Source organism: Gossypium hirsutum, chromosome D01 (genome assembly GCF_007990345.1).
Source record: "Gossypium hirsutum isolate 1008001.06 chromosome D01, Gossypium_hirsutum_v2.1, whole genome shotgun sequence".
Lineage (NCBI taxonomy): Eukaryota > Viridiplantae > Streptophyta > Magnoliopsida > Malvales > Malvaceae > Gossypium > Gossypium hirsutum.
The window spans coordinates 14,875,181-14,947,269 of NC_053437.1; the positions used below are offsets into that span (position 1 = coordinate 14,875,181).

Below are 72,089 nucleotides of genomic sequence, written 5' to 3' on the forward strand. Positions count from 1 at the left end.
GGTGGCAACTGAGATTTTCCTTTCAGAAATAATTGGGGAAGAAGATCACACCGAATTCCCATGTCAACTAGATCAAATCAACTCTTAAGATGGTCTTTCAATTTTCTATTGACATTGAGAATTGTCCCAATGATGTTCTCGCAAACATTCTTTTCAATATGCATGACATCAAGATTGTGTCGTAAAATGTGATTCTCCCAATAAGGCAACTAAAAAAATACTTCTTTTTTTCCACAAGTCTACCTCATTAGGATCATCCTCTTCATTAGATTCATCATCACTCTGCCGGCCAATATGGTCAACATACGCCTCCCTCAGTCTTCTCTTTTTTTGCGTGTTGGGTGGTTGATTCATCTTCCTATAACTGAAATTGATATCTTTTAACATGAACAAGATTTCAGATCCAATGGTCTGCTCAGAAGCTTCTTTGAACTCTTCAGTACCATCAAATAAAGTCTTCTAAAATCTAAATCTATGATTTCTATCAAACCATTGACGATGCCCCATATAAGAGAACTTCTTCCCATTATATAACCACTTCGAACATGTTTGCGCAGCACAACAAGGACAAGCATAACATCCTTTCGTACTCCAACCAGATAAATTGACATAAGCTGGAAAATCATTAATAGTCCACAACAAAGCTTCACGTAAATAAAAGTTCTCTTTTCTCAAGACATTATATGTTTCAACATCCACCCAAAACTGTTTCAACTCTTCAATAAGTGGCTGCATATAAATGACAATATCATTCTCGGGACCTTTCTCTCTAAGGATAATCATAGATAAGATAAAAGAAGATTGGTTCATGCAAATCCACTAAGCCAAATTGTAAGGAACAAGCACTATAGGCCAAGTACTGTACAAAGTACTCATGATTTTAAAAAGATTAAATCCATCAGATGCTAGCCCAAGCGTCACATTCCGAGGATCGCTTGCAAAGCTTGGAAATTTACTGTCAAATGATCTCCAAGCTAAAAAATCCACAGGATGCCTTAATAATCCATCATCAGTTCGTTGATCCTGATGCCACCTCATAGACTCGATTGTCTTTGACGACATGAAAAGCCTGTGAAGCCTTGGTATTAGTGGAAAATATCGCAAAATCTTTACTGGCTTCTTTCTTGGCTGTGTCTCACCTTCATCCTCATTCACATATTCTGCATTCCTATTCATCCAAAGAGATTTACCACAAACATGACAAGACTGTTGGTTTTTTCGATCACCCCAATACAACATGCAGTCATTTGACAACTATGAATTTTGTCGTACCCAAGGCCTAAATTCTTTATCAGCTTCTTCATATCTTTGCATGAATGAGGAATTTTTGCAAACGAAAACATATCTCTCAAAAACTCTAACAGCAGCGTAAAAGAGTTTCCAGTCCACCCTCCCAAACATTTGAATTGAAAAAGACGAATGCGGAAGGACAGTTTTGAAAATTTCGATCCCTCATAAAGTTCTTCATTCATTTCATTAAGTAACTTGTAGAACTTCGCCACTTCTCCATTTGGCTCTTGATCAAGTGCACTTCTTCCCGTTTCGATAAAAGCATTTCCACCGATATCACAATCATCGGATACCAAAAATTCAAAAGAAACGATTACAAACCATGACTGTGCATATTAAATGCGTCCTGCAACATACCTTCCATGTCATCTTCTCTAACAGACTGATGGTGAGCATTATGAGGATAAGCCGGATTAATCGTTGAAGAGGTTCTAACACTCTCCACAAAAAATTCATTTTTTGTACCCCCAAATAAAGCCATCAACAAATAGATGTTCGTAGACAACTTCACGAACATGGCAATTGATGTTGTCACACTTCTTACACGGGCAAAGAATCATATTCTCTTGGCTTGCGTTTTGAAATGAAAAATTTAGAAAAGTTTGTACTCCATTTCGATAGTCGTTGCTTAGCCTTTACAAATTCATCCAACTCTTATCCATTTCGTAGTTCTTAAAGTGTAAAATTGACAATAAATTACGGTTACTTAAGTGTTCTAAATAGATTTCAATCATGTCATTGTACTAAAATATATAATATAAATGGTTAAAAATAGGTGATGTCATGCCTATTATTATAACACTGTTTTTTCTTCTTCACCAACAACTCCATTTGGTTTCTGGCTAAAAGAAAGAAGTATATTTAACAATCCAATACATTGTTGTTGCCCAAAAGACTTAAAGTTTTTTATAAATATCTCATTTCCACCAAAGTCTAATTTTTTTATAAAGCAATAATATTATAATTATATTAAATTAATGTAATATCTTATATTTATAGTGAATTACACTTTTATTATAATTTAAAGTTTATAAATAAGTAATATCTTATTATTTAATGACTTATTAACTAAAATAAAAAATCATTATTATTATATTAAAATTACTAGAAATTAGATAAATATTGAATTATACTTTATATTCATATTATGTTACAATACTACTGTAATTTGAACTATTATTTCTTTTAACACTAAATAAAAATTTAAATAGATAAAGATTGAGTTATACTTTATATTCATCTTAAATTGTAATTTAAACCATTTAAATTTATAGGTAAGAAATGTCTTATTATTTTTTCACTTAAATTTGAAAAACTAAATTTGTAATTTTACTAGTCATTTAAATAGATTGAATTACAATTTTATTATAATTTTAAATTTCAAAAAAATAATATCTCATTATCTTAAATTACATCTCAATATAAAATATATTATTATATTTAAAGAAAATAGAAAATTTGAATACATCAAGTCTTATAAAATATTGAATTACATCATTCAGATTGAGTTATATTCAATGTAATTTAAAATTATTATATTACAACTAATTATAAATATCGCTAATATTTAAGGTAAGGTTTTATTATAGTGGGATTTCATGGAATTTTTTTAAATCAACGGTTGTAGTTGAAAGACAGAAATGAGTAGATTGCAGTCGTTTGATCAAGCCACATTAGAAACTAGAAAAAATGAACTGGTGACTTGAAACCTATCAAATTTGTTATGGATACGTTATTTTCCTCTCGAAATTAGTTTATACTATTTTATATTCATATTTGATTACACTTTTTTTGTAATTTAAATTGTTCATATTTATAAATAAACAATTTTATTAGTTTAAATTGTCTTTTGTTTAGTCAAAGTGGATATTATTATGTTAAAATTAAACATTTGAAGATAAAGTCCAATAAATATTGAAGTACACATTATATTCGTCTTCAATTACATGTTCATTATAATTTATAATATTATTTTTATAATTATATTAAAGTTAAAAAATTGAATAGACAAACTCTAATTAATATTGATTACACTTTATCTTCATCTTGAGATACACCTTCATTATAATTTAAAGTATTAAAATTTACAAATAAGTAATAATTTATTATAAAAATATTTTAATTATTATTTATTATATAAATACACCAACATGGAGTAACAAACTGAATATCAATATTTATTGGACTTCATCTTCAAATGTTTAATTAGTAATCCTAGTCGTCCTAATCAACATTGTAGTTCCTTAATCTTCTTTTCTGTAGTTGCTTTGTTGTGACATTCTTGTTTTGTTTACTTGTTCTGTTTTGCACATTTTATACATAATCATTCTCTCATTTTGCCACTACATTCTCACTGTTATTTTGCTTTAGCATTAATCAAGCCTAACTCTAATAACTTGACCAAATTATACCTATCTAATCCCTGTAAAGACAATCTCACTCATCACTTTATTACTTATTCAACGTGTATACTTGCATAATTCGCATATCATCTTCACTCGCGATAAACCTCATCAACATATTTACCAATATAAGATGATACCAAAATTTGTTTCACCACTTTAATCTCACCTCCATCTTTCTACCATTGCAAGGTTGAGGATGGTTTGATGTCGACAATCCAAGTTCCTTCACTAAAGTTGAACTTGCAACATTAGTGAAGCTTCCTCCGTCGATGATCATACTACACACTTTCCCATTGATGTGGCATCGGGTGTGGAAAATATTTTCTCTTTGCAGATCTTCTACATTAGCTTGCATGCTCAAATTTCTTTTGACAACAAGAAGTTCACCTTCCACCGGATATTCTAACTTGCTTGTCTCTTTCAATGGTGGCATGGTTTCTTCTTCAGATTCACCTACGAATTCAATCTCTCCATTGTCTTTGAGGATTATTACGTTCCGGTTAGGGCACTGACTCACAATGTGTCCTCTCCCTAAACATTTGAAACAATAAACGTCTCTTGACATCCCTGTTTACATGTTGGTTTTATCTTTATTTGAAACATGATTTCTTTGTTATCTTACAATTATCAGATTTTTCTTTTATTTGAGGCACAACTTCCTTTCTGTTTTCATTTTGGCTCCAAGTAGAGGTAGAGCCCAAGTTGTGTACCACCCTAGCAATTCTTTTCCTCTTTAATTGTCTCTCCACTTTAATCGCCATGTGGACCATATTAGTTAGCTCAACATAATGTTGTAACTCTACTATGTTGGCAATTTCATGGTTTAGCCCCACTAAGAATCTCGTCATGGTGGCCTCCTGATCCTTCTTGATGTTGGCTCGAATCATCGCGACTTCCATTTTTTTTTGGTAATCCTCCACACTTTTCTTTCCTTGTGTGAGGCTTTAAAGCCTTTGGTAGAGGTTCCTTTAGTAGTGATTAGGTATGAACCTCTTGTTAGAGTATACCTAAAGACCAATCATGAGATGATTGTAATCACATACTTATTCTACCTTGTTTATTAATAAAAGGCATTGCCACTGTTATTTTAGTTTCACTTCCTGTGTGTGTAAAATAAACCGATTTATAATAATGTCCCTTAAATAATAGTATTATTCTTAAAAGGTTCTTACTCAAGTATTATTGTGCGCTTGGACAATAATAATGCATTAAGACTAATATGTAGTTGATTGATGACAAAGTGCTGTCATTGACACAGGGATGTCAAAATCAATACATGAGTACATGTTAAAGAACAATATACTGGACTGACCCGCTATGAGTATGTTTCTTAGATTATTATATAATAGTCACAACATTAATCATAGTGATAACCATGTATACGATCCTTAAATTTGAGATCATCATTGTCCCAACATAGTGAGTCGTATATTTTGGTACAGTCAAATGTCTACTGTAACAGGTTGTACTACAAATACTGATGTTGGGTATGCCACAATCTATGTAGTGGGATATGATTGATCAAGATAGAATTTGTCCCTCCTACATAATGGGAGCAATATCTTAGGCCACTTGATGAAGTGAAACTAGAAATGCATGACCATGCTCAAATAAGTTAATATGAGATATTACACTTATTTGTTTATTGTAGTCTACTTCGGGTATCAAGAAACATGAGATTGGACTTTGCAAGTGTGACTATTCCATGACTTGAGTCCGATCGAGTTATAAAGGAAAAAAGGATATAATACATAAAAATTTATCACAGAAAGGTTATGTCAAACCACGATTTCCTGTAACTTGGGTAGCGATGATGCATTGCTATATGTCACTCATTGCTTGTAATGTTAGAAGTGTTCTAGTATTACTACCAAGATTACAATAGCCTACAAGGTCACACCTTATGGTTGAAACGAACAGAATCTAAACACAGTTGGTATTAAATTTAACTGTCACGAGAATTATATTAATTATAGAATTAATTTAATTTGACAGTTAAATAATAAACACAGTATATGTACAAATTCGTTGTGCAAGAATAAAGAACATCGTTAAAATAAATGTATGAATTTGATTCATATAAAATATTAATTATGTATTGTTTACCGAAATTATTAAAATAAAGTGTTATAATAATTTGAGTCAAATATAAAATATATAGAAATTAATATCTTTTTGGAAAGGATATTACATTATGATATTTTCCATATATTTTCTAGCACCAAAATGGGGTGATTCTAGTTTTAATATGGATATCAAAATAAAAGGAAATCATAAAAACCCTAAGGTGAGAGAGTATTACCAACATTAACCACAAAAAGGAAAAGAAACCTAGGTCTAGCAGCCGTATTTTTTTCAAAAAAAAACTCTAAAACATTCAGAGAGAGTTTTTGTTCGTTCGTTCGCAACTGGGTAGACTACGTAAAGGCCGAGACGATTATATTGCGGCTTAGGATCGGCAACATACAAAGGGGATAAAACCAACAATGGTTCCTTCGTATTTTTTAGATTTCCTGTAACACCCTAAATCCGGCCTAGATGACTAGACCAAGTCCAGAGTGTTAAATTATCAATATTAGGAAACCACACTTATAACGCAGTCAAAATGAAACCATTCAACATATTATATCCATCACAACAATTAACTAACTACATAATCTTCCCAACATCACAATAGCATAGAATACTGGAGTTACTAATATTAGAATTTAAAGGAAAGCTAAAAGGGTTTGACCGAGCTCCCGCAGCACTGACCCGTTCAATTTTCAGAGCCACATGAAATCCAAACAACAACGAAATAAGTTGTGAACTCAGTGCGTAAAAGATGTTCGTTCAATTAAAACACATATATAAGATGGTTCCCGAATCCCAAGATTCGATTAGATAACATAAGCAATTTCATCTCAAATACAGAATAGATCAGTTACATATGCAGAAGAAATTTCAGTTTTATATACAGAACAGATCAAATTCATATGCAGTTATTCCTACCTCATCCACTACACACCATCTTCGGCATCCCAACACACCGTTAAGGGCGTTCAATGCCCAACAAACCCTACACACCATAGAGTGACTGTCTGACATGTTTACAAAGATGCAACCTAGCTGCTTGATCAAAATGCAACAAAGCGCCAGATTAGTATTTATATGCATCGTGGCTTAGCCACTGATTCAAAGTAGATTACTTCTTTCTTCACAATACCCCAACCCATGAAAATGTAGATTACAAATATACATAACATGTGTTCAGTCATTTTAATTCATTTCACAAATAGATAATACAGATCAATATCAGAAATAGCCATCACAGTACACATACATTTATATAACCCATATATCAGTCTTAGAGCATCAGAGAGTCCTCATACAATCAAATTTAGATCATGCATACATTGTGGAGGTCAGTACTCGTGTTGGACAACACTCACGGCCTCTGCAACAAGATCCGAATCCTATTTATATGCCACATGGCTTGGACACATGCCCATGTCCTTGTCCGTGTGGCTTACATGGCCTAGACATACACCTATATCCTTGCCCGTATAGCTCACACAACCTGAACACACGCCCATATCCTTGCCCGTGTGGTTCACACAGCCTAGGCACACGCCCATGTCCCTGCCGTGTGGTCTTAAATCATAAATAGTAAGTTACAAGGCCTAGACACATGCCCGTGTCTATTTCCTGTGTGAACCTTGTACTAACATGGCCACACACAGCCTGGACACATGCCCGTGTCTGTTTCCTGTGTGAACCCTGTACTAACATTGCCACACACAGCCTGGACACACGTTCGTGTCCCTTGCCCGTGTGTTCAAATTCAATGCACAGTGAGTTACACGGCCAACCACCTGCCCATTTCCCTGGCCATGTAGCGTCAATAGCCACGTTTTCGGCGTTCGAAATTCACAAAATTAAAGGTTTTTGGTACGCACCTGAAGGGATTTTGAAGCAATAATAACGTAGAGGATCTCTGAAGCCTAAAACAATCATTCAGTCACACAATTAAGCCCTTTAATCAACAAAATTTCTCGATTACGCGTATAATGCTTATGTCAAAAATTTTGACATGAAACCTTCAACGAAACCAAAACTTACCGAAAATTCAATGACGACCACTGAAATTGTCGTGTTGCTATTCCCTACTTTTGATATTCCCACCTAATAGGGAAACAACTAATTGTTTATCAGATATTCTCACAACACACAAAATACCCAATTCGAAGCAAGTTACGAAAACAAAGAAAAATCGTAGAAACGTACAAATTGACAGTGACTTACTCGATAGTTTTCCTACCAACGACTAACAATAAAATTTCAACTAATCCCGTATTTCTTACAACCACAATCAGTAAAAATAAAAATAAAAGAAAGAGAAAGAAAAGTAACAAAGAAGAAGAGAAGAAAACTTAAGAAAAAATTAAAACCTGGAATTAACGTTAGTTAACATTTAACTTCTAAGCAAACTTCTAGCATTTAACAAAAATATTCCTTATCATCCTCTCCGGGAATCAAACACAAGACTAGAGAGTATACGGATGCTTAACTAGTGAACCAGCAGGCTCATTATTGACACAAGTTTACACTGAATTGAACTTAACTATGTAATGCATGGATAAGGGTTATTTTTAAAATAATAAAACTTTTAGCAATGTGACTCGAAATCCAGACCTTAAACACAAAAGTAGAGCATAGAACCACAAATACAGAAACTTAATTACTGTAATATCTCACAATTAAATTCTTAAAATTTTAAGGCGTTACATTTCAAAAGGTATATTTTCAAACCTTTCCTTCTGCATGGATTCCTAGTTTGGATCGCTGGAATAAATTTTCCACTGCGCCACAGAGCGTCTCAGTGACCCAACAATGGTATTAGAGCCACTTATACAATACGGATTCGGGATTAAATTCAATGGTTGATGTAATTATATGATATGCATGTTGTTCGTTTCGATTTGTTCAATCTGTTATATATATTTGATGTTTGTAATTTGTTTAACAAATGCGGTTGATTAATACACTAATTGTTAAGGGTTAACGAATATGTTTAGGAGTAGTAGGGTTTTAATTGAAGTTAACAGTTAACTTACTGCTATTTTCGAAAGGGAACAATGGTTGTTCCAGTAAGAAAGGTCATTGAAAAAACAATCCTATTCGGAATTTTTACTTGTCTGACAAGGTCCATACACACAGATCCCCAGATTTATCACTGTTCTAATTTTAAGAATCGACTAAAGAATAAAACATAACATGTTTTTTTACATGTTGTATGTTATGGTTGACTTGCACGGTGTTTGGGAATGTTTGGTCATAGCCCGATAACACATTTATTTTATTATTTACAAAGGCTGTAAATTTACAAATATGGCCTGCATGTCGTGTCTTTCTATACTTTCTATTGTATTTCTTTTCTCATCTTACTCCTCATATGTAAAATGAGTTTCTATAATTTGTAAATTTGTTCGAGCTGCTGCGGACCAAAGGAGTTGAAGGTAGAGCTACCTAATGCAGAGAAGAAGCTTGAGAAGCATCTTGCACCCTTAGGATTCCTTTCTGTTCTCTTATTGGCTTAAGAGGAACCATATTAGTTTTATGTGCTATAACCATTGCATTTTATTTACTACTTTATATTTTTCATGTATGTGATGCAACGGATGATATATTAGCATGTACGTTATTAAAATTGATGAGATCAATTAAAATATTAATAAGCCAAATTGACTTTTAATGGTGAGATAATTATTATTTAAAACCCTCAATAAAATATTAAGTTAAAATAGCCTTCCAATATTTACCCTCGTTAAAGCCTCGATCGATACAATGTGGGTTATGCTAAAGCGAAGTACTTGTATCTATCTTGGTCAAACGCGAAGAATAAGTAAGTGATATTCGTCGGTTATAATATTGGTTAATAACTTAACTAGGTTATTCTGATAGGATTAGAAACCTAGAGGCAAAAGATTTGGATAATCATGATATGATTGGAACAAAAGTTGTCCACCAAATAGTAAGGAGTTACATTTGATGTAATTAGCAAGTGTTGCTTATCTAAATAACCATAATCTTGACAGTAAAGCTAAAGTTGACTTGAGAAGAGGTAAAATACAAATCCTTACCCGCTAGAAAATCTTCAGAGAAAGGATTTTTCGAAATTAATACATGAGGGTTATTAATTTTGAATAAAATAGTGGGAGCATCATTTAACAAAGTCCTTTTAATGATTGTAATAAACTTGGTAAATTTACTCATGCACATATTTCACTCCTATAGATTTATTATGGCAAACAACACAAACTCATTATCACTGCGATCCATCCTTGGGAAGAACAAGTTGAATGGCTTAAACTTCCTTGACTGGTTCCGTAACTTCAGGATTTTCCTCAAGTAAGAACGTAAATTGTATGTCATTGAAGAACTCGTTCCTAATGAACCAGCGACTAATGCTTCTAGAGCTGTAAAGGACGCTTATAAGAAGCACCTTAATGACATGGTAGACATAGGATGTCTAATGCTTGCTACTATGACTCCTGAACTTCAAAAGCAATATGAGGATATGGTTCCTTATGATATGATCCAGCACCTGAAGGAATTATATGAGGGGCAAGCATGTCAAGAGAGGTACAAGACCTCTAAGGCTCTATTTCGATGCAAAATGGTGGAGGGAACTCCTATGGGAACTCACGTTCTCAAAATGATAGGCTATATAGAAAGCCTTGAAAAACTTAGATTCCCGCTAGGTGAGGAATTGGTCATCGGTGTTATTTTGCAATCGCTATCGGATAGTTTTAGCCAATTTATCCTTAATTTCAATATGAATGAGATTAATAAGACTTTGCCGCATTTATTCAGTATGTTAAGAACAGGCTGGACCTAAGCCCGTTATGATGGTTCGCAAGAACAAGGGCAAAAAAAAGCTGGAATAATTTTTCTGCCGCGCCACGGGACGTCCAGGCGACCCAAAACCTCCTTCGTAAGATAGCTCTCCTTTTGACCCAAGTTTCCCCCAATTGTTCTCTGTTTCTCCTCTGACACAAGTTTAATTGGTCCCACCAAATCATGGCATAATCCGTAAACTCAATGGCAGCTAATTTAGCCTTCTTGAGTTCAGAATAGTTGTGACAATCAAAAACAAGCTCTATCTTCTTTTCCCATTCTAAGCATGCCTCTGGGTCATTTCTTCCTTGGAATAGAGGAATTGTCAATGTGATATTTTCGAAGTTGTCATCAACCTATTCGTGGCTTCCTCTTTCCCTCGGTCTTTGTTCGTTTCACCTCATGCTAATGACAAAACCTCTATCATTATCGTCTTTGTCATTACCATCGTATCTATAGTTATCGGATCTATTGGAAGCATCTCCTTCTCCACGCTTGGGGTTCTTAGATATCTTCCTCATCAAGTTTGTGCCTCCACTCATTCCAACCTTTCATTTATTGTTTCAAGTCTTTCATCCAACAACCTCCGCATTTTGCATATCAAAGCTTGTGTTTCCAAATTAGGTACGCCTTCTCGTCCTCTTTCATGCTCATTTTGCGACATAGTGGCTATAAAATAAGAAAATATTAGTAAATGAAATAAAACCTCACGTTTCACTTCCTCACAATTTCACTCGATTGATTGAAACACTCTTATCGTGTTTGCACTCAATCTTAGCTTTTACTTGCTCTAATGCGCTCACCACTCCTGCCTTTTACCTCTCGATTCTCTTAAGCTCTTTAGAATGTTGGAGAAGAACTTAATCAAAATCAATCTTGTAGGTGTTCATATAGGTGGCAATCTGAGGAAATGGAAATAAGATGGTGAGAATAACGCACATGACTCAAATAAACCAAATTTGAACGAGAAATTAAAATGTGAAAAAGGCTTATACTATCTTGTTAACATAGACTCAAATTGACAAATTGGAAAGTAATTCTGTAGTTCAGGCAAACTGGAAAATCTTGACACAAAGAAAGAAATTTGCTTTCACCAAAACTTACCAAAATGAGTAGAACGTCTATAACACTATTTCACCGAAAAAAAATTTGATGGGTCTCCATAATTTTTTATTACTTTTGCTCTTTTCTCTTTTTGCTACGGATACATATATTGAACTTTTTTTAAAAATAATATCGAGAATTAAGATATGATACCTTATCAGAAAAATAGCTCTGATACCAAATGACGTGAGCTCGTAATTGTTAGATGATTAGAATATCACTTTTGTTGCCCAACCGTTTCTAATAGATATGAAAACAAGTTAAAATTGAAGAAAAATTAAAATAACAAGACAAGGAAATACAAGACTTTTGACACAACAACGAACCCAAAAAAGAACCAACGATATAGGAGATCGTGTCATGTTTTCTCTAAAGTTGTTAAGGAATAGAAAAGTATAAAAATAGAAAATAAAAACTCGTCAACTATAGAGAGCTAGGAACCACCGATACAGTTTATCACCACACTCCGGATATAGATGAGAAGGGGAGTGATAAGATTAAAAAGGTTGAACGCCACAAGACGAAGTCTTGATAAGTTCGTGGGTGTTCGTGAGATCTTAGAGAATAAACTCTCAAAATATATTTTTGATTAAAATCAAAATTATAACCTTTCAAAGTTACTAAATGAAAAATATTTATAAACTATCCTAAGTAGACAAATGGTCAAATTCGGCCATAAATGTTGTACATGAATCAAGTTGTACATGAATGTAAATTCCTACGTTCCATGTATGACCGAATGGTCATGTTCATCTTCTCTTGCAGTTGCATTCCCCCTTGACAACTTCTTGGTGTTCATGAATGAATGAAAGGTCAAACATCTCCCTTGGACGTGCATTGTAACACCCCATACCCGGCCTAGATACCGGGCTGAATATCGAGATGCCACACCATCGTCTCATGTCACCCCATACCCGGCTTGGATGCCAGGCTAAATATCGAGATGCCACACCATCATCTCATGTCAACTTCATTGTAATTATCAGAGTTGAAATACATGCAGTTTCATTTTACTTTAATTATTCTAGCATTTATGAGAATATCAAGTCATGCAAACTTAGTTTAATGATTAATCATACTAACATACGACAAACAAACATAAAATGTACATATCTCGAGCATTGGAACCACTTAGCAATTTTTTTCCAAAAAATGTTACGTAGGTATCAATACCGCTACTATGATACCGATATTTCCTTTAAGTGGTATCGATACCATTGGGAAAATCGATGCCAAACTAGTATTTTGTTTCTCACCAAATTTTAAAACAGCGAAAAATATCGGTACCTTTCACAAGGTATCGATAATTACACCCCGAGTACCGGTACTCGGACCAAGGTATCGACACCAAATTTATATTCTGACTCCCTACACTTTCAACAATAAAGAGGTATCATTCTAAAAGCCTTAATATTGATACATCTGCTTCAAATTACAAAAATTCAGCATATAAGAGCATTTAAACCATTCAAACTTAGTCCCTAAACATCATACTTCTTTCATTTAGTCACATATGCATCAAAATGTTTAAACAATAAACCAAACACCACGTCCAAGTTCATAAGCTTCCCAACATATGCAATATACAAATAATCCCCAAAACATCTTAATAAACCGATATAAATGTCTACCACGTTGCCTTTTTATTCCCTAGAACTAGAATAAGCAAAACTCCTACTGTAATGAGTAAAGAATGGCTTGGATCAATCCCTCGACAGCCACACCTCTCACACCGGGAACACAACTACTCTACAAAGGATAAAATGGAATGGGTGAGCTTAATAAGCTCAGTGAATGCCTAGAACAACCACTACGCAAACAAGTCGTCACGCATCAACCAAACAACATACAACATATTCCCAAAACATCCTTAACTAAGTGTCAGGATTCACATATTTAGTCATATTCCATGCATTCTTTTACACGTTATTTATACGAACATTTAGGCATACATATACCAATTTCTGACACAAATCAATCACATATAAGCACATATAATTACATTTAGTCACAATATATGATATTTTGGCTCTTGAGATTATGAAACATAAAGTGGACTCTATCACCACTCATCGGATACACAGATCTCCAACACACCACAAATAAACTCGTAGAGTCAAACATATCCCATAAGCGAAGCATATAGCTAACGTTCTCCAACACACCACACATACATATCCCAGTGAATGGAGCTCGGCTCACATTCCCTTATCTCTCCAAAACTATCACTGGGCCTCAACAACCCATATATCACAACACAAATAAGTGAGTACTCACAATCCTGTGACATGCCAACTATATCCGACGGTTTCATCAAGTCAAAAGGCCAAAATATTCATAATGTCATCAAATATTACTTACCGATTATCCGCATGTATTCACCGCATAATCATATCATTAACACATTATACACACTATCACATAACATGAATAACATACCATCATATTTACGGTCACAACAGTCATCCCAATATGTTCATATTTCATCACATCATAATCCTCTTTATCATAATTCACAACCATGTTTATCACATATTTAGCATACGTAAAAGAACACTTACACTCGAAATTTAGAAAAGGGGTTTAGGCTATCTCTAAATTCCCAAATACACAACGGATCTCTTACGAACAGCTATTCCAAAACGCTCACCAATTAAGCTTTCTTCGAAAAGCCGAAAGCTTAAACTAGTTTTTCCTTGTCTTTCACCTTGCTCGTAGAAGGTTCCAATGGTTCTGATGCTCTACACATATTAACCACACAATATACACAATCAAAATTTAGCCAAATACTCACTTAAACCAACCAAAAACGCAAGCCTAAGCTATATTTCTCAAGAAATTGAAATTTCGACTAACAAACTTGAAACTCAAATATCTCGGTCTATAATTAATCTTTTTTTCCTGAAACAAATTCCATTCATCTAATTATTCACCTATGACTAATTCTCAACCTTTAAATTACTCAATTCATAGTATCAAAATTTTCAACATGTTTATGGCAATTTTCACGAAAATTTATCAAGTCCTTAGAAATCCTTAACGAAACTTTAAAGTAAGTTTAGAAACATTCTAATCATATTAAAAATAATTGAAAAACACTTTGAAATAATTTTTTTATCCACAAACCCAAAATTCACCATTAATGACCCGATTTTTGGCTTTTATTAAGAACATGTGTTTTAACAGCTAAAAACTTAGTTTTAAATACTATATAACATTAAAAACTCATAAGGAATTGAATCATTACCTTAGATGAAGAAAATCTATACGTTTGATCGAAAACCCGAAAAACCCAAAAACTTGACAATGGAGGAACTATGATATTTTTTGGTGTTTTTCTTGGTCTTTTATAGAGGTTTAAGGTTTAAGGGTGATAGAAATCAAAGAGGATTAGAAATTTGAGTTCAAAATTTATTGAAATAGCAATAGAGAATCAAGGGACGGCAACTCTAGTTTTGGGGAAGAGTTAACGTGAAAAACTGTAAGTGGGAAGAAGAAATAGATTTTTTTTTAATTTTGGTCTAATTACTTCTTAAAAACTCACAATTTTGACTCTTTTACAAATCAGTCCTTTTTCTAAAATTAAAGGTATTTAAAACTCATTTTCAGAAATTGATTTAATTTCTAAAAACCATAATTACAAACATTATTGATATGTCATGTCACAAAATTCTGAACACTCGAAGGCTAAAATTCTTAAAATACCCCTAAAACTCGTAGGCCCTATTTTGGCATGTGACATGCATGCACTTGGGAAATACATGAACCAACGAACGGTATTCCCCTTACCATACATGAACTTGCATATTCAATGTTTGTTTCAAAAGTCACATTATTTCCCCTTGAAGAAACGTCCATTTAAGAGCCTTGGTACATGAATTCAGCTATTCAGCCATTCATGAATTTGGCAAGAACAATGCACTTGTGTGCAGAACTCAAATGGTCACTTAATGTTTGAAGAAATACATGAATTCTTATTGGCTAAGAAAATGGATGTGCATGAATCTGCATGGGAATACTAACAGTCATAGGCACCCCTTTGTGGCCATATACCTACAAACACTAAAAATAGAAACCATTAGCTCATTTGCAAAAATCACAAACAACAAATATCACTCAAACATACAATAGTAAAAATCAAACACAATATAAATAAAAACATGCATTCTGTGAAATTAAAACATAATAAACATGACACATTAAAGACAACAAACATGTGACACGGCATAAATATGATATGGATACACAAAAGTTGTGGAAACTAAATATAACGCAAAGCATAAATGAAGACACACTTGGCACCTCAAGATACAATACATTACTACATAAAGATCATAAATTAAATCAATGAAGCCTTGAACCCAAAAATTAAATGACTAAGTGATAGGGCCCAAATAGTTAATCCAAAGTAACGTTTCATCTTAGTATTGGGCTTCACGCAATAGGCCCAATCATTCTTCCATAATAGTCTAAAACGAATCATGTTTGCAAATGAAAATGTATCATTGGTCCACTCATGAGCCCTTCTATTTGAATCTTCACAAGATGTGACCGAGCACACATCAAGTAAGCACTATAAAGATATATAAATAGCAATGTTTTGACATTAACCAAGTAGCCTGCACCGTTTTATATTTACTGACTTAAGAGTATTAGTAGGTGTCCCAGAGTATAAACTCTCTACCTTTCAGACTACTTAAGACAGTAATCTAGCTCATTCCAGATTATCCTTTACAAATAAACATCAACAATTGACGCCATTAATGGGAATTCTTTGAACAAAAGCCAGACTCTCCCACCAAACAACCCAACTTAACTATCACAAAAGCACTTTATTGGTCACATCTAGACCAGCAAATATTAATAATTCTCCATTGATGTTGCCACAGTCATTAATTGCAAATGCCATGTCATCCATTCCACAACAACTTGATTCTCACTCTCAATGTGCCTCGTAGTTTAACTCCTTCCCAACACCTTTGATGCAAAACAAAAGATATTAGAGAAGACACAAAAGGAATTGGAGCAAATCCACCGACAAAAAACGTCGCACAACCTTCTAGACAGATCTTATCAGATAGAAGTTCAACCTCCTCTAGAGGGAACAACACACAACCTCTGCTAAAACAACGGACACTCTCCAACCACCATCTAAATGAAGGATAAAGTTTTGTCAACCAAATCCGGTCGATTGTGCAAAACAAGTAGCTGCATTAAAACAAAAGCTATAAAACTCGAGGCAATCCAAGGATTGAGTGTTCAAATGTTGCACAGAACGCCCTACCATTGGTCATACGACAAATCCATGTATCAACCAAGGTGAAATTATTCCCAAAAATCTACGATGGCTCCACAAACTCAACCGACTATCTAAATCATTTCAGGGCTTTCCATAACCTCAAGAATGTTCCCAATTTGATAAATTTTCCCAGCCACGCTCAATGGTCCAACCAAAACATAGTGGCATTCTCTCACCCTTGGGTAAATCGTAAATTCGATCGGTTGAATCAAGACTTTATGACCCGCTTTGGAAATTGCATGGTGACATCCAGAACTTCTGCAAGCTTAATGTCCATCGCTCAAAGTTAAGACGGAACTTTATACGAGTACATTAGATGATTCCACACCGGAAGAATGAGTCATTCAGGCATTTATATTTGGAGTTAGGCATGCGATATGCACAAACAGATGCACAATTGTCTAGGCTCCATCAATTTTATAAGGACAGGAGTAGAAGTAGAACTGGCCAAGCAAAAGATCGAGCAAGCCGACAAAATCCAGTGAAAATACGAACAATCTCATCCAAAGAAAAAGTCGAAGGAAAGAAACGAAAATGGAACTCCTCAAACTCAAAAATTTGAGCAGTATACTCCACTCAACATAATGTGAATCGATATAATATACGCAATAAAGGAAAAAATATTAGTTGTGGAACCACCACCTAAGAAAGAGATTGGAGTCAAAGAAATCCTAAAAAGCGTTATGAGTTCCATGACAGGTGCAATCAACGTTATAATCGGAGTTAGTAGTGAACACAGCAGATCCGAAAGGAAAAACTGCCTGCAAACTATGATGAAACCCTCTAAGGAGAAAAGAGATGTAGTCTGCTAGTTTTGACCAAGACGAAGAACTATTGATTGATAATGGTTGTGATCCGAATGTTGTTTCTTCAATCTAATAAACAATGGAAGTGCATTGCTGAAGATGGGTTTTACAAAGTCCGACTTAATCAACCAATCCTTGTGAAAATATCGATCGTTACATACTACTGCTGCTATTATTATTATTAAATGAAATAAAAACAAACTAGTAGAAACAAAATTCTTGCCTGAGAAAAATAAGTTATCCACAATGCATTTCTTCTTTGTTTTGGAAGCTTTCGTCTTGTATATTCTTGAAATTCAATTTATTAGCATAAGAGCTATAGACAAGAGATATTTGCCAGCCCAAGCTTGTCATTCATTCATTCCTTCATTTATCCGTTAAAATATATTACGTTAAAAACTTCGCATCTCCTAACTTCTTTCCCAAAAATATTTTTAATAAGATTCGTAGAGAAAAAAAAGAAAAGAGTACATCCTCTCATCTCATCTCATCTTCTCTATTCTTACCTCTCCGGTCTCCAGCATAATAAAAATAGGTCACTGTTGATCAGAATTTTGTGGTCCCCCACCTGCTCGTCCACCACGCGCACTGCGCCCCCTAGCACCTCGAGCACGCACTGCAACCCTTCCACGACCTCTACCTGAAGTAGTAGAACCCAGTACTCCTGCCTGTCTTAACATGGCTCTTTCTCTGGCTCTCTCTTGAAGATTTACCAACGTTGAGGTTGCACTACTTCCACTCCCGCTCCCAGTCCCACTTATGGGAGACATCTGCTTCACATCCTCTGCTTCTGCTGCAGCTGCACCGCTTGAACTACCTATGTTTTTTGAGACCTCACCCTCGGGTGTACCACTTGTTGTGCCACTCTCATTAGTGCCAGAGGTAGCAACAGCGGCGGCAGCGGCTTCAGGCATTGGATCCGTCTCCACTACACTCTGCTCATTACCATCATTCGACTTTTCAGATCCTTCGGCAACACTCTCTTCACCTATATAACCTTCCTCATTCTTCTCATCATTTACAGCATCAGGAGAGTTATCGCCTTCTGCTGCGGTAACTAGAGCTTCATCATCAACCCTTGAAGGTGAAGCCAGAGGAGATGAAACTAGCTCTGCCTGACGGTCGCCAACCTCAGAGGATCCCACCACATTGTGCGCATCATTACCTCCTTCAGTATCTGCTGCTACCTCAGGGACCAGCTCTCCTTCTTCTCTCTCACTCTCAGTTTCTAGCACGGGCTGTAGATTATCTTGCTCAGCTGGATTCTTTGAATCTTCATCAGCTACCACCTCGTTTCCACTTGGTTTATCCAAGATCTCATCGTTCTTATTTTCCTGCAATCCAACCTCATTCGTGCCATCTACCTGGGGTTCTTTTGACTCTTCAAGATTTTCCTCCATTGTGTCAGCCTCTTCCTTCTCAACATCAACAAGCTCCTCATTTGAACCTTGAGTTTCATCACCAACATTATCATAAGCTTCGTCTGTTACTTGTGGACAACCAACATTTTCTGAGAGTGCAGCAGCTTGACCTTCAGCAGCCTCTTGTCCAGAATCTGGACCCTTTGATTTCTTAAGAGCAGGTACAACCACATCCGTGCTGGTCTCCCCGGGAACTGGTAAATCCTCACTCAACTCAGATGTAGCAGAAGCCAGACGTTTGCGAACTGATTGTTGGTTTTGTGAAGTGAGAGTTCCTTGAGCATCAACATCGTGTGACATAGCTTCTGACATCTCCACATCACCCTGTGGCTCTTCGGGTTTGACAAAACGTGGGCGAACAAGCCTCCTCCCTGTTTTACGAGTGTCAGTATTGGTTTTAGGTAAAATAGATCTCCTCTCTTCAGATGTTTTGGCTGGTTGCTGATGACTTGTTACAGGAACTGTTGAGGATGCAATAACGGGACCCTGATCCGGAACTACTGTGCCTGAAACTGAAATGAGTTTATCACACCAAGGGAAGAAAAAGAAAGAAGAAAAGAAGCCACGATTCTCAGAAAGTCACCTGTTAAGACTGGTGCAGAATTGTCAACTGCAGGAACATCTCCAGATATGGAGCCAGTTCCAAGCTCATTTAGAATTGAACGTGCTACTTTCTCAAAATCTTCTGCAGCAGATAGATATGATGAAGCATGATCATCAGAGATGGTGCCAGAAAGAAGCTGAACCACTGAGGTACCCTGGAAAAGTTAAATCCAGAAAGATATCGGTTACTCTTTACAATATCAATGCTGAAAAGTACTTAATACAAGCAGGCCTGAAAAAGATAGTATTTGTCCCCCTTTCTTGTTCAAAACTAACTTCAATATATGTAAACACTAATCATATATAACTGCTAAAATCATTGGAAAGGCTGCTTTTCCCTTTTCATTCAAGGCAAGACTGAAGCCCCAAGTCCCTCTCAAGAATCAATTAGTGTTTCCAGTCAAGAACCTCTATCTTCTTTTAAAAGCGATTAACAAACTGACAGTCAGGAGCATATAATAATAAAAAATAAATAAATCTTTAATTTGGCATTAATAAATAAGGGAGAAAAAGGGGAAGAAGTCATCGTTCTGACAAAAGGTTTTTCACTTTGTGTTCCCTTTTATTTTTTTCAAGTGTTACGAAATAAAAGAAGTTAGTGTGATTTTGGAAGCAATTTATTTGATCCTTCTCTATACACGGAGTATGACTGATAGAAGGAACCAGACCCTTTGCTCACCAAAACACATTAAGAAAACTAATAAATTGATAAACCTCACAACTTCTTTTACCTGAGGAAGATTGCCCTCAGCATGTTTGAGCTTTTCTAGTTCTTCTGAGATTCGCTTCACCGAGAGTTGATACTTCTCAAGCTCACCTAAAACGGTTGTCTTTCCCTGTAAAATATTAAGAGAGAAACAAACATAAACAAGAGCGGAGTTAAGGGTGAAATTCACAGCACAATACTGTGTTCTGCTTGGGGGTATAATTGAGCAGAAACAGTATATATCTCAGCTTGAACTTTAAAGAGATTTTCTAGCAAGAAATAAGCCACGTTTTCTGATTTCATTCAATTAGGCTCATAACCAAGATAAAGTAATTTGATTAAGCTCAAACTTGATTCTCTGTGCTGAGGTCGACTCATTTCATATACAAATATCTTTGTAATAAATTAAAAATACTTGCAAAATATAATAAAATATTATTATTAGGTACACCGACAGTTAAGCATTTTTAACCCCAGAGGCAGACCATATTTACAGCATGTACCATATTATTTATTTACTAAATAAAATCCAAGGAATGTGTCAGTTTTCTTCAACTCCAATTGTGGAGTTAAAAAACTCCACTGGCAGTTTACATGATAATTGTCCAATATAATATGACAAAAACATATATTAAAAAAATAATAAAACTAGGGCCAGGGATTAAGATGATTGAACTAAATTCGCTCAATAATTCAAGCTCAAGCTTAGCATGACGCTGTCTAAGTTGACTTCAGGTAGCTAACACGTATATTAACCATTGACAACCCTTCCAGTTCATGAGGCAAAATATGCTCGAAGAACAAATAGACAAACCTTTTCAGTTTTCCTGACTGCTTCCATAATAGTCCGTTCACACTTGATACGTTTTGCTTTCTCATTCTGATGTTCATCCTTCTCTTTCTTCAACTCTTCTCTTTGTCTCTCAACAGTTTTCTCCAGAATCTGTGCAAATAGTGTGGAAGAAAAAATTGTGGACAAATAAAGAAAAGAAGAAAAACGGAAAAGAAGAAAATCAGCTTAAGCACCTGTATTCTAGTGTCTTTCTCCTCTTTTTCCTTCATGACCTGGTCACCAGTAATATCACTACCGGACCTTCTACCTGCTTTGAGAATTCAAATGTTAACAACAAGATGCTTAGATAATAAAAAAGAATTCTAAGAAAAATTCTACCTTGTTTCAATTCCTCCACCAGTTTCAAATTTTCTCTGCTCAATTGCTCCTTTTCTTTTGCGAAACTCTCAGCTCTCCTCTGGGAGAATTTTTTTTTTTTTAAAGTTAGGTAAAAATAAGAACCAGTTTAAAGCATTGTACTCAAAATGAGCAAGAAAATGCATCTAAGTACATAACCACCTTAAATTGAACGACAAGCTTCTTCTGCTTCTCAATGTCTGACTTTAAATTTGCCTACACAAAAAATAATACAGTGATACTTTTTTACACCTAAAGTGAAGCCTAAAAGTTTATAGCTTAAATTACAGAGAAGTGGAGAGTTTTACCTCTTGCTGCAAAATATCATTTAACTTCTTATCCTTCTCATTGAGTTCCAACTTGCTGTTTGCAAGATCTTGTTCCAATTTTGATATAATATCCTGCTTCTTACACAGAAGGTTTGTAATCTCCTCAATCTGAGCGTCCTTCTCTTTCAAGTTTTCCTGGATTGATATATTCACATCAGAAATCGAACAAAAAAGTAACAAAAGCTAATAGAAAATTATAACCGCTGTCAATAAGACTATAACAAAATGATAGATTAGCTGATCAGCCTACTAAAGAAACCTTAAAATCAGCATGCCAGTTCCGATTTGGTTTCTCCCTTTTCAGCATAGAAGTAAATTCTTAAAGCGTATCATTTCTAGCATAAATTTCCAGTGCCATCAAAGGCACAAGAAACTTTCTGAGTACTATTGCCTGTTGTGGAAGACACCAAAAGAGTGCTTCCCTAAGTGAAGGTGCAATATGTATGTGTATTTTGAATGTATTTGTCTATGTATACAAAATAAGCTTAAGATATATAATTCTGATAATAAACCCTAGGGTTGTCCAATTATATTTCCTACAAAACATGCAAAATTATGTTTCTCTATTGTTGGTAAACATGCACTATGTCCTTATGTTCCAACTGTTACAGTTGGATACTCAAATATTAAGCTATAAAAAATTTAATATAGTTCCCTTTGTTTACTATTAAAGTTACAATTAATAAAGAAATTTATAAAGAACTTCAATCATGCTAACTTTTTTTTGCACTACCGCTTTACAAAACCCATGCCTAGGCAAACCAGGAATTTGTTTAATCAATGTGCCTTGCCTTAAAGGGATTGACGTGCTTTTGTTGTCTGGCACATGGTGCAAGATGCAGCCTTGAAAAACACTCTAAATTTCTAGAGTCTAAACACAAATTAAATGAAAATAGCTTGTTTTTGGTTAAAAATGTAAAACCAAGGCTTACAATAAAATGTAACAATAAAGTATTAGTCACTGTAGGACTTCATCGCTGACACATGAAGGCCTCCAAAGATGTTTAAATGGTAAAATACTGAACTCACAAAAGTTCAGTTTCCAGAAAAAAATGTTGTAACATGTTTTAACAAGCAGGTCCAATCATGTTGTTCAATTTGCCCTTAAGAAAATGGGCAATCTATCTAAAACCAAATAGAATATAGCAAAACCTTCACCACACAAAAGACTCAGAGAGCAAAAAGAATAATTATTAATAGAAATAAGCCAAAGATGAAAAAAGGAATAACTCGAATGTTTAACTAGGAATTAAAAGAATGTGTTAGTACCCCTTTAGTTTACCAACATTTAACACCAGAAATTTAAATTTAATAAGTCAAAAGTATTGATGAATTCATCTTCTGTTATCATCTCCTACTTTCCATGTCTGTTAGTTAGGAGGATATCCCTCCACTTTCAAATTCCAGTAGCATTAGGAGATTATGCCTACATTTTTTCCTGTCATTCCCTAAGCCCTAAAACCACGAAGCAGTCTTTAAGGTTTGAATTCAATAGTAGTTACACAGAAAATTATTCTGGCGTTAGGTTGCTTTAACTCGAGATTTTAGGCTATCTCTTAACAAACCAGCACCATAGGTAAGCAAAGGAAAACATCTTCCCAAAGTCCTAATATTCACCGCATTAAATCTGATTCTGTCTTGCATTCCCCCACAACTATATCTATTGCAGGTGGCAGTATCAACGTGATTCTAAAAGTTCCCATTCAAAAATTGCATTTCAAATACTTATAACAAGGTGACATGTTCATAAAAGTACATCCTACCTCCTTCTGTAGAACATCATTTTTCAGACGGTTATAGTCTTCCACATCAATGTTTCTACATCTCTCAAGTAACTACAACAGAAGAAATATATGTTAAAATGTCGCAATAAAGACAAAAAATAGTAGTGTACTCTTTAACCTGTGTTCATACCTCAGAGACCCTCTTTTCCAAGATCTCTCTCTCTGTCAGATGCTTTTCAATTTCCTTTTTAGAAGCTTCAACCTCAAATTGCCTCTCCATCAGCTGGCTCTCTAGAGCTTCAGATTCAATCTTATGTTTATGAGCCACCTCGCGTAATTTCTATAAGCAAAACAGGTAAGCTTGTAAAAAGACAAATTTAATACATAAATTTAAATAAATACTGCTTATTGTGAAAAGTAACTATATTGATATTTTTTTTTCCAAAATGATCTTAGGCCAAGAGTGCCAGGATTCTACCTGGCATTCCTCAAAATTGTGCTTGTTCTCCTCTCTAAGCTGCATGTTGCTTTCACGGAGTAAATTCATTTCCCTGATCTGCAAAAAAACAAAAAAAAAAAAAAGAATTACATGATCTAACTATCAGGTTTTTGGAACAAAAATATTAACAAGGGCAACATTAAAAGAAATAGGGATAAACTAGTAAATGCTAGGTCTCTAAAAGGGTACTGAAATTGACAAGGTGTCAACATATTTTGGAGGAAAAGAAAACTATATAAGGGGACAAAAACATAGGGAAAAAAAAAAGCCGAATGAACTAACATAATTTTGGCAGGAAGTAAAGACTAACCTGGTGCTGTAAAGACTTGATCTCATCCTCTGTCATCAACACTGCTCTTGAATTGGCACGCTCAGCATTAAGTGTGGCTTTGGCATTTTCTTCTGCCTTAAGAGCATTCTCAAGCTACAAAATAAATGCAAGGAAACTTATGACATTAAACAATTCCATGAAACAGGAGAACTGCTGTTCCATTTTGAAACCAACACTGTAATATATACAAACTTTTACCACAAAAGTTAAACAAGGAAAAGAGGACACACCACATTTGATGACATCTTAATCTCAAAACCATATTTTCTACATATTCTTTGATTTCACAAAGCTCTTTTGAGCAAACAAAAAATTTGAACCAACCACTTCCATTAAAGTACCTTTATCCTCCTTAATATATATAGAATCCATCTACATTGTAGTTGTGATCATAGGCAATTCAAATAGAATTTTCAAGTAAGAAAAATAAAATAAATTCATTATGTCATCAGAGTGAGGAGTATCTTATAAAAAGTTTGCAAAATAACCTGAAAAGTTCATCATTTTTTAATAAGGATAAAACCATAATAGGTAGATAGTAAACCAAACTTGACTACGACAAATATGACTCAGAACATCAAATATGCAATTCGGTTAATATTACGTAAAGGAATTACTAACTTGTGATTGCAACCGTAGCTTCTCCTGCTTCAATAAAGATATCTCTGTTTCTGCCTATAGAAATTCACAAAACATCAGAAAGTACAGGCAGCATGAGAAAGACAAAAGAAGAAATAATCTGCCCAAAAAAAAACCAAATGGAACATACTATTTGTTTTGTCCGTCGGAGGTAATTGATGACATTCTGCAAACCAGAATCACCATGTGAATCTGGAACAGAACTTTCAGCAAGTGCAGAACCACGATCTTTCTCAGCAAACTGAATATGCATAGCTTCAATCCGGCTGTGCAATATCTTGTTCTGAAGAACATATGACAAAAGATCATATTAATAATCATAGAAAACTGCATTTTTCTACTCTTGCATTAAAATAAAACTACAAAATATATTCTAGAGTAGAAAAACAAACAAGAAAAAGATGTAATCAAATACATTATTTCAATCTGAGCAAATAATAGTAGAAGGAAGACATGCTTCAACCCTTTCAAAGTTCGCTCACAGGTGTCTTGTCTAAGAAACAAGTTGTAAATCCAAATGTACATCCAATGGTTCAAATCTTCACTACAATGGCCTATACTTAAGGGAAATAAATTCGGGAAATAAATTCTAAGTGACAAACACTGCAACCCATCAATTCAACTATCCAACAGATAATGCTAGCCAGGACACCACAGCATTGGAAATGCTGATTAGAGTCCGAATTAACACCGGAGTAGCCTAATATGCAATTGCTGTGACTGTATCTACCCTATTATTTAAATTAGCATCGAAGCTATCAAGTTTCTGAAAGGGGAAAATGTTTGCTTAAAAGTAAAATTGCCTTCTTTCCTATTCTCATCAAATAAGCTAGTTGCTCAATGTTAATGTTCCTTGAACACATCATACTCTTGCATATAATGTTGGGAATAATGAGGAAAAATACATGTTTCATGAGTTTGAATTATACAACATGAAACTCCATCTATAAGAGGAAAACCCATATTACTGCACCAGTGAGAATGAATGCAGAGAGGAGGGGAGAGGAGAGGACTAAGGAGCAAGAACAAAAAGAAATAAACAAGCGGAACTCACACCAACACTGACCTGTTCATTAAGTTCATCATATTTTTTCTCAGCTTCTTTCCTTGATTCCTCAAGAACTGATTTCTCCATCTCCCACCTAGCCTTAAGTTCAGCCTGGAAAGAACATATTCAGGTAACTAGGTCATATCAATGCATTTAGCAATATACAAATTCCAACATAAAAATAAATAAAACAGAAAGAGTAACTCATAGAATAAACCACTTGACCAATTACAGTGAACAGTATGACATAACATGAAAATGTCTACTGAAGCTTTTTACAATTATTTAATAAATAAATAATTTGTTGGATGTCACCTAGTGTTATAAAAACCGGACCGGACCAGCCAGTTCAACCAGGAATAGTGGATGTACCAAATCAACTATAATGTTAAAACCAGAAAATGAGTGAAGCAGCAAGAGCCGATAATAAACTGGAACCAGAAAGTGATTAATCTAGGAAAACATGGAGAAAAATTGGCCGAAACCATTAACAGAGAAAACAGAGGTCTCACCCATATTTTTTAGACTGAAGAGGTTGGAGAAAATGGGTAACTAATGCAACTCTTAGCTTGAAGTTGACTGGTAAAAATAATGGGAGAAAGGGGCTACTGAAAGAGAAGAAAAGCTAATAAGAAAGACAGAACTAAGAACAAAAGAGAATGAGAGGCTTAGGGTTCAATGGAGAAAGATAGAGGACGACAGAAACTGAAAGAAAGGAAGCATGGGAAAAGAGAAGGTTTGTTAGAAAAGAAAGGGACTTGTTTATTTGCTAATGGGTTTTGGATAGTATTTCTGGATTTATGTAATGTTTCGGCCTTATTTAATGGGTTACTAATGAACCGGCCGGTAAATGTTAAAGCTCCTGTTCCAGATTATCATAGTTGCCCCTACTTATATAATAACCCATTAAAGCTCCAGTAAATGTTTTTGGTATCAGCCATTGCAGGTAATTGGGTTTCATTAGCCACATTGCGACACAAGCTCGAATTAAATTCCCCTAAACTCTGGGGTTCTTGCAGCTCAACAGTTTCACCTCTTAACTGTTTCTTTCTTGCCCTAGTATTACAGCACTTCACCACCCCCTATCATCTCATATCCGACCACTGAGCTGCCTCAGAACATTGAACCACAAGTGCTTTCCATCACAATAACATGCCATCTCATCACTCAAATCAGGCCACTATAATTACCAAACATAAACTATGCCGAAAATAGGTTTCGAATATAGTAGGCTTGTCTAAATATGGTTAGTAAATAATAAACACCTAACATTTTAAGTTTTATTAGTATTGTGGGTTTTGGGATAGTATTTCTGGATTTCCCGAGTCTCCTATGAATCTCTGAATATCCAAAACAATTAATTGAATTTATTTATATGAGTAGGAGCAACTATGATAATCTAGAATTATCAACAAATAAATATAAACAAAATGTTAAAGCTCCTGAAAAATAAAATACAAAAAAAGGTGTTTTTACACTGACCGCCCCGCTGACATAAACTCCAGATTGGACATCACCTGTACCAAGTCTTGATTAGAGAAGCTTGCACCCATTGTTTAATATTATTTTCCTTTTAGTTTAAGGATACTCTTTTCCATTGTCCATGACTTCCAGAACCATCTCATCTCACCACTTTTTTACAACAATCAGTAATAAGAGCCCTTTATTTCTCTCCCAACTAGACTTCTCTTTCTCTTCATTCTACTCAGTTTGAACCCCACATAGTTCCTCAAAAATATTCTTCATACCTATGATCCTCTGTAATTTCACATCTTAAAGACATTTCACTAACTTCAAAATTGTTATTGAGATTATTTGAGTCTCTACAATCAATTGGATTAAATCAATGTCGGTCTCAATTTAAAAGTGGCATTCTTGGTGAAGACGGGTTTAGGATGTAAAGGAAGAGATAGACATTTCTTGATATATTTTGCATCTGATTCATGGTTTTCCAGTTTGAGCTGGGCTTGAACTAAACATTAAAATCACTAAAGCCCAAACAAGTTCAAACTCCATACTAGTAAGATAACATTAGCCTCAACACAACCAAGCTCAACAATGGGGCACTCCTTTCCAGCCCAAAAAAAGCAGGCAAAAATTCAACATACAAAACAAACAAACAAAAATAAAATAGAAAGTGTAAAAATAACATACATTTTCACTTTTATGTGCATCGGCCAGTTTACGCAACTCAGATGCTTCCTCTTGCAGTAAAGCCAACTCTTGTGAAGTTTTAGTCAACTCCTGAATTGTCTCTGATTGTAGAATAACCTGTTCAAAGAGGATGTCACTAAAGCAATCAAGACTATTACGCAGCCCCGAACAGTGTTCATTAAATAGAATGCATAAAAGCTGTAAAAACTCAAAAAGACCCCATATAGACAAACTCGAAACAAAGATCTTTCTTTACAAGCATATGATTCGGTTCCCTTCAAATGAATACCCAACACAAAAGCATTTTACATTATTTAATTGGGTGTCTTGAGATCATAACCAAGAAATTTCAAATTCAGGGATAGTAATAGAGGGAAGATGACAAACCAAGGCAATACGAGTTTAAAAAGGTATCATGAATATGCAAATACATAAGAACATATTCACATATTACCAGTGTGGTCAAAGTTGAAAAGCACCATCAACAGACTAGAAACCCCTGTATTAATCCAGAGGTAAATTGCCAAAAATGTACTCATGCAACAAAAGCAAGGTGCAAATAAATGCACATAAAAGAACATTTATTTGTATATAACACACTCAAAAACATAGAGCTTAAAAGTTGACTCCACTACTCCACTCCACAGCCTGATGTTTGAACAATAAACTTACAGGTGAGAAACTGTCGAGTGTCAAGTATAATAGATACGCTGATTCATATTACCAAAAATAAATGGTACTCTGCTTCTTAAGATGAACATAAAAGCACCTTGACCATGCTACATAAACCATATCAGATCAATATTAAAGGAAACGATACTTCATATTTAATTAAGAACAATGCCCTAGCACCACCAAAACAATTATAGCTGTAAATGAATTAAGCATTCGGTGAACCATTCAAAAGCAAGCTCAGCTCAAGTTCTGTTTACGGTGGTTTAGTAGGTCAAACAAATGACTTCAAACAAGATTTCAAGTTTCATTTAATGAACAAGCTGTATAACATAGGTGCATTCAGCTCTTTCTTTTTCATGAGCAAGCTCATTTAATATTTGTGAACAAGTCTAATGAACTAAATTATAGTTTGTTCTCACTCTCTTTATGTTGACTACTATAAATATCTTTTAACAAGACTTACTCGCTAGTTAATATTACATCATTTAGAAATACACTTCAGATATGTCAAAATTTTGATGATGTTTAAAATATTATTACTGTTGATAGATTTAATGTACCTAAAAGTGGAAAACATAAACATGTTAAAGAGTTGGGGAAGAAAAATTTGCTGCTTTAGTTTTGCACTAAAAACCAAAATTATTACAAGACGAGGAGAAATAGTTCTCATAAATACTTTTTGGGCTATCTCCTAATGCTATCAGTTATAGATATCGGCATGATTAGGACCATGCCACTGAACTTCAAGATGGCCATTTTTATAGGTCTTAGTGGATTTTTTATCTTGAAGTTATCCTTTTAGCCAAGCGAAGCCCAAGCCAATCTTTATGGCTTGGAGTGAAGCTCAATAATAGCTGGTGTTCAGCTTGGAGATCAATTACGTTAGGCTAGAACTGGCAAAATAGCAGGACAGCCGACACAACACAGATCGTATTGCTATATAGTAGCAGATCATGCTCAGGATGGTACTTCTTATAGTGCCAGGCTGAGTCAAAAACGTTTGGCTCATAGCTGGAACAGCAAAGCCCATGATGAGCACAGGCTAGCACGTGGCACAGTCCAGCACAATCCAACCCCTACATCTTTTTATTAGATCAACAACCATCACATCTTCAATATTTTTTTGGTTGACTAATGAGAAATAGCCCCATCTGTTTTTCCTTTCCCTCTTTTCATATGATATTCTCGTAATTCTTTTTTTTCATATCTTCTATGTCAGTAAACTTCACTTTTCAAAATTCAAAATTTCCTCTTCCTATGAATGTGGGAATTTTAAGCTGAGACACGTAAAATGTGACTACTTTTTTTTCTTTAAAAAATTTAACTCTTTTTTAATAATTATGAAACTAAAAAGTAGATGCATTAGAGAAAATAATATATTTTTTAAAAATAATATTCAGCCCTAAGTACAAGGCCAGGCTTGGCACATCCCACAATATAGTGTGCCATCAGCAATATTGGCTTAAGGTCTATAAACATCTGGGCCTTGCCAATCACATTCATATTATTGGACTGACAAAACTGACCAAGAACAAGCTTTGGTACTAAGACGGCCTGGCTCATCCATGCTACCACCTCTAGCTTAGCCAACTCAACCAAGAGAACAAATATTAGACTTCAATATGAGGCCATTTATTACTTGGCTCATTAATAATTAGATGTGGCAAAGCTAGTGCAAGGGAAAACTGGGCACAGCTCTATTCTTACATATTCATTGATTAACAAAGTAGATATTGATTATCTAGCCAACTTTGTGTGCAGTGAGCAAACCTGTCTTTCATAATTGGCTTGAGCTGCACGCCACTTCTCATGTTCGTTCTCCAGGTTTTCTTTCATAGAAGAAATTTGAATCTCCAATGCCATAATTTGAGAACTATATGCAAAGCACAGAATGTCAGAAATCAATTCATAGATGATTAAAATAAGTCCCCATGTAACATACAGCAGAAAAATTCGACCTTTTGACTGCAGTTTCCTCTTTTAAACTTGTAATTTCTGCTAATACAGACGAGAGAGCCTCTTCCTTTCCTGCAGTTGCAGAGGCTACTTCCTCGGATTTCAAAGAAGATTCATTCTCAAGTTCAGAAACCCTCTCTCTAAGTGAAACAAGCTCCGCTTCTAAAGATTTCTTCAACTTTTCCGCCTGCCAAATTAATTGAAAAGAAAGATTGAACATATATAGCAGATCAGCCAACCAATCACAAAAAGTTAACCAGCCAAACGTTAAAATACAGCAAATACCTCAATCTTGAAATTTTCATGTGCCAGTTCCATTTGCTTCAATGCATCTTCATTTGCCTGTGCTATGTTCTTATACTGCAAAGCAACATGGCATATTATGACATAATTTCTACCACAAATTAAAATCTAATTTACTCAAATTTAGAGAACCTGTAGCATGTGATCCCTGTTAACTTTTGCTTCCTCCTTTAGTTTCTCTATCTCTTCGTTTGTCATTGGCAGTTCTGTCGCCTGAAGACATTTAGCCAAACCAGGGAAACAAATTATAGAACCAAAATCAACACAATATCAATTAATCAGTAGAAAATTCAGGAAAACATACAGAAATATAAATCAGAAAAGACTTTCATATGAAAAAAAAAAAAGGAATTTCAACAGAGAACCCAGAGAGGCAATTTAAGTTGTTTCTTATTAGCAACCAATAAAAACTATTTACCATGAAACAGAAACTGACGTAGTCAAAGCAAATAAACATGATGCGCTGTTCCAGATTTATCAATGAAGTCTAGATTCCATGAATAAATTTAGTGAATTTAGAGAGGTAATTTAAGATGTTTCTCAGCAACCAAAAAATATATTTTATAGAACTGTGAAACAATAATTGACTAAGTCAAGCAAATAAACAAGATGCAACGTTCCAGATTTTGTCAATGAAGTCTAAATTCCATGAATTAATTCACCCCAACTTTCAATTGGCGTTGCTTGGTATTAGTTCTTCAAGTTTCAGGCTGCATCAGATATGACTCGCCTTCAGCGTTTTCCATCTCAAGTTTTATTTAACATACTTGGTCTTACAACACAGGAAAAACATAGCAAAACCGTAAGTATGCAGTTCCATATAAAGAACTTCGTCTCTACAATACGGACGCTCAAACTAAATGAGCCAGATTTTAAACCCAAAATGACTATGCTACTTCTAATAAATATTTTAAAAGTTAAATTGGCCATGAGTAGGCACGGGAATATTTGTCAAAAATGGAAAGTCCTCCATATTGTTTTGATTTAAGACAATCTTGATAAGAAACTGTAAACACCACTTGACTCTCGCTTTACCAAGAAAAAGGATCTGCATTTGCGTTGGCTCCTAGGAGCTATCCAAAGTAGCATGCACAAAGAGAGCCAGACTATTCTTTCCTTTCCTTTCCTTTCCTTTCCTTTGCTTCTTCTTCTTTTTTTTTTTTTTTTTTGAGTAAAAAAGCCTTCATGAAAGTAATAACATTAACCATTCTGTTCTATCCTTTAAATGGTACACAGGATGTTAGTTTCAAGGGTTGCCCTACAATAGCTGTACTTCCTTTCCGTTTGCTCTCAGTTCTTTTTCCCAGACAACAAAGAGTCAGACTATCATTTCCTCTTTTTCCTTTCTTTTTTTTTTTTATTTTGAGGAAAATGATGCCTTCATGGATATAACCATTCTGTCCTTTAAATGGTACACTGGATGTTAGTTTGAAGGGTTGTCCTAAAATAGCTCTACATCCCTTCCATTTGTTCTCAATTTCTTTTTTTACTGGACAACCAAAACTTGTTGCTTCTAACAATTCAAATGCCAGAGTGTCAATACAAAATGTAACAAGCAGTAAGCAGTGGAAATGGAACATAACACATTCACTTCAGCGCGAGCATCATTAAAGACAACCGAACCAATAAATGAAAAACGCTAACCTCATTTGTTGAAAAAGCGGATGGTGTACCACCATCTAGTGCCAAAATCTGCATCAGAGGACCAGCAAATAGTCAGCAAGAAATCCAAATCAGACCTGAAGTAAATTACTAAACAAAAAAAATTATAAAAATGTAGCGGGGAAAGGACAAGTAGACAGCAGGAGGATGGAGCAAAAGCAGTCAAAAACAGTAAAGGAAAGAATAAAAAAGCAACCATTTATACCAATGTCCAAATCTTGTATATTAACAAATCAAATTAACAATGAGTGGTGAGAGATCAAGATTATATTGCACATGAGATGGAAGAAATGGTGTTCTTAAATATTTCCTAATTCATAAAATGATTCCAAAAAGAGTTCCATCAACATACAGATGCAGTGCCAAAGTAGACATCTCAATGGTTACACCCACAAGCTATAAATAACAACTTTCCCTAAATTAATTTCCTAATTACACTCATAAAAGCAAAGCATTTTTTGCACTTTTTCAAAGCCCTGCAGAAACCCCATGTTGATATTGAGTTTACATCCATTTAATTCCTTAGAAGCAACAAATAATTCTTTTCTTTCAATTATTTAAAAGACATATTGGCACAGAAAATGATGATTTTAATAGCAGTCCGCATATCTCTTAGAATAAAAACCAAAAGCGCTTCAAGACCCAAGTTTGATCTCAAATATAAAATTGAAATCCAGCTTAGCAGGCGATAATGATATGAACAGAACAATTCTACCCAACATTTTAAACAGGTGGAATGGCAATTTCAGGAATTAGTAATAGCAAGTGCTTGGAGGCCAAAAACAACACTATTCATGGAGAAACCTCTAAATACACAATAGAAAGAATATAAAAGATATAATGCACTTCAATGAGATAGAGATTAGCATCTAAAGTGGAAATAGTGCTTCGTAAATAGAGGAGTATAATCAACACTACCTTAGCATCAGAAGATTTAAGATTTTTCTCCAGATCAGCAAGTCTGGCCTGATAAAATATTTTAATAGGAAAATCAGATCAGAAACTCAACTAAAGGAGGGGGGGGAATGACTGTGAAAGTAAAGCACATATAACTCCAAGAGTGAATAAGAACAAGCAGAGCTAAGAGTTAGACAAATGATATTACCTCAGAAGTGGTAGCCCTCGCCTCAGCAGCAGCACGAGCATGCAAAGCATTAGCCAGTTCTTTTCCCATTTCTTCGACTTGTTTCATAGCATTTTTCAGAGTCTGCTCACGGTCAGATATGAGAGTACGAACATTATCCCTCTCTTCTTGCACCTGCTTCTTAGCTTCAGCCCATTCTTTCTACAAAATTTGGTCAGGCCAAGAAGTTGGTCATGAAAACAAACATGTCAGCATTTCTTGAGAAAGTACAAAATTTTTCAATAATCAGCTAAAGATATATGACCAATCATCAGGTGATGAATCTGCAACCTAACTTCTACAAGGTATATTCAATAATGCAAAATAAATCACCTCTATTCTTTTAACATACTCTTCTTGCTTTCTTCTCTCCAAAGCTCTTGTTTCCTAAAACACAATTAGATAAGGTGATCAAACCAACATACATGTCAAATACGTACAGATGAGGGAACAGACGTATTCTCATAACAAAATAATTAAACCTTGTTACCTCACGAACTTCCTCTGCACTCTGTATGGTATCCAAACTAGCCTGCATATAATAACATTAGAATTTTTACTGGTACCAACCAAATGTGAAAAAAAAGAAAGTTTAGGTTGTTTCTTCTGTTTCTTGACTTTCACTTTTGGAAACAAAAAAAAAAGTGTTCCAATAGAAAAGGAAACAATCAAGGGGAAAATTTTTTATCTGACTTTTGTATAGAACAATTATGTCAAAATTAGTATTTCACTTGTCATTTGTTCATTCTTAATCAATTATGTTGTTTTTCATCATTTGCTTTAGCTTTATAGCAATTTTTAAAGAAGTGAAATCCATTTTAAAAGCAACAAGGAAACAAATCCCAAATCAATCACACTATAAACCTGCAGACGATAAACTCTCTCTGACAAGCTGCGAACTTCATCACATGCTCTCTTTTCAGCATTTGCTAACATATCTTTTTCTTGCTTCAATATAGACACCTATTTGAGAACAAAAAAGTATAAATAGCAACATTTACAACAGTCAGAACAACAAAGTTTGCCAAACACAAAATATAAACAGCAACATCAGCAAGTCATAATGACAAGGTTGCCAACAAAATAGTTACCTCCATTGTCAATTTCCGAGAACACTCCTCAGCAGCATTTAAAGATTCAGAACTTTCACGTAGCTTCTTTTGGTAGTCAATAATCAACTGCGAGAACTCCACATTTCTTGCCAGAACACCATTGATTTTATCCCTCTATGATGTTCCAAGTGCAATAAAGAAACAGAACATCACACTAACATGTAAATGACCATAAACTAAAGATGTAATAAAACAGAATCACAAACAGTAGATAACATGCTTCATAAAATGAGGAAATAAAGAGTATGCTAAAACTAATCACCTCATGCTCAGCTTCTTTCATGACACTCTCAAGTTTTTCTCTAGCAAAATTCGATTCAAGAGCCAACTTGTCACGCTCTGACCGTAAAGATATGATCTCGCCCCTGTTAATCAAAGACAAAACAAAAGTTAACAATAAGATGTTTCAACAAGTAAGAACAAAAAGAAAATAGAAAAGGTGACTTTTTGGAGTATATTCACATCAAAGGTATGCAATGACCCAAATAATCCAACACTGAATTCTGCTACAAGAATTCACAGCAATTTTGTAACACTACAATAATGCAAAAGTACAGAAGTTGCCATAGACTAGAAGCTACTAAGCTTAAATCAAAAGAATGCATTTAATTGATACACATAAACAAGATAAATAGCTTTAAACTGGTGCGTTTAAACTGGTCATTGTATGACGAATAATCTTCAGTAACTGCAAGGATTTTTAAATAAATTTTATGTAGGTTCTTTGTATTTTAAATAGCTTCTAAAGGAGGCTTCAGCTGCTGGTTAGTGGCCATAAAATCTGTTGATTTAGTACAGTAAAGCATTTCACTGCTCTAATAAAGTAGCAAACAAAAACTGTTTGTAACAATAAGGAAAATGAATTGTTTACTTCTTTGAACTAGTACACACAAGTTTCGTAATGCAAGTGAAACAATTATGCATAGACTACATGGCTATAGAACATACATACTGATCCCCTGCTTAAAGAGAGCAACAAATAACAAAGAAATAAAGAGACCAATTGACATATGATGGCCAGGATGTCAGGATTTGTGGCTATTTCAATCAGGATGGAAAATTTAGATACAGCAAATAGGAAAAGACAAATAAAAGTTAGATACGGCAGGAAAATTTAGATACACCTAGGGTTATCTAGAAATCAAGTCTAAGGTTGACTGCATCAGACAATCACAAAACAATAATGCTGGAAATTCTCCGCTATATAGTAAACTATATCTCAATAGGAAGAGTATATTAATTCAAATAGTCTTAGGATCCTAATCCTAAACGAAATAGGAACTCCTACCAACACTAGTTTGACCGTTTGATATATGGACCTAGTTTATAGATAAACTCCCCAAAAGATTCTATTTTAAAGTTCAGAACAAAAACCATAAATTAGTCTGTTAAAATATAACAAGAACATACCTGGCCTTAGCTAGATCCTCTTCAAGACATCTTAAACGTTCAGTGGTTTTTTCTTGTGCTTTCTTACTAGCTTCCTGTTTTATAAATTATGATACAAAATGTCAGCTCAAATATAACAGAAACTAAATGAACAGGTATATTCACCCCCCAAGGAAGCATGGACACAGACACCAGTATGACACAACAAATGTAATGCCACATTTGTTACAAATTCTGATACAACATTACAAGGATATGCAGATTAGAAAACGGAAAAGACAAAATTAAAAACCCCCATGTTAGTATTTAGAATTTTATTATTCAAAAATAAAAATAATCAAATCTATTTTAAAATGTACATAAAATTTACTTTTAGCAGTATTTTGTCATTGTAAATATCAAGGCAATTTTATAGTTGTATTGAATTATGAATTAATTTCACCCAATGATCTTACACTCAAAAGTTGTTACCTAATAAATGGTAAGACCAGCCAATCAAAAACCCATTTCACGAAGCCCATGTAATTACCAAATTCCATCCACTTTATAAACATTGTCTTCATAGGCTGAAATTTCTAGTCGCCCACACAATCACCCATCCCCTCTCTTTGTGAATCCTCAGCCCATTCTTTTTCTCATCTATTTCCTCTCCCAAAAATATCACCCCGGATTTGCCCCACCCAAAACAATTTGTCCCCTTAGTCCTCAGCTTTGATTTGTCTGATAGCCCAAATTTACATTTGTTAGTTTGTATTTAGTGGTTAGATCTCTGGTCGGACCAGATTAGGGCCAGGTCAGATTCAGGCGTGACCTGTGTATTGCATCAGCACAGTATATGGTTGCCCAAGCCGGCCCAACTTGAAATATGGGCCTCAAACTTTTCCCAAACCCACCCATGTTTATAAATGACTAATCCAACTAGTTTAGGCACACCCATATTTTTTAAAACTTTAAAAGTGTATATAATATTTAATAATTCTATATATTTTTATTAAAATTTTAAACATAGACAACTTAAAATATATTTTAATGTTCACGTTATGGTATTATGTATTTCATGTTCATGTGATATAAATTACAAAAATATAAAAACAAATACAATGGTATAAGATTGATACCTGTGAACCTTCAAGAAGAAGCAAGAGATCCCTCCTTCCAGTATCTGAAATAATTGATTTAATTCTAAATATTAATTTATAAAGAAAAAAATGAAAAAGGGAAGCATTTGCCTAAAGAAAAGTAGTGCAAATCAAAAAGATCGCAAAACAGAAATAAAACAATAACTGAAAATTATATCATTAGGGATTTGCTTGGTACGAAAGATGGAAAAGAGTGAGGATAGAAAATTGTCAACCTAATGGTTAAGCTACAAAGTTAGAAAGTCATTATGAATCTTGACTGTTCGATTAACAAATTTTCTATCTGCCCTCTTTTCCATCCTCCATAGCAAGCAAAGGTTAAGATCATCATACAAACAGAAATTTCAAAAAGAAGGAAACCAAGAGAAAAAGAAATTCTAATATGTATATAAATATACAAAATATGATAAAAACTAAGAAACCGCAAATGCTAAATAATAGACAAGTCAGACTACTAAAAATGCAAGCAATCTGACACATTAGGTTATAATATAAGCAATCAAGTTTGCCCACAGAAAAGCACGTGCATCCTTCAATTTTATTATTTCCCTCCTGCTACAAGCCTAGCAATCAATTTAGGATAGTTACATGTTTAATCTATGGGATAGAAATATAAATAAAACCACTGATGACCTGGCATTATTGGAGGTTATATTCTAGATTTAAATAAATGTAAATGTACCTTGTACAGATAGTCCTATAATATAACCCTAAAATGGCAGAAGAAGAAAATTTTACAGCAGATTGCCATGTTAACTATCACAATGAGTTATACCCACAGAAGTTACCACAAACAACTTCAAAATCCAAGTCTATAAATTGCCACACACCCCTTCTACAAGAGAATGCATCACCAAGGTATTTTTATAACTTATGGTGAAGAAAAGATGAAAACTAACTACAATGGTTACCCAAACATGCCACTTATGTCTAATTACAGCAACACCCAAATTCAACTACTAAGTGGCTTTCCAAACACACCCCTAAAATGCGAGCTCCAGATCAAATGGTTGCCCGGCTATATAAAAGAAAATATTACAAGATGGACAGAAACAAAACCTGGAGCGGCTTCTGCTGCAGGGGAATAAGACAGATGAAGCTTATGTTCCTCCTCATATAACTTTTTGTACATTGCAACCTATACATTATAAAAAAGATGGGAAAACAAGGATTAACTAAGGAAAAACTGGATGCAAACTCAAGAAAAAAAGGATCAGAAAATAATAGGCCATAAAAGACTCACAGAGGTATGCAGTGATTCAATCATGCGCCCCTGCTCTTCAGCTCTTTGTAACACTACAGCAACTTTCGATGCCGCTTCATCAGTTTGTTTTTTCAGCTCCAACTCCAGTTTTTCCTGCAGTACCATATATTCAACCACACCTACTTGTCAAATAGTGCTTTTTATGTCTGTGAACCAAAGATGGAGAATCACTTAGGCTTTTCAGGGTTTTGGTATTCATGTTATTTTGGGTTCTAAATATGGCTTGTAAGTAGAAAGATATTCAAGGTTTTGGTTAGGTTCTGGATGATGGATATTTTTACTTTGAAACATTTGAGTATAGTTTTTTTTTCTATATAAATTCCTTCTTTCTCATTTCTCCCCTAAATCCTCTCTTTCTATACCTGTTTCCTTGCTTCACTATAATTTCTTTTGTCTGTTTCTGATGTTCCCTATAAATTTCCATATTATCACCCTTTTCCCTACTTGTGTATTTCCACTAAACAAATCGATATCTCTACAGAATGATAAGAAATTCTAGTTACCTTGAATTCCATCTCTTTACTTTCGATCTGATCAGAAAGATCACGCACAAGGCTCCTAAGTTGGACATTCTGCTCAACTAAGCCATTTATATCCTTGAATGTCAACTATTAAACAAACGAACAGATGTGAGATAAAGATCATCTTATTGGAGGGTAAGAAAAGGGAGGAAGATATTCTAAAAAAGGAGAAGTGAAATTCTAGCTAGAGTTTCAAGTTAATATTCACTTCTGATATAACTTTGTCAGCATTAGGCTCCAGACTCATATCAGCAGCAGCAACAGTTGCATCACCACCTGGAAAATCTTGCCCAAGAGATCCACAACGTAGTTGTATGTCACGGCACTCCTTAAGAAGAACCGTCACCTACAGCATTGTGATCCAGTTAGAATAGGTTAAGCGGATCGATGTTGGCATCCCTAGACCCTTCTTGACATAACTACATGTCACATAAACAAATATATCGCATCTTTCATCATAGACATAATCCCAAACCAACTTCGCGCTTTGATTAGATAACAAAGTAGCACCCAATTTTAGACCCAAAGAATTCTGTCTACATCAGAGACAGCCAAGACTGAATACACACATCAAGAATGTATAAAAGTTTGCAACACATCAAGTACATTATCATCCTGAAAATATATGGTCATTGTTTCAATCACTGGAACATAGTTTTTTTTATTAAAAAAAAAATAGAAATAAAGATTGGGAACAAAAGATCAAGAAAGAAAAGAAAGGAAAACAGAGGAAAACTAGAAGTAGTGGAAGGGCAGAGAAAAAAGTAAGGAGATAAAAGAGAGTAAAAAAACAAAGGAGAAACCTGTTATGTGCCTAACGGCAAGGAATAAGAGACTTGAATCCCATATTTGAAAGTACAAGTTATGGTCCTCCAAAGGTCCATATCAGATAGGGGAAAATAAAAAGAGAGAATAAAAAAAAGGAAGATTAGTCGTCAACTAAGCATAAAAAAAGGCCACTTTTCCCTTAAAGGGGAAGGAAAAAGAATATGAAAATGAGAGAATAGATCCTCATAGTCTATAATGTATATAATTTCCATCTCAAATGCTAAAAACAAATTTAACTGCGGCTTAAGCATCAAAATAAGGGCATCAGTTACCTGCTTTTGAAGATCAGCAATCTCCTTTTGAGCCAAGGAATTGTCTCGTTCATGCCTCCTCAAATCAACCTGAACAAATCCGCACACCATCCATAAAAAGACAAAAGCAGCAACAAATTAAGGCATGTATTTCCTTTGAAGGGAAAATTTTCACATACCTTCAATTCCTGTATTGCTTTCTCTAGACTTGCGCGATCTGATGTGAAATTCTGCAATTTTTGGTTGATCACAGTGTATGCCTCAAGCAATCTCTCATGCTCAGCTGCACAAAAATCAAGCGTCAAGATCAGGATCCTGATGGACATCATCCAATAATATCCGAGCTTTGATCAAGTAAATCAATTCCTCTATGAAAAAGAGACTTTAAAACTTTTATCGTAGATAGGATGTTGCCAATACTTTCAGTCATTTGAAGACATACCAGATGCCACCTTCAAATAGCACCAGACATTACAAGCAAGAAGTCCTTTGAAGGACCAAGAAAAGTTCATCTATAAACTCACAAGTACTAATCATCAACCAAGAATAGCACTGTACCTCTTTCATCCATAATGACTACTGCTTTCTCTTCTATTTCGCGTAGCACCTGTAAAAACACCACAAAAAAAGTTCCTAGATTTCTATTCAAAAGAAATTTGAAGCAAAATGAAAAAGAGAACACCCAAAAGTAAAGCTTATCCATCTCCAAAAAATTTCCAAACAAATAAATAAACATCTCACATCCTTAAAAAAGTGGCAGAGCAACTGTGTGGGAGGATAACTCAAGCCTAGCTAACATAACTGACTAAGACGAGGCATCTTATTGAAGATTGATTTATCACAATATAGCCAAGACCACCATCACAATCAATAGAGAATCTTGCATGACCTTTTAGATTTACTAATGGCTAGGCTTAAGAATGAAACTAAATAAGGAAAAAATTGAAGTCCCTTTCCTGATGCAGTACTAAGAAATTTGCTATCGGCGGAGGATTTGATGAACAACCGCCACACACCACGAACTTGAATACAAGTGAAGCCGAAAGAAATGGCTAAAAAACTAAAGCAAGAAAGTTACTGTTTGTAAAGCTCATATCGAAGGTGACTGCAATATAATGAAAATAAAGCAAGCTAAAAGTTTGAATTTCAAAATATGGGAAAGAAAAGATTAGGAAGTAACTTAAGTTGGCTGATCAAACAGTGGAATCAAAATTTTCATTCACTAAAACCAAAATAACAGGTCACTTAGGAGAAGACATCGAACTTAAGCAACCTTCATACTAGTGTCGGCTCAAAAAGTCACTTCGGTTAGAGATCAATGGGAGTGAACTAGACATTAACCTTTAAGATGATCAACAGTAAGAATGACCTAACAGTTAGGATGGATAGTCAAGGAGCCACCATACCTGCCAAGCCAAGCGGAGGGAGTGGTGACAAGGGAAAGACGGCAACAAATTATGCAGTACAACAAGTTCTGGTTCCAGTATTTTCCAAGCCAGGAGAAAGTGAAATTCAGTGGTTTAACTATGGCAGAATAGAAGATGACTCATGCTTGACCACAAAAACAAGTGGAAAAAGTGAAATTCAGTGGTTTAACTATGGTAGAATAGAAGATGACTCATGCTTGACCACAAAACCAAGTGGAACTTGCCTGATTTGTAGAAATCATAAGGTAACAAAAAACTTATCATGATTATGATAAAAATAAGGGCTCTCAAAAGACTCAACATGCAATGTAATACACAAACTTTAATTTGATACAATTATACACATGAAACTTTGATTTGGATTCAACCATACACATGAAAATTTGATTTTGATTTTGATTCAATAAATTTTTATTTGAATTCAATTATACACATAAAAATTTGATTTTGGGGTCTGTCTATTTGGTGAAAAAAAAATTTACAGAATACGATTTCTGAAAGATATATTGATTTTCTGAAAAACTGATATTTTTCAATGTTTGGATGAATCTGTGTAAATTATTTTCTGTTTGGTAAATTTTCCTAAAATCATTTTCCAAAAGTTATTTTGAGTGAAACAAATACAATATTAACAAGAATTTTTTTTTCATAATTGATCTATAGAACAAAGTTCGGTTATTAATTAATAAAATAAATAAACATTGATTTGATATGATATTTTCTATAATATAAAAAAAATATTTAAGTAGTAGGTATAAATTTTGTAGCATAACTAGAAAAATAATCAAATGCATAAATTGAACAAACATACTATAATCATACAGTTCACGGAAATATAATCCAACAACAATGTCCAAGTGCATACTACAGCTATATTGAAATTGTCCACAAGCACAATTTATTCAATATACGAACAACATTAAAACAACAAAGTTAATCTTGGGTAAAACTTTGAAGCCAAATTTTATATATAAATTACATAATAAGGTAAATATTATATAATTAAAAGAAAATTGAATTTACCTTTAAAATTTGGATTTACAGCAAATCTCAATCCAATTTATAAATTAAAATTTTGATTTATTTTGCAAGTTCTTTTTTTCAAATTCGATTAGCAAATTTAATAGAAAGGTTATTTGTTTGGTTTGTTATTATAAATTTAATTTAAGGTCAACTCATCAAAATTCAACACTGAGATAATCTTCAATCATTTTTATTTTTTGTTCAATAAATAAAAAGAAAATATGATGAATTAATTGTAAAAAGGCAAGGAAAAGACTTAACAAAAAAAAAAAAAACAGGCTGTCTAAAAGCACGAGAGAGGAGCCTTTGTAAAATGTTTCACCCTTACATAAAGGGTAAAACGTTTTACCAAGAAACAAGGCGAATTTGGATTGACCTGTAAAACTTTTTACATTGACTAAATTTATTATCCGGAAACAAACAAAGACCCTTGTTTCAATTGTACACAGAGAAAAGGTAAATGCATCCATTTATTTTCAAGTTGAATAAATATAACTATTTCTAAATGCATTACATAAACGTAAAATGGTTCTACACAATATCAGGGTTAGTCATGTATAGAATTGCACAAAAATCGAAATTCATGTATCACATTGCACATTGGTCCAATGTTCATGCATAGTTTTGAGACTTAACCCTAAAAATAATGAGGAGAACGATGTTTACCAGCTCTAAGAGAGTCAAAAGTTTAGCTAAGAGTATTGAAAAGTATAGAATCGGACATTGGAGATGATGAGTCTTTAACAACTCATTTAGCAAAGTGCATGACCAAGTTAACAATGGTGGCAGAGTAAAATGTCACTTGAAAATCACAATGCACTCAAAAGCTGCCTAAAGGCCTTCTGTTCTTTCTTGTCATCAAAGAATCAAGGTGGATACTGTTTCTAAACAAGTTCATCAACTTCAACCATGCATCAAGATGCCAATGAAAATCTATTTACAAAGGAAGTTTAGAGCATACATCAGTATAGGAGATTTTTAGGTCAAGTGGGGCTAAAGCCACAAGTATTGGATTGTTGAGGAGTTAAAACCCTTCTAAAAATAGTAGAGATGGCAAAACCCTTTTAAAGGAATACCATTGTCTACCAAAGCATCACCACGCAAAAAAGGATACAGCAAAAAAAGCAGAGTATCTTCAAAAAAAAAACCCATAAAAGGTAAGGTACACAATACCCGTTGCAATATTGATTCAGATTCCTTCCTTCCCAATTGCTCATGTCGAAGAGCATCAACAGCCTCTTGATATTTTGCATACATTTTAGCCAGCTAGAGACCCAAAGAAAGACAAAATAAATAAAAATTGACATAAAAGAAATAAAAGAGTGAAAAATTAAATATACAAGAAGCTCACACTCCAGCCATCACGGATAAGAGAAGCAGCTAGTGCCGTTCCAGAAACCCCAACTGGGATCTTTGGGACAAGCGCATGATTATCCTCAACCATGTCATTAGCATCATATGAACTAATCCATCTGAAGTTTAAGAGTACATTTGAATCAAGTAAACAACTGATATCAAATAAACTCAGAACAAGAATCAATAATTTAAGCCAAAAAGGCAACCATAAATTGAAGTGAATTCCAGCATCAGGTTGTATGGTTCAAACAAATTACCATTTACGCTAACAAACATCACAACAGTCTTCAGTAGTTCATTGACAAACCCTGATAAAAAAATAATATTTTATTCTGATTTAATTAATTATATTTGTCCATAATTGCACTCAGAAACCATAATCTCAAGCAAATTCCAGCAACTGGCTGTATGGTTCGAATAAAATTACCATTTAGGCTAACAAACATAGCAGCAGTCTTCCTTAGTTCATTCTTAAAACCCTGAGTTCATTCTTAAAACCCTGATAAATAGCTAATATTTATTCTGTTATATAAAATATGTTTCTCTCCATTATTGCAGTCAAAAACCACAATTTACCCAACATTTATAACTTGAAGTAAATTCCTACCTTGCTCTCAAAAAAAATCCAACCATCTCTGACCTCAATTTCCATACTCATGCAGTAGTAACTAGGAGTATTCACTGATTTAATGAAGTACACAAGCATTGATACATCAATGCTCCAAAAACTCTTCTTTTCACTGAACAATAATAACAATAAAAATAAAACAAAAACATACGTTTCTGATGTAAAATTGCCAAGTGGAAGTAGATTCATCTCATTCGCTTTCCTACCAGCTTCGATTTCAGCTTTGCACTTCTCAAGTTCCTCTTTCAGATCCGCCATCTCCTATAAGTGTCAATACAAAAAAGGAATTTAGAACCAAGTGGGACAAAAAGTTTGATTTCCAAAGAAACCAAGTATTTCCTCTCAGACGAAAGGAAAACGTTGATGGCTAAATACCGGTTCATGAGCAAAAAGCCATAAATATGCATAGGAAATAGGGAAGAGAAGATATTTTTATGGATCAAGAAAAAGATTGTTGCCTAAGACAGATATATAGATCACCAGAATACAACAAAAAAGTACCATACCTTTTCAACCTGTTTCTTGGCAGATGCTTCCTTCTCAAGCCTATCTTTGTAATCATCTTGAACTTGACCAAGGTGCATCTGTTTTGCAATAACAATAAACAATAAACTAACAAAAAGAACAACACAATCCTATATATGAAAATTTATATACTAAATTCACTAAAATCTTACTTCTAAAGCTTTTATAGCTCCCTCAAGCTCCCCAGCCTTTTTGGACCATTCCTCTGAACTTTCCTTATATAACTCAACAAGCTTATTTGCCTACAGAGAATTGTAACATAAGAATAAGCAAATTAGTGCCAACAGAGACTACAAAAGAGAAAACGTTATAGACATATCCCTATAATATTTATAAAGCAAAATACAAAGTGAGCAATCATCCTATCCTTTACAAAAATCAAAGAATAAGAGAGCAAAAAGAAATAAAACCCCAAAGAAAGATTAACCAGCTGAAGTCATTTAATTGAATTGAATATATTTAAAATAGAACTTGACTTATTAAAAACCTCATAATAACATATGAATTGCACCAAAGGTTGAACTAATACTTAAACAGTTGAAAGGATAGGTAAGCACTATCTCATATGGGAGTCATCCCCATGAATTGCTAACAGCTGATTGCCCAAAACAGCTTTAACTTCCCTTCTAGACCAATTACATACAATAAAACAGGAATCCAGTAGCAGCTACTGGTACCTTGGCCATAGGGTCACACTCTAAACAGAAGGAAACTAGAAACGTTTATGCACTAGTAAATAACTATCTTACCAAAATCTAAGTTCATAACCACACTAGCAAAGACAAGTTGTTCATATCATGATTAAATATCACATTAGAGAATAAACTAATTAAATACCCTTGGAAAAACAAAATTGCTGATCCTCAACAGTTTATCAAGTCCATTTAGAGAAAGGACTAATGCAATTATCCACGGGAAAAACAATGTGGCACATTCTTCGACAGTGTGTCAAGTCCATTCACAAAGTAATCCTATTTAGGTATCAATTTTAACATACCAAGAATGGAGACATCAGACACTGCATCTCCAAAAATTGCAAGTAACTAAAAGCAAACAGAAATGTAGAGATGGAATTGTAGCTATTTTCAAGGGTCTCTCCATTTTCAATAATAATTTGTTCCAGGCAGTTTAAATACAAGAATTATAAATCTTGTGGCACTCACAATTGATAGTTCAGCAGAGAACCTCTCCTCATTGGATGTAGCAACCTCTTTCGATGAGCACAATTCCTTCAAAAATTAAAAGAAAACAATGGCTTAGGATTGTTGTCAGCTGATACTAGAATCTAACAGTAATAACAATTTTAGAAGGCAAATAAAAAAATTTAGTATAAAAAACCTCCTGTAGAGATGTCAGCTTAGTTTCTAGTTCCTTGGTTCTTTCCTTGTGCCAATTTAAGGAGCTGGAGCATTCATTGTATTGCTTCTCGACCTGAAAGAATTAAAAGAACAACTAAGTAAAAAGATGAAGGGCATAATTTTTTTTGCGAACAATGTCTCATAGAAACAATTACATCAGCAAGCCTAGTAGACATATCAGCTTCAAGTTCAGCGTGTGTTCTACGAATCTGAGTAAGATTGTCAACTTTGGCAGTCAACTCCTCGTTAAGCCAAGCATTGTGCCTCTCGATAAGCTCCTTTTCCTGTTCACATCCAAATTTTATTTTTCTTTTCCCCTCCAATCAAAGAGAAAGGAAAAAGACACCCTTGAATGCATATAACTTGAAAAAGAAAAGCCTAATGGAAATTTTCTTGGAAAGACCTGAGAAAGACGTGTGCAAGTAGCCTGTACTCGAACCAACTCAGCCTCGGTTTCACTTAATCGAGCCTCTTTGTGGGCAGAGTTGTCGGTCAAGTTAACCTTTGAAATTGTTATCGGAATCATAAAAGCCAGCCATTAGTTTTCTAGCAAAAGTTAATTGATATACAGATGCAAAAGTTTCAAATAAAAATAGAAATTTACAATCTTATCAAGATAGGCCTTAATAGTAGCGTTCTTATCAGCAATCTCCGAATCTTTCTGTTCAATCATCTCAAGCAACTGCCTCTTCGACTTATGTAGCTCCGACACCTCCGTCGTTAACCTCTCAATCTCTCCATCTTTTCCAATCTAATAAAATTTACAGTTTATTTGCTTCATTAAATATATTTGTAGAGAAATAAAAGGAGGGAAAATTCATTTATAACTGATAAAAAAATATAACACTTGTAACTAGCAACTAAATTCTTACGGTTTGGATTTGGAGTTGATGCTTCTGAGCCTGAGCCTGGGCGAGGTCGGCGTGTCTCTCATCCAGAGAAGATTGAAGCTGTGCGTTTTGAGACTGGAGGTCCGACAACTCCCCAGAGATGGAGAGGAACTTCTGCTCGAGAAGTGAGCAGGTTTGCTCGGCAGTGATGGCGTCGGCATCGGCCTTGGCCTTCGCCGTCTCCAGCTCTCCGTATAGCTCCCTTATGAAGGCATCGGCCCTCTCCGCCACCGCTGCGGCATCATTGGAGAGCCGCGACAGCTCATCGTCGGAGATGAAGAGGGGCATTTAGGGGGATTTTGAGGTGATTACTGGTGCGAATGGGTGACGAGAGAAATCTGGCTGTGATGTTTTAATAGAAACAAGAAGAAATTGATAGTTTATTGTGAATTGAGGGAACCCTATATCTGTCTCCTCATTCCCGTCTTTTCCGTTTATATAGTACACTGGTTCTTAATATATGAAAGTAGACGTCTTTTGAAATTTTAGAAATGTCGTATAAATTTTTAATTCATATTTTATTTATTTTGTTATAAATTATAAGAATCTCATTTACACTACTTCTAATTCATTCTTTTTATAAATAAACTAGTACCAAATTAAAAGTAAAATATACTTCAAATTGATAAATCCTTCTTGGTTTGTTGGTCCAATCAATTTATATAAATTTATTAAAAAAATTATTAAAAAATATTTAAAAAATAGTTCAATCGATTTGTATGGTTCAAAGATCAGTCGTTTTAATGTCACTTTTTAAACTAGTACCTTAATAGTACCGATCCAACCGGTCCAATCAAATAGTTCAATATTATTCAAACAACCATGACTCTAAATCTCAATATATTTAAAAAAAGGTTCAATCGGTTCGTACCGGTTCGAAGGTCAACCGCTCTAATGCCTCTTTCTAGACCAGTACACAACGTTGCCAATACAATTGGTCCAACCAACCACTCCGGTCCGATTCAAAAAACTATGACTCTAAATCTCTATACATTTCGTACATTTAGAATTTAGTCTCCCTACTTTTATTTTTAAGAATTCAATCCATCTACTTTTCATATTTAAAAATCTACTTTTTAATCATATATAACCATCTAACATTTTAATCGAAAAGTTAATCATATTAACTATTTGGAGTAATTAATAAGACTATAAAAATATAGAGACTAAATTATGTAATAAATTAAAATCTAGAAAAATCAAAATTGAAATTTAATTATTTTTATATAATGTAAAAAATAAATAAATAAACAACTTAATGTATATATGCTCTTTTTTATATAATATTTAGAACTATTCATAACCCCTCCTCAACCCTTAAATAATAAGATAATATGTTTCAGCGCACTCGAACCCAAATTCTCCTGCACTGACAAAAATATTAATGTCAATCGAGCTAACTCAATTCAAAATAAATGTAATTTTAAGGGATTTAAATTGTAAGGCGAAATTTCTATAATTAAACAGTAGATGAATGTGACTTTTCTTACTAAATTTGAGGATAAACATTTTACCTATAAACATGAAACAATTATAATTTTTAAAAAAAATTAATAACAAGGCGAAAGAGAAAACAAATCCATGTGTTTTTTTTTACCATGAATCTAGTGCAAATGACAACATGATTGGTCAAATGGTTGGAGACATGTTTTTGTTTAATTGCTTTTGTTATGTCATTATAGAGAATTGTCTGGGATCTAGTGTTTTTAGTGTAGTTATTTCGTCTATATGTATTGGAATTTTTGAATAAATTAGTTTAATAAAATATCCATTAGTTTCATTAATATCTTTGTATATTATCTTCAACGATTTTTGCACGCAAAGCAAAATGAAAGTAAATATTGACTCATTGATTATCTAACATTTAACTAATACAAAGTGGTACTACGTGATCAGATCATAATATGCAAAGACAACTTATATTAGTAAATAATCTAAACACATCCTTAGTCTAATAAGATTTGAGCAAATCGATTCAAAAACTAATATGTCGTTTATGAAGTTCAATTGAGAAGATATTATAACACTTCAAAATTCTCAAAGCAAAAAAAAAGTGTTATTTCAGGAAAAAATATAACACCTCATACCCAACTCGATCATCGAGTCTGAGTCATGTAATGTCACATCCATTGCCAGAGCAACTACGATCAACTATATTCACATTCTATCAATAAACTTTCAAATACAAGCACTATATGCAGAAAACACGTTATATAAACATTTATAGGTCTAATACGAGCTTACGGAAGCTTAACACGATCCTGAGGGAGAATAAGAACTAAACTGCAAAGTTTTCAAAATATCTCAGGTAGTTGTCGTGACTTCTAGGGCTTAGTGTTGCGACTTTGAATATACTAGTCAAGCTTTCCAACCTGAGGAAAAAATTGAAGAGCTTCCAAAATAAAACAAAGTCGACGCCACAACCTCAAATAGGGGACATCGCGACGAGATAGCCTAATATCGACATTCAGAGTGTGAAGTCGCAACTTCCACAGTAGTCCACTATCTCTAAAATTTCCATTTCATACAACCTAATATAAGATAACATACTTTGGCCTCAAGGCCTTAATCAACCATTCAACCATTCAACATAATTTGAGATGCTCAACATAATATTTTCAAACCATTAACACATTTACTGTAACGCCCCAGAATTTGGGCCTTGAGCAAGGGAACGGTTTGGAAACTGTGTACAAAAGTATGTCTGCTTTAGTGGTTAAGGGTTCTGAGAGGAGTTGGAAAAGTCTTGGGCTTTAGCAAAAATTTTGGTTTTAAGTGGATAAAATGTTGGATGCTTGGATGTAGGCCTTTTAAATTATTGTGTTAAAAAAAATGTCATAAGGAAGCATGTGGTTTAGTGGTTGTGGCATCATTAAGGTTGCAAGGGAGCCTGGGTTTAAGTCTTGGCTTTTGCAATTTATTTTGGTTTTTCATTTAAAAGAACCTGGACTTTGGCCTTTAGACCTTTTATTTAATTGAAGACAAAATGTGATACAAAAGAGCTTGTGACAAAGAGGCAAGTGGTGTGATGAATTATTGATGGTGTCTTGGGTTCAAATCTTATTGCAAGCAAAAAGGATATTTATTTTGCTAGCATGAGGCGGTAGGAGTTTGAGGTGGTTTTGAACTCTGTTGGGTGAGAGTTTGAATAGGTCTTGGAGGTTGTTGTTGTGGAGAGCTATATATCATCTTATTGCTTTCATTCATACTGTAACTGTATGCCTCCATGAGCATTTTCATGGGCTTAGGCCGTAATGGATCACGTTGGGCCGTATGGGCTTGTGGGCTCTACACGGATGAAACCCATTATTTGCGGCAAATATTAGACTGGCTATGTAGATCTCATAGCCGTGGTGAAATTTGGGCTGAACAGGCCACATGAGCATGTGGGCCTACTTGGGCCGAGTAATGGACCTTAGGCCCATTTACACTATTATGACCAATTAGGTTACTTGAGTCGCTCGAGGTGACTGCGAACCTTTCAAGAGGTTGATATCTGGACCAAAATACCTCTGTAAGGTAGAATACTAAAACACCCATATAGGGTAAAATGACTGTAATACCCCTAGTGGGTAAATGACTATTTTTGCCCCTCGAGGTCAAATGATTGTTTTGTCTGTGGTTAAATGATTGATTTGTCTATGTTTGGTATGATTGATTTGTCTATGATTTGAATGACTGATTCTGAGTATGGCATTCTGCATGCACGGCTTACTGTATGGGGTTAGGATACTGTTATAGAGGAAGTGATGTACCGGTGGCTCTGCCATAATCACTGTTACTAGTGGCTTGGCTACATATACTATTACTGGCTGCTTTACTGCGATATTGTTGCTGGCAGCTTTACTGCGATACTACTGATGGCTTTGTGCCGATCATAGTACCGATACTGATGGCTTTATGCCGATCATATTACCGTTACTGATGGCTATGTACCGATCATTTCATTGTTACTGATGGTTGTGTCCCGATCATATCACTGTTACTAATGGCTTTGTGCCGATCATGTTACTGTTATTGATGGCTATGTGCCGATCATATTACTACTACTGATGGCTTTGTGCCAATCACATTACTGTACTTATGACTTGTAGGCATTCTGTTTATAGCTTATAGCTATCCTGTTTACAGCTCTTAGCCATTCTGACTACTGACAGCTCTGCTGCATTATTACTACTGGCAGCTATGCTGCGATATTAGTGTGAGGGTTGGGTGGGTCGACTCTATCCCTACATGGTGTGTTGGGTTGGTACGAGTGGTGTGTTGGCTGGATTAAGATGGGTTTGCATACTTGCACCATACTGATACTGTATCGGGCTTAGGCCCAGATTGTTTCTGTATTAGGCTAAGGCTCACACCGTACTGTTACTGTTAAAGAGCTCTAGCCTAGACTAATTTTGTTTTGTATACCGACTGTTTGATAAGGGATTACACATTGAGTTTTCGTAAACCCGCCCTCTCCTCTTAACTGTGCAGGTAATCCTTAGCCATAGTTGATTTGGTGCTGCAAGGGACTCGGAGGTGGCCACACAACTGCATCAGCTTTCGTTTTTAGCTTTTGATTTATAAGTAACAGAATTTGGGTATTTTTATATAAAAAGGCCTCTTTAAAGTTATAAACTTTAAATTGGGGTTTTTATTTATTTAGTTTGATATAAACTGATAGTTGTAGAATAAAACGGGTTTTCAAAAGGTAACCGTTTTCAAAGACACCACGTTTTCGCAATAAATTAGATTTTGAAAAATTTATAACGTTTTAAAAGTGATTAGTTTTTAATGATACACGCTTGGAAATGAACATCCCGTTTTGGAATCACCGTTTAATAACAAAATGATTAATTGATTTTAAAAATTTTAACAACAACAAGTTTTACGCTAAACACCTCAATGTGACACCACCAGATTCGGCCATAACTCCTAGGCCGGGTTTGGGGTGTTACATTTACCATCACAACAACATTACCAAAATTCGACCATTTACAATTCCAACTAGCTAGTCCTAAGTACATGCCATTTGACAAAATGAAAGGAACTATAAAAACTTCTTTGAGTCAGAAGCTTTGATCTGGATGTTGGATTCACTTCCCGGGCTTCCAGAGTTACCTATACCTGCGCACAAAACAACCAAACCGTATGTTGAGTGATAAAGCCTAATTGTACTTTCATTATTCAAGATAATATAACATAAACATTAGCAATTTTCAAAAAGCATAAAATCTTAATGACTATCCAAATCATGTCCTATAATGCCAAGCAATTCCATTAATACGTACGCACATGAGCATACAGTTAACAAATGGTAGAACTGATTCAAGTCGCTTGCCAAATACCTATCTTTAAGCCATTCAATCATTCATTGCCATTCATGAATCACAAGTTTATATCCTTGACATTATGACATACAATTTCATATTCATTCAACATCAATAAACCATTTAACTTATCATTCAAATCTCTTTCTAGAGTTTATCGACTCATTCATATTGGTTTCGACCCCCAAAGCTCATTTTCAACTTATTCACATAGTAGTTTACACACCTTATCTATCATGAACCACACATAGTAACACAATATACCAATTTTATCAACACTATATAACTTTTTATACTGCTCTTGTCATCTCGGGTTGCCCGACAACGATGACTTTTACTATATTGATTATACCATTCTGGGTGGCCTGATGCTTCACACTATTCAATATATTACCATCCTGGATGGCCCGACAATGGTGACTTTCATTATTCTTATATTTTACCATCCTGGGTGACCCGGCAACGATGGTTTTCACAATTTACATATCCCACCATCCCGAATATCCCGACAACGATATCATTCAATATCTGAACATTCTACTATGTCGAATAGCCTGACAATGATGGTTTTCACTATATACACATTCTACCAACTTGGATGGCTTGGCAATAATAGTTTTCAACCTAAGTCATGCCAACTAATTTGACAGTACTCGAGTTCGTTAATAGGGTGACAATGAATCAATAAACATCATAACCACATATTGTATTTCAATCTCATCACTAATTCAATTTATACATCTCATATCGTATAGCAATTCACATCGAACTCATTTTACTATACTCGGACTAATTCACAGTTCCGACATTCAACACCATCACACTATTCAGTTCAGTTCACAATTTCAATACTCAATATAAATCACTCTAATTTAATTCATATGACTGTTGTATACTCAGACCGATATTCGATCATGCAATTAATGTGTATATGCAAGCAATTAAATTGATCTCAACTTGTAAAAGTACAAACTGGAATCTTGCGTCACCCGTCGACAACTCTAGCTTTTCCTTTCCCTCTCGATGGCTCAACATCAACGTTAGCTATGTAAAGTCGCAAAACATATAACACTATAAATTTCCATTCAATTTACAATCAAATACTAAATCATTCATATTTTACAATTTATTCAATTTAGTCTCTAAACTCGGGACAAGCATAACTTTCGATCTAAAGCTTCAAACTAAAATCTGATTTCACATTTATTCATTAGGGACCTTATAATTTCTATTCCTACCACAATTTCATAATAAATTTTCATTTTATTCAATTTGATCCCTAATGTACAAAGTTAACAATCAAGCTTTACAATTTAGTCCTTTTTATAATCTATGCTTAATTTTTATCAATTTCACCCCTAATTCATCCAATTCTCAACAATGGAAACTTATCAAAATTTCACCAATTGAACAAATTGATACATGGGCTAGCTAGATCAAGCTCTCATAATTAAAAAAATCTATAGAAATCAAAAGAAAATTGCTAGGGACTTACATGGAATTATTAGTCGAATGTCAAGCTAGTTTTAAAGCTTTCTACTTTTCTTCATGGCTAATGGTGGATGGTAGAGTTTGGAGAAGATGATAACATTTCTCCACTCAATTTCACTTATATAGCTAGATTAGATTATAATTAAGCTTAATTAATTATATTAATCATGTTTAATTAAACATTAATCTTTAATTAATTTAATCTAATGACATTTTATAACACCTCATACACAACCCGTTGTCAGAGCAACTACGATTTAATTTACCTTTTTATATATGTTATTAATAATATTATTAAATCTCAATATAAATTTTCATCATTTATGGGACTATACGAGCTTATGAAAGCTTTTTTATTAGCCCGAGGTCTAATAGGATCAAATTGTAAAGTTTACAAAATATCGTGTTGACGTCATGACTTCGAGTGTTCCTCGTCGCGATGTAACTTACTGACTTGGCCTCATTGCGATGTTAAGGGGCCCAATGTCGTAACGTGACTACCTGATTCTAAATGGTTCAAATGAAACCAATTCACAATGGCCTAACAAGCTGGCCAAATACACATTCAATATGTTTTAACATAAGCTATATATATATCCAATACCTCAAATATTTCATTGAAAGTTCATAACTAACCAATTCATCAATTAACCATTCAATTCAAGGACAAACTTATCATACAAGACCATTCTATCATTTGAACCATTCAAACTTTAGGCATCACATATATACATAGGCAAACTTAGCTTTTCAAATAATATACCAATTTCATTTACTCAACTCACCATATGACCACATCATAATTAACCATTTCTAATATAAACTATCCACATAGCCATATGTTATACAAAACTAACTCACAACCTAGGTATATGCCATATACCAAAACGAAGGAACTATACAAACATTGTTAAGTCGAAGGTTACTGCCTGGATATTAGAATTACTTCTTGTAACCTTGAAATATACTTGTACTTGCTCACAGAATAAACAAATTGTATGCTGAACATTAAAGCCAAGTAGTACTTTCATGATTCAAGTTAATAAAATCCAAACATTAATCGAATCCATACAATCAATTCAATTTCAAACTTTAGCTATTTCACATACTTGTTCATTCCAAAAATTTCCAATATCGAGTGAAGCATACAAATAACCCTTTTTGTAATTCAACTCGGTTCATATTAGGATTTAAACTTACCATGTCATGCCATTCCATATTAAGATACCAATACTTTCAATTCATAGCACCTCAATTGAAAATATGGTTTTTTTCAACTAATACATATGATTGTTACATACTATACTTTCTAATACTTACCTAGCCATTTGCCATTAAGTTCACCACCTACTTATGCAATTCATTCTATTATCATATATATATATATGTCTTTGTGTGTATGTGAGCATACATATGGCAAATGGAAAAATCAAATTATTTAACATTTGCAAAAGAAATTACCAATTCATGCTATTTGTCAAGTGTCACACTTTATGCAATTTTAAAACATGCAATACCACTCGTAAATCACACATATATGCCATAGAAATTAAGCCATTCAATTCCATGACTAACTTACATCATTTATCTTTTAACTTATCATTCAATACCTATCCTGTAACAACCCTGTAACAACCCGATTTTGACCCTAAATGGACATAGTGGTTTCGAGACCACAAATTCGAGTAAAAAAATTTAATATTATTTTATGTGTTTATTATGTGTGAATTTATATCCATGAAATTTTTGTGTTTTAATTTTGTTGTTTGCGTGCCGATTTAATAAAAAGGGCTTAATCGCGTAAGATGAAAAAGTTGATAGTTAAATATGTAAGGGCCGAATTGTTGTTGTCTTTAAAGCATAAGGTAATTATGATGCAACTAGACCATTTAATTATGCATGGAAACTTTTGGACATGAGTAAGTGGAAATGGAATAAAATGATAAAGGTTAAAATAGTAATTAATATATTATAATGTAAATAATATAAAACATAAAATAAACAAAGCCATGCATGTTCATCTTTGGGATAACCGAAAACAAGAAAAAGAAATAAGGTTTTAAAACTTTAAACATTCGGCCTTGGTGTTGCTCAATTAAGGTACGTTTCGGTTTTTTATAATTTTTACGTTTTTGAGATTGTTGCTTTGTGTTCTTTAAAGCCCATGCTTCAATTTTGTGAATTGGTGATGATTTTGAAATATGCCATTGATGAATTCATGAGTTTTGTGATTTTTAAAGGTGAAATATGAAATATATGTATTAAATTAACATAGTTTGTTTTTGAATCTTTGATGAAATTGAGTAATTAGGGCTAAATTGTAGAAATAAATTTTTGAGGGACTAAAATGCAAAATAAATAAAATGTGTGGACTTGTATAAAGCTATTGAATATTCGACCCTAGCATAGTGTAAGGAAATTTTGTGTTTTTTGTGTTTTATGCAATAGGGACTAAATTGCAAAAAGTGGAAAATGTCAGGGGCAAAATGGTAATTTACCCATTTGTGTATTTTTGGATTAAAGTGAATGAATTGATGAATAAAAGGCTAAATTTGAATATGTATAGATCAAGAACTGAAGAAAACAGAATTAGATCAGGGAAAGTCGAAAGTAGTTGAGTAGCCGATCATATCCGTCAATATCCGAGGTAAGTCGGTAGGCATTTAAATTTTGTTAAATTCATTAGCATATAGTAGATATGTGAGAAATTGAAATATTGACTATAGTAATAGTTTTGGCCGATTGTATATATATTGAAATAGGTAAGTTAGTTGAATTCAATTTTAATTGATAATTAATGTCTAAAAGTCGTATGAACTCTAGAAATACATGAGATTTTTTTTAAAGCGTTTCTATGTAAGACCACGTCTGGGACGTTGGCATAGACTTGTGTTTTCGTGTAAGACCCTGTTTGGGACAGTGGCATCGATCAGTGATTACATGTAAGACCACGTCTGGGACGTTGGCATTGTACGAGCTTCCCGACTATTCGCGTATCCTTTTAAATTTCAAATAGTTCAACGGAAAATGTTAAACGAAGATGAATATGTAATGAATGATATATACAGGCATGTATTAGTTATGTGATTAAATGGAGATAAGGTAGGTAAATTATTTAGAATCATATATAGTATATAATTATGAGTAGTAATTTATCATTTGTATATATAAGAGTATTTCTGGGATAGTTGGTTACTATGTTGTTAAGGGTGAATGTTTTATAAGCATTCACACAAGAGAATACTCGGTTTATTAAATAATATATGTGGTTGAAGAGTGATTATGAAATGTATATTATATTTATAAACTAAATGATATGCCGTTATTCTTTACTGTTAAATATTATTCATGCTTACGACTTATTAAGCTTTGAATAGCTTACTGTGTGTGTATTTGTTTATCTTTGCTTTATAGATTTTGAAGTTGTTACGAGTTCGAGGATCGTCAGTAAAGTCTATCACACTATTGACTATTTACGGTATCTTATAAACTGGAATTTCTTTTGGGATTTCGGCATGTATAGACTAGCTTTAAGGTTTGCTTAATTCGAATGTGTATATATTTAAGCCATACGAAAATGGCTTAATGTTCTTGTCTATGTTTGGTGTTCTTTGTTGGATAATGGCTTAAGTATATTTTAAATATACTTTAATACTAAATGGATAATACATATAAGGTAATGTATATATAGACGTAATCGGTGATGTTTTGTTTAGGAATTTCTGCACTAAAACATATGGTATGAGTAGGATTGATAAATGTATTATAATAAATAATGATAAGTTAAGTAATTTTAGATTAAGTAATTGGCATATGTATAAGTGATATATATATATTGGGTTATGATTAGCCTTAGTTGTGAGATAAGCTAAATATTAAGTAATTGTAATTATGATTTTATTAAGTTGAATGAGGGTGTATGGTTTTTTTTATAGGATATATATATACTTTGGTTTGGTACATAGGTAAAATAATATGTTTAGTTCTAAAGTTTGTCATTGAAATAGTTATTAATGAAATTGTTAACCATATACGTTTGGCTATGACATGAAAATTTGATTATAAGCATGTTGAATTTGGTTTTATTAAAATGACGTTAGTTTGATTACAAATGAATTAGAAAATAAAAAGTTACTAACTAAGAAAAATTTGGTTGGAAATAGAAGATTTATAAACTATATATATTTTTACATGTATATTCGGTTTCTTTAAGTAGCTATTAAATTACGACTATCATTTGTTTGTATTTTTATTTTGTGAACTATTAAAGTTGTTAAGACATGACTTAATGAAACAACATATTTAATTATATTACTTGAGTCAAATAAATTTAGTCATATCATTATACAAATTTGTTAAGGAGCTAATTAATTTGTGAGTGATGATTGAAAAACGTAAAATGAAAAGCTTAATTTGTATGGAATGAAATGAATTATAGACTTTGGAATTAGTTTAAGTATGTATATATTCGACCTTAATAGGTGAGTACAGATAAATTATACCTAAAGTAACATTGGATGGGAACGAATCATTTTATCCATTATAGTAAACGGCATGATTCAATTTATAATTGCATGGCAAAATGTGTACCATTTAAGTGGTTATCCTCATTGGTTAATTAGTCAAAGAATGAATTTAGAAAGCATATGTAATAGGATATAAATAGCATAGAATTTCTTATAGTAACTTAATAGCTGAACAAAGGATATATCGAATAACAATGTGTACACTTGATTATGCTTAAATGACTTATTTGATGTGGGTTTTGTGCTTAAGTTTTTTTTTAATATTAATAAAAATGTGTTAGCTCATTTTATGCAGAGATAAATGCCGATTTTGTATAAGGTCATTAAGCTATGTTCAGTATATATATATATGTATGCTGTATAACTTTAAGGCATGTTTAATTGTTCGAAATATGATTATATTCATAGTATGGATTCGAGCATGTTTTCTGGATATAATTTGTATTTGTAATATGAGTATGTATTACATGAATGTTTAAATCTGCACTTGTGTCTGGTAATACCTCTTGACCTTGATCCGGTGATGAATATAAGTTAGGGGTGTTACATTTGATTGGTATCAGAGCGACAGTTCAGTCGGTTCTAAGACTAACGTAGCGTGTGTGAGTCTAGTTATACATGCCATAATTTATACTGCGATAGTGTGATGACTTCTGACATTTGAAAATGTGTTTTCGTATAGTAATTGATCCCGATCGAGCCGTAGCCAATAATGTTGAAAGTATAGCGCCTGTTCCCGCGCAAGGGACTGAGCTGGTAGATTCGAGACTGATCTCGAGTAACCAGGAGGGGGAGGCTAAACAAGCCTTTTACCAAATGATGAACGACTGGTTTACTCAGTATATCCGGACTAATCCGGCTGCACAACAACATCCACCCTCGACTAATCCATCTTCGATACCTGCTATACCTCAAGTGAGTGATCCGTTGAGATTGCTTAAGCCTCCTGTTGACAAAATCCGAAAACACAGGTTCATGAACCTTAGGTTCATATTTCATATAATAATTCATCAACAATGTCATATGTTAATGACTTGAATTTGATCAATTCATGAACCTTAGGTTCATGCTTTCAAATCTCACAATTCGACTAACAATTTTTTTCTTATACTTTCATTTGTACGATCAATCAAATTTATTCAATTCTCACATTTCGATTATTCACACTATTAACAAACTCAAACCTTGGCGAATACACGGATTCCAACCAAACACACCAATACGACACTTTGTGCCTAAAGCGGTACTCAGTACCTAATCAATGTATCGAAGCAGTATACAACACATAAAGTGCTTGAAACGACACATGTGGTGCCTAATACGACACATGTAGTGCCTGATCAGCAAAGCCGATAAATTCCCGTACTCTTCCAATCCTATGGCATGCCAACTATATTCGACTAAGCTCGATTAGTTAATAGGGTATTCAAATCACTTTCTCAATTTCAATTTCACTTTCAATGTACAATTCTGTTCGATACAATTTTCCACTTTCCAACAATATATTATTAATATTCATACATAATCATACTTCATCTCAATTTCATTCATTTCAATATTGATACTTACCTTAAAATTTTACTTACCATACACATAAATTTAAATATAACATTTAATAAATAGTAGTTTGAATTATAGTAATACAAACCGTGAATTTCTCGTTTTAGCCCTCGATAGCCTTCTCATTTCCTTTGTGTGCCGATGCCTTGGGTTCTTTGTTAACTACGAAAATAATAATAATAATTTTTCATTATTAATACAACACTAATTTACAATAATTAATTGAATTTCTTTTCAATTTATACCCTAATTCCAATTTAATCCTAATTAACTCATTTACTTTCTAACTCAATTCACACTTCATTTCTACTTAATATCTTGCCATATTCAACTTAACTATTCAATGTTCATATTAAAACCCTAATTTTAAAATTTTTTCAATTTAATCCCTACTATGTAAAACTTATAACCTAGTTTACAATTTTAATCCTTTAATCAATTCTAACTTGAAATTCATTCAATTAAACCCCTAATTCATTATTTTGTTCAACATGAACTATGTTCAAAACCTAAGAACTTTCAAAACTTTAACTTAATTTCAACAAAACTTTGTTCTAAAGCTTCTAAAACATCAAAATTAAGAGAAAATATCTTAATTGACTTACTTTTTAAAGCTTTAAAACCTTAAACCCTAGTTTTTCCTTTTATTTTTCTTTTTCTCCTTTCCCCTGCTCTGTTTCGAAAGCTTCTGTTTCTTTTCCCCTTTTGTTTATTTTGTTATTTTACTTTATTTTATATATATTAGTTAATAATATTATTAATAATAATACATTATAATAATATAATATAATATAATATAATAATATTTAATTCATAAATATATTTTACTTAAATTTGAAGTAAATAAATAATTATAATACAAGTGTATATATATTATTACACTTGTACCATCTTATCACCATACACTTGTCTTAATTTATTTTATTTCATAATATAATAATATTAATAATATTTAAATAGAAAACCATAATAATAATTAATAATTATAATAATAAATTAATAACAAAATCTCTAGATTTAATACTCATTAACTGCCTCATTCTAAGCAATTAGTCTAATAGCTTATTTAGCCCCTTAAGTTTTTCTTTAATCTATAATTAAACTTTTACCCTTTATTCAATTTAACCCTTTTTCGCAATTACTCTTAATTAAGCTAAATTCACTTAATTAAAACCTAATTAAACACACTACTAGACTCATAAATAGTTCTAATAATTATTTACGAACTCATTTCATTAAGATAGAGGCCCGATAATGTACTTTTCCAATGCCCATGAATTTTGGGCCATTACATATCTAGAGTCTACCGATCTATTCATACTCATTTCAGCCTCCAGGGCTCGTTTCCAACCATTTTCATGATCTCTTTTAATTACTATCTATAACATGAATCACATATATCACAAGTCATATAGAAGCACACATATAGTTCCTATACATTTTTCAGTTCACAATTCATAATAATTTCATACAATTCAATTCATTACCATATCCTATTATCAACCTATTTCATTATATTTTCAATTTTCCAATTTCATTTATGATGTTTCGCTTGATAGACCTTAGTAAAACGGACTGTGATACACGGGTGAATTAAGTTGCTCACACAAGCTAACATTTCATCAAGTTATCCGTCCGACCTAAACCTATGTTACATATAACTTGAGAATCTGCAATAAATGTTAGATCTCGTTATAAACTATACAAGCGCAAATATGTCCCTATTGGCATGCCAATCGTACCCTAACATTTTATAAGTTTAGATAGGTATAAATTTCACCTATTTCAATATCGTCCCTGTAATTACTCACATATACATATCACACCTTGTGAAAAGGCACATATTTGATTTTCATATCATGTAATCCACCCGTATTTTTACAATTGTACTCTATAATTATTTATACTTACCTGACATTCCTTGTACATTGTACAATCACATAGCAATCGCTATTTACATTTCATTTCAATTTAAACCAATTCATATTTATATATATTCACATTCAATTTCAGAATCATATCTCAAAGCATCATCAATCCACAATTAATTCATATCATATAACATGATTCAGTCCATTCAAATATTACAACCATGTTTCATAAAATCATACTTCCTTTCCATGTTATTCAATTTAGTCCATTATCATGATATTCAATAGCAATCAAAGCAAATCAATTCATACAAAAATTATATTTTCACCTATATATTCAATCATGCAATTAATATGTATATCAAAGCAAATCAATTCATACAAAAATTATATTTTCACCTATATATTCAATCATGCAATTAATATGTATATGTAAGCAATTATATCTATCTCAAATCATAAAAGTATAAATCGATATCTTACGTCGCTTATTGACGTCTCTCGCTTTTCTTTCCCTCTTGATGGCCCAACGTCGTCAATAGCTACGTGCAATAATACGATAGATAAACTATTACCAATTTTCATCCAATTCACACTTACATACAAAGTTAAACATATTTTGTGTTTTATTCAATTTAGTACCTAAACTCAAGACAAACATATCTTTAGATTCCTAGCTTCAAATTAAAAACTGATTTCACATATTCTCATTAGGAATGTAACACCCCAAAATTGCACCTAAGAGTTTTAGGGGTATTTTAGTGATTTTAACTTTAGTGAGCTCAAGAATTTCGTTAGCATGGTGTTCAAGAATATTTTTGTCTATGGCATTTTGAAAATTAAATCAATTTTTGAAAATGATGTTCAAAAGACTTTCAATTTTGAAATAGGGACTGATTTGTAAGATGGGAAAATTATGTGTGTTTATGAAGCAATTAAACCAAAATTTTAAAATCAACCTAATATCCCTCACCTATAGTTTTATTTTCACGATAGCCATCTCCCTCTCCCCTTATTGCCATCCCTTTCTCTTCCAAGTTCTCTCTTTCAATTTTATTTGTTAAACCTTCGTCCTTTTGATTCCTACTATCACCTAAGTCGAAAACCTCCATAGTATTTCAAGAAAAACATCCACAAATACCATGGATTTCTCATTTTTGTTTAGCTTTCGAGTTTCTTGGGTTTTTGATCATACACTCGGCTTTTCGTCATTGAAAGTAACGAATCATTTTCATATTTTTTTTAAATGTTATCTAGTCTTTTAAACTGATTTTTTAGCCATTAAATTGCATGTTTTAAATAAAACCCAAAAATTGGGTCGTTAATAGTGAATTCCAGGATTTAGAGTAAAAATGTGGTTTCAATGTGTTTTTCAATTAGTTTCAATTAGATTAGAAGGTTTCCAAATCTACTTTGAAGATTCGTTAAGTATTTCTTGGGTTTTAAATGAATTTCGTGAAAATGATCATAAACATGCCGAAAATTTCGATAGCATGAATTGGGTAGCTTTGTATAGTTTAAAGGTTAAGAATCTGTCATAGGTGAATTAGATGAACAAAATTAATTTTTGGCGAAAAAATTAAGTATAGACCGAGATATTTGGAATTTAAGTTTGCTATGTCGAATGTTTCGGTTACTTGAGAACTTAGCTTAGGCTTATGTTTTTAATTGCTTGAGGTGAGTCCTTAGCTGATTGTTGATTGTATTGTTGTGTGACTTATTGTGTTGAAGCGTCGGATTCATTAGGACCTTTTGTGAGCTAAGGAAATGATAGTTAAAGCTTTTGGTGTCTAGGCGAAAGTAGTTGGTGAATGTTTGGAATCACTGCTTGTAAACACGATTCATTGCGTTAATTGGGAATTTAGAAGTAGCCTAAACTCTTACTCTAAATTTTGAGTGTAAGCTTTCTCATACTGATGATTTTATATGTGAAAATGTGTTGTGAAATTGTGGATTAAAATGTGATATTATGATATGTGTAATAAGCTTATGATGACTATTGTAAAAGAGTTATTTGTGGGCATGTTATACGTGCCATGTGACAGTGAATATGTTGCAATTATAATGTGATTATGCAGAGAAAAGTGCAGAAAATAGTAAGTAATATGTATGTTTAATAACATATATTTTGGCCTTGTGAACGTTGAGACGTGAATACTCACCTATATATATTGTGATTTTCGGCACTGAAGCCCTGTGACAGGTTGGAGAGATAAGGGAATGGGAGCTAAGCTCCATTCAATGGGATATGTTTGGTATGCGAGAGAGTGTTAGCTTTATACGTCACTTTTTGGGATATGTTCGACTCTATGAGTCTTTTGGTGTATTGGAGATCCGTGTATCCGATGAGTGGTAATAGAGCCCACTTTTACGTTTCATAGCTCAAGTGCCAAATTATCCATAAATATGTTTATGAGTATTGTGATATATTCTTAAATGTTATGTGATTATTATGTAACAAAATCAATAGATAATGCATAAACAAATAACACGACACTAGGGTTGAAATGTTGTAATTATGCTATATGGTTGCTTGATATTGCATGATGATACGTTTGCATGATAGTTTTTCTGAACATTCACTGAGCTTGTTAAGCTCACCCATTCCTTTTTAAACCATTGCAGACTAGATGAGTTTCGGTGTGAGTGGTGTGGTTCCGAGGGGTGATCCAAGTGAGTCTTTTACATTATCCGTAGGTGTTTATTTATTTGTTTATGTTTTGGGTAAAGGCAATGTGGTAGAAACATTGCATGATATTGCCATGATGTTTTGGATATTTTGTTGCTTAATTGTTCTTAGGAATTATAGGCTTTGACCTTGGTGTGTTGATTATTGCTCTGACATGTTTTTGATATTTTGAATTGTTATATTGGTCGTTTTAACATTAGTTTATAGAGGTAAATCATGCATGTTGATTAGATATTTTTTAGAATGGATTAAATGCTTAGATGTGCTATATTTTTGTGGTTTGGAACAAAAGTATCGATATTCAGGTTATAAAAACGATACCTCTGTGATATTTTGAAGTGCAGGAAATCAATTTTGCAATTTGGTATCGATACCATATCACGGGTATCGATACCCGGGGTGAAATAATCAATACTTTAATAAGGGTACCAATAATTTTCAAAACTTTAATTTTTAAACGAGAAACAAAATGCTGATTTAGTATTGATTTTCTAATCAATATCGATACTTTTGTTACAGTATCGATACCTACGTACTTATTCAGGAATTTTTGCTAAGTGGTTCAAAAGCATGTATATTTGTTAATATTAGTTCTATCGAAGTATGCTGAGTATGTTTTAATGTTGATTGATGTATGTTGGACTGAAAATTCGTGCGAATGGTTTATAAAAAGAGTGATTTATTAATAACATGACAAACTACTATGAGATTGATGTGTGACGGTAGTGTAGCATCCTGTTACTCGAACTCGGCGATCGGGCTGGGTATAGGGTGTTACAAGGGACCTTATATTTTCTATTTCTAACATAATTTCATGATAGGTTTTACATTTATTCAATTTGTTCCCTAATGTAACAAAGTTAACAACCAAGCTAAATTAACTTTACAATCTAGTCCTTTTCATAATCTACCCTTAAAATCTATAAATTTCAAGCCTAATTTTTCAAGTACTCAACAATGGAAACTTTCTAAAATTCTACTAGTTTCACAAATTGGTACATAGGCTAGCTAAATCAAGCTCATATGATCACAAATCTACAAAAATTACAAGAAAATGGCTTGAAATTCATACCTAATTTATTGGTCGAATATTGAAACAATTTGAAGAATTCTTTCTTCTTTCTTTCGAAAGTTAGACGGTGAAGAAATAGGAAAGATGGTAATATCGCATCTTTTCCCACTTAGTTTGCTATATATATTATAATTAAGATAAAACTAATTGTTAATTAATCATGTTTATAACTTAATTAAACCTATTTTTTTCTTTAAACTTAATTAACTTAATTTAAATGGCCAACATCATCATTGTCCACTAACTTTAAAATTATAATAGTTTAATAACCAATTTTTTCATTTGAATAATTTTTATTTAGATTCTCAAGCTTTTTCTTAATTAAAACTCTATAGTGATTGGATTTTTACAATTTAGTCCCTAAACTTTAATTAACTACTTTTTTTGCTAAATACTTAATCGAACTTCAATTTATTTTCATAATAACTCCATACATATTTTTATTTAATATTTATAGATTCAATTTACGGAAATAGGGTTCTGAAACTGTATTTTTAACACCATTAAATTTCGGGTTGTTATACATTTAACATCACATCCGACTATCATCTATTTAAAAATATTTTATTAGCCATTTTAGTCCTTTTGATAACTGCTAATTGAGTCCCAAAGCCTTTTTCTAATTTAAAATCTATAAAGATTATGCCTTATAATTTAGTCCTTATGCTTTAATTAACCACATATTCAGCTAAATTGCTTAACCAAATTTCAGTACATTTATATATTAATTCCGTAAATATCTCTATTTAATATTTATAGACTCGATTTATGGAAGTGAGGTTCCAAAACTGCATTTTTTTACACCTCCAAAAATTAGGTCGTTACAATTCTCCTTCTTAAGAAATTTCATCCTTGAAATTTTACCTAAAATATGATAGAGATGAAGTACTGCTAAATCGGTTCCTCCATACTGTCTACCCCTAGTGGCTGAGCCATCAAAGGTGATCCCCCGATCTCTAGCTGCAGGAGCTGAGCTTTGGGTAGCAGTAGGAACATTCTTAACATTTTTCAAACAATCATTAGCTAAGTGCTCAAAAGATCCGCATTGGAGACAAGCTACCATTTTCTTCCAACATTCATTACTATGCCTCATTCCACAATGCTCACGGTTTGGGAGGCATGCATTCCTCACCGAGTCCTCAGTATGTGGTAATGGTTTATTAACCCAACCTTTCTCTGATTCAAAATTTAAATGATTTGATCTCCAAGGTCTTGGAGACTCCCTGGCTCGTTTAGACATATGTTGCGAACTAGTTGTCCCGACGTTTTTTTTTTGAATACTTGGGAATGTTTTACTTTCTTATTTAAGTTCATGGCTTGTTCAAATTGTTTCACTCGTTCAGTTAGATCGACAAACTTTTTTATTTTATGAGATACCAACTATGTAACACCCCACACTCAGCCTGACCATCAGACCCGAGAAATAGGATGCCACATTAACGACCGTAACTTACACATACACACATAACATTCAAGCAAAGTCAACTTTTAATAACTTAATCAATTACAGAGAAGTTCACGGCCTAACAATCACTAACCGACATTAGAAACAATTTAAAAACGCGTTTAAGGACCATTTAATAAATTTCCCAAGAAAACCACGTAGGTATCGATACACAACAATAGGTATCGATATTTTAGTATGATAGGCATCGATACTAATAAGAAAATCGATACCATTCTAGCATTCTGTTTTCCATCTCATTTTCGAACCAAAAACATTTCATCAATACATAATCAAAGGTATCGATAATTTTACCCCGAATATAGATACTCGTGAAAGCGTATCGGTACCAAATAAAGCTATTGTTCTCCTGTTCACTCGTTCCAACACTGAGGTATTAATACTTATTCCCTGAATATCGTTACCCCTGTACAATTTGACAAAAATACAGCAAAACAAGGTATATTTCATGCATAACATATTCCCTTTCCAACATGCAATATCCACCGCAGCATTAAACATCAAAATTTCCCAAAACATAGTCTAACATAACATCGATTCCTTATCGGTCCAAATCCATATTAAAAAAATTAAGAGTAATAACAAAAACGATAGTCATAATAACCAACCAAAATTTCTAAACCTACATTGCCTTTATTCAAAAAGTTCAAAAATAATTATAAAACTACCTACTCAAAAGTTTATTGCCTTCCATGGATCACTTCTTTGTCCGCACTACTCACACGGAAAACACTACTTATCTGCAAAATGTTAATGTGGAGTGTGAACTTAAATAAGCTTAGTGAATGTTGGGAATTACCGCAAATATACACAATATCACATGTTAAGCAAGAGCATACGACGACTCACTCATAATTATATTTTCAATAAGTCAAAATGACATATTCACGCTTTATTAAATCAAAAAACTATTACATACTCTCAAACGCAATTACACTCAACTCATATACATATAATTTATTTAACGATAATTTATCAAGATAAAACAATGTATTCATGCTTTAATGACTCACAAGTCTAGCTCATATATTCAAATGCATTTACACACAACATATTCATATTTTAATCAATTTATGATAATTTGGTAACTTGGAAACATGAAACATGAAGTGGACTCTATCACCACACATTGGATATACTGGTCTCTATCACACCAATGACTCAAAGAGTCTAACATATCCCATAAGTATACCATAAAGCTAAACACTCCCTAACACACCAACATATCCTGGTGAATGGAGCTAGCTCAACATTCCCTTATCCCTCCAATCTATCTCGGGCCTCAATGCCCAAATCACAAAACACAAGGGTGAATACTCACAATCCTATGGCATGACAACTATATCCAACGGTTTCACGATATCACAAGGCCAAAGTATCCACAAATACACACATTTAATTATTGTTTTTATGCATTTAATCTCTATTCATAAACATCAATTCACATCACAATTTGTACATAATTCATACTTATTATTCTTCGATGTAGCATATTAAACTAGTTTTCACATTTAAGGAGCTTGAATACAAATATTTTCCTTATGTTTTAAGTAGGTTTCTTTAGTTTTACTTACATCAAATAAAATATGCACATTGAGTCTTTTATTGACCTTAAGGGCCAAATGAAGCCTAAAGGAGAGCTAATGTACTTTGTGAATGTACAAGAGACCATTATAAGGAATTTTGGACCAATACTGGAGCTATGTCGTGACATGGGAGATCCGATGTTGCAACATAGAGAACAGAATGGAGAAAGTAAGAAACTACCTTCAATGTTGTGACACAGGCTAAGGGTATCGCAACATACCCCTGAAGATGGCTGCAGAAAAGCATAATGGTTGTTATGTCGTGACACATGTCTTGGCATGTCGTAACATCGATTCTGTGATGAGAATAAAACACAAAGTAGTGGCGTTTTGGTCTGTACAATCGAACTTAAAGCTTGTGAACGTCAGCTAACCTAGGGTTAAGGACGACGACTACCTGAAGACTATAAATAGGCTCCTTTGGCACACATTATGAACACTATTCCATTAGCTTATATTCTCTCTTTAGGCTTAAGTTTTGTTTTCTTACTTTCTTTAGGTTTTCATAGTTTTAGTTTATTTTTTCTTTGTCTCTTTCAAGAGTTTTGATTTATAAAGGATATCAACTGTTGTGGATTCGTGCTTATTATCAACATCAATTAGGATTTTCTTAAACTCTCTATTTCAATCCATTCCCTATGATTAATTCTTCCATCTATTCCATGTTGTTTATGAAAGCCATGAGGAACTAATCCTTCTATGGGGAATTAGTGAGTGGAAGCATGATCTCTTAACTATTTTGTAGGGTTACTCAACGGATAATTTGTTTGGGGAAGGAAGAACGTGAAACAAACCCTAGGCCTGACAACTGTGAACACCTTTACCCCAAGCCAGTTTAGACTGTGAGGTCTGAAGATAAGTAATCATTGCTGACTCATTATGTTAGTAGAAGATCAAAAAATCTTGCTAGGGTAGTGACTAGTTGGTTCACAAGGAACCCGAGACGATAGTTTATTGGGATTGCTGAAGCGAGCTAATCACTTATCTTCAGATTCGATTCACTTTATTCTTTATATCTTTTGAAATTTAATTCTTTTATGTTATTTTATTTAAGAAACCCTAAAATTATCTCTTACTTTACTTTCATACTATAATTGACTTAAAATATTAATTAGATTTTTAGTTGTTTAGGTTAAGATTGATTTAGTACTTACCTCCCTTAGGTATGATTCTCGGAGTACTTACCTAATTCATTGTAAAATCTATATTACAACTCGACCTGTATACTTGTAGATACCGCCTCATAACTCTCTTGCAGCATTCACACTCTGGACGTTAGTACGTCCGAAGGCGATCACTTATCGGATTCACATTTAATTGCACTTTAAGTGCTACAACTATGCTCATTGAGTCATCACATATCCGTTCACATATGAATGCATTATAAATCAAATTATCACATACCACATAACAATATTCACTTACTTTACCTGTCACATAAGTATCACATTCCACAATTTGACATACATTATGCATATTTTCATAACAAGACAAAAAGTATGAGAAAAGTTTACACTCGAAACTTAGGATAAGAGTTTAGGCTATTCCTAAGCTCTCGATTAACGCTATGAATCATGTCTACAAGTAGCGATTCCAAAACATTCACCGTTCACGTTTTCGCCTATTTTCTAAAAGCTTAAACTAGCTTTTCCTTGCCTTTTGCCTTAATCGAAAAAGGTCCCAATGATTTCGAAGCTTCACACATATTAAACACACAATATACACAATTAATTAGCAGCCACAAGGCACCTTAAACAAACAAAAACGCTTGTATAATACTAGTTCCTCTTGGAACTGAAATTTTAAACTAGCATAGTCGAAACCCAAGTATCTTGATCCACATTCATTCATATCACTTACAAACGATTCTAAACATCTAATTACTTATCTGAGAACAATTCTCAACCTTTAAAACATCCAAAACTATTTAGATTTACAATTCTAAAAATTTCGATATCCATGGCCTTTCTTAACAAAAACTCAATAAAACCTTCAAATCTGTTAACGAAACTTTAAATTAAGTTTAAAAACCTTCTAATCACATAAAAAAGTTGAAAATTACATAGAAACAATATTTTCATTTATAAATATAAAATCTACCATTAACAACCCCAATTTCGGCTAACATGGAAAATATTTGATTTAATTGATTAAAACTTGATTTAATGGTTAGACTATATTAAAAACTATTAAAAATACAAAATTTTACCCCGATTGAAGAAAACGACGAATGATTGATTAAAATTTGAGAAACCCCACTTAGAGAATATCAATGCAATTGATGGTATTTTTAGTGTTTTTCTTGTATTTAAAAGAGATTTGATGCTTGGAAGATGATAGAAAACAAGTTTGGAGTGATAAAGGCCAAATATTGAAGTATGATGTTTAGGGATTTTTTCTCTCAAAGAAAAGGGTGAAGAGGTGTTTCTCTTCTTTTTTTTCCTTTCACGTCAAAAATAGAGTGAAAAGGGGGAAAATATGGGCTGATTTTAAAACTTGGTATAATTGTTTTAAAGATAGTCCTAATTTAAACCCTTTTACAAAACAATTCTCTTTTCAAAATTTAAAGCCTATTTCACACTATTTTCATAAATTAGTTTAAATTTTCTAAAGCCATAGATGAAGATATTTTCGAGTTACCATATTCCAAATTTTCGAACT

General features: G+C 33.5%; 1 protein-coding gene across 3 annotated transcripts; it reads right to left on the reverse strand.

The window, feature by feature from the left end:
- Nucleotides 1–18,115: 18,115 nt before the first annotated feature.
- Nucleotides 18,116–48,285, reverse strand: LOC107921981 (nuclear-pore anchor). 3 transcript variants are annotated; one of them, XM_016851779.2, is made up of 48 exons: nt 47,839–48,285; nt 47,571–47,717; nt 47,370–47,468; nt 47,122–47,250; nt 46,947–47,039; nt 46,772–46,837; nt 45,761–45,850; nt 45,590–45,667; nt 45,235–45,344; nt 44,451–44,571; nt 44,273–44,365; nt 41,208–41,256; nt 40,829–40,932; nt 40,671–40,739; nt 39,779–39,916; nt 39,553–39,657; nt 39,029–39,142; nt 38,845–38,923; nt 37,765–37,808; nt 36,668–36,741; nt 35,520–35,622; nt 35,237–35,371; nt 35,010–35,108; nt 34,636–34,677; nt 34,479–34,532; nt 34,128–34,307; nt 33,941–33,988; nt 33,005–33,052; nt 31,493–31,573; nt 31,343–31,417; nt 31,060–31,244; nt 30,872–30,974; nt 28,427–28,543; nt 26,291–26,383; nt 25,355–25,507; nt 25,207–25,260; nt 24,565–24,678; nt 24,234–24,311; nt 23,946–24,095; nt 23,795–23,866; nt 22,011–22,166; nt 21,865–21,918; nt 21,685–21,763; nt 21,540–21,613; nt 21,328–21,456; nt 20,539–20,643; nt 19,788–19,962; nt 18,116–19,701 (listed from the first exon to the last, which is right to left on the reverse strand). In XM_016851779.2, the coding sequence occupies exons 1-48, from the start codon at nt 48,142–48,144 to the stop codon at nt 18,320–18,322; spliced, it is 6,246 nt and encodes a 2,081-aa protein (XP_016707268.2). In that variant the 5' UTR covers nt 48,145–48,285; the 3' UTR covers nt 18,116–18,319. The 3 variants fall into 3 exon arrangements, with proteins under 3 accessions (XP_016707268.2, XP_016707267.2, XP_016707266.2); XM_016851778.2 differs by having other exon boundaries at nt 18,116–19,710; XM_016851777.2 differs by having other exon boundaries at nt 18,116–19,716.
- Nucleotides 48,286–72,089: the final 23,804 nt, after the last annotated feature.

Bases quoted from the DNA above. Each gene is read 5' to 3' on its own strand.
- LOC107921981 (XM_016851777.2), bottom strand. From the start codon at position 48,144: ATGCCCCTCTTCATCTCCGACGATGAGCTGTCGCGGCTCTCCAATGAT. The intron at 47,718-47,838 runs GTAAGAATTTAG...AAATTTTATTAG, and splicing joins ATCAACTCCAAATCCAAACC to ATTGGAAAAGATGGAGAGAT. The intron at 45,851-46,771 runs GTGAGTGCCACA...AATTCTCTGTAG, and splicing joins TCTCTGCTGAACTATCAATT to GCAAATAAGCTTGTTGAGTT.